Genomic DNA, 72,089 nt, shown 5'->3' with positions numbered 1-72,089 from the left:
TTGGTTTATTTGGACAGATTCCATTTTCTCATGAAATATAATACTTGATCTTGTATAGAAATGTAACCAAATAATTGAAAAGTAATTTTCCATTCATTATATTATTTGGTCTCTTAAATGATTATATAAAATAGATAATAAATTTCTTCAGAGCATAAGAAATACTACATATAAAAATCGCTTTAAGAACTTGAAAAAAAAAGGTTTTCAGGAGGAGTTTTGGTTGTCTTCTTGAGCTTGGTTTGTGTGTTTTTACTAAGCTCATTGGTAATTTTGGTCCATGACCCAGCACGACTGAGTCTAGTTGAGTTGGACACGGTTTGAGCTACTGAGTCTGAAGGTTGAAACAAAAAATACATGTTGAATTCCATCTCAGAGGTTATATTTACCACAAAGTTGTATGTTTTTCATGGCATGTAAATATGTTTTTCCCAAGTGTAGATATTCTTTCTACCAAAAGTACTACATTAAAAAGAATAATTTCTATATCATAGATAATTCATTTCCCACAAGGGAGTTGACTATGGAGGCCAGCTTTGTTTTTAGTTTCATGGGATTTTCTTCCAGGAATTGGATTATAAAGAGTGTGACCATGATACAAACTTAAATGACTGTAAGTCCCAGGCTTCCTTTGAGGAGTTACCACTGATAGGCATATGCACACACCCATGCACAACAATAACTAAAAAGGCTGAATGAGAGCACCACCAGGTTTATGTATGACCGTGATTGGAGGCACTGCACAGGTGTGAGAACTGGGGATATTGTTTGGATGTTTTGTCTTTTCCAGCTCTCATGATGACACATGATTCACCCGGTGTTGGAGGTGGGGTCTAGTGGGAGGTGTTTGTTTTATGGGAGCAGATCTCTCATGAAGGGCTTGATGCCCTCCCTATGGAAATGAGTGATTTATTGCTCTATTAGTTTAGCTGGTTAAGAGTCTGGGACCTCCCTCTTCTCTTGCAATGTGAAACACCGGCTTCCCCTTTGCCTTCCACCACGAGTAAAAGCTCCCAGAGGTCTGACCACTAGTTGAGCAGGTGGTGGTTCCACGCTTGTATTGCCTGCAGAAACGTGAGCCAAAGAAACCTCTTTTCTGAATAAGTTACCCAGTCTCAGGTATTCCTTTACAGCAATACAAAATGGACTAACACAACTGGGAAGTCCCGTCCTCGGGAAGAGCTGTCCCTAATCTTTTTGACAACAGAGACTGGTTTCCATCTTGGGCAGCTTTATCCCAAAACCAGTTGGGATGGTTTTTGGGTGAAACTGTTCTACCTCAGATCATCAGGCAATAGTTAGATTCTCATAAGGAGTGCACAAGCTAGATCCCTCACATGTGCAGTTGACGACAGAGTTTATGCTCCTGTGAGAATCTAAATGCTGGCTGATGTAACAGGAGGCAGGTCTCAGGTGGTAAAGCTCACTTGCCTGCCACTTACCTCCTGCTGCACAGCCCAGTTCCTAGCAGGCCACAGACCAGTCTCAGTCCATGGCCTGGGGGTTAGGGACCCTGCTCTGGAAAGTTAGAACCAAGGGCAACAGCAGTGTGCCAGTGAAGAATCCTACCAGGTGAATTAGGAGGTGGCTTAACATGTTTTGGATCCAGGGTCCCCTGGTAGAAAGACATTCCACTGAACCAGGTGCTGTGGCTCACACCTGTAATCCCAACACTTTGGGAGCCTGAGGCGGGTGGATCACGAGGTCAAGAGATTGAGACCATCCTGGCCAACATTGTGAAACTCTGTCTCTAATAAAAAAATACAAAACTTAGCTGGGTATGGTGGCGTACGCCTGTAGTCCCAGCTACTGTGGAGGCTGCGGCAGGAGAGTTGCTTGAACCTAGGAGGTGGAGATTGCACTGAGATGAGATTGTGCCACTGTACTCCAGCCTGGTGCCTGGTGACAGAACAAGACTCTGTCTCAAAACAAACAAACAAACACAAAGACATTCCACTGAACCTGCAGGTCAAAGTTTCTGTGCATGTAAGGGTTTTATTTTACATAGCCCGGGGTTGTGGTCCTCTGCCTGTGAACCCCAAATATGTCTGGGGTAAGACATGGAAGGAGAGGGAAGATTGTTGGGCATGGAGAATCATCTCTGAGACGTTGCGGAAGAGGCTAGAGAGTCACCCGTGTGTAATACATAAGAATTACAATAAAGAATTTTGATCTTTTTCATGGACTGGTAATCTACACGACATATACTAAGAATTTAAAATATTTAAGTAAATAAATTAGTAAATACTGTATTAACACATAGTGTAAGAGATGAGGAGACTACTAACATTAATGATAATTTCAGGTGTTAAAAAGCAAATATGTACATATTTTATGCTGAGTGTCTAAAAATACATTATAGCTAGCTAAGGATGTAAAAAGTTTTCCAATTATACCTAATTTTAATAAAGCACTGTAATGACTTTTTTCAAAATTGAGGCATTAAATGTCTTCCAGGGGGAAACAGACTTTGTTTTAATATTTTACCAATGAAATAATCATTATAGCTACCTAAAAAAAAGAATATGATGCCTTTTTTAGATTTTAACTGTATAGAAAGTAGTCAAGTTTTAAGACTGATCAAAACTTTGCAAGCATATTTTACAAGACTCTTACAATGAGTGGAAGATTTAAACTCTAAGGTCCTTTTGTAATTCTAAAATTCGATGATAGTGCTTTGGGATTTAAAAATTGAGTGAAAAGCTGTCCATATACAGGGAGAGTTGGATGCTCTCCAGAGGCACATCCAGGCACAGCACATATGATTTGGGTGGATCAAAGTTCTCTTGAATCAACTTGAAGGAAGCAACACTGGTAAGGGTTGAAGTTTTCTTAAAAGAATTCAGTCAATACTGATTTAGTTCAAGCACTGTAAAGTATAAGTTGTAAAAACTGAGACAATTTCTATTAATGTGATGTGATAAGTTTTACTAAGCATTCTGAATGTTCTACCTTTTAAAAAGAAAACTTGGGCTGGTTCCATGACAGAAAGTAGTTTAAGCCAAGAGATTAAGCTCTGAGTGTTTATATGGAAACATTCGTGCACTTGTCGTCTAGCCGGCACTCAGGAAATGTTAGCTGTATTGTACTGAGGCACAAACACGTATTTGACAAGAGTTTGTTTTCCTTCAATCACTGCAGGAGTATTTGTTTTGTTTATTTCTCTACCCTGGGAACCTGGTGCTCAACAAGTATTAAACAGAAAATCAGCAAGTGTGCTGTGGTAAAATAATAATAATACAGTCAAATACTATTCTAATCATATTCTACTTTCCCCACCAAATTTCCCATAAAAATCATACATTTCAGTAATAGCTCACTTTACTTTAGCAAATATGTTCAAATTCATGATAGCATCTGGTCACACCTATATAGGTAGATAAATATTATCATTCTCATCTTATCAGTGGGAGAAACACAGAGGTTCAGAGAGATTAAATAATCACGTTAGTGACTAGGATAAGCATCACTGCTTCAAGATTCTGTGTTCAGAACATTTTCTAATAAACTTGAAGATTTATGCCAGTTTCAGAGGTACAGATCAAGAAAAGAGAAAGCCTGAACAATTTCTTTTCCATTTGGTGACTTTTGTTTCTTTTGCTTTGACTTTGTGTCTTCTATAAACCTGCAGTGTAATCTCTATTTCTTCAGTATCTGCTTGCAATCATTGTTACATTTTTATGTTCTTTGTGGATAAAAATGGTAAGAACTATTTCTTTCACTCCAGTAAGACTATCCAGCTTTCTAAACGTAAGATTTTTCTTGTTTATGGTGGATCTAGGGCACTGGAGGAGCCTCAAGACAGCGATTGTTCCTATAGTAGTAAAATGTTCCAGCTACCAAAACACATGGTTGTCTACACGGTTCTTGAAATTTCCTTTAAGTAGCTTACTTCAGTGGTTAGTTGTGCAGTGAAAAATTCTTCCCCACATATAAACAAATTTTCTCTGGGTCTATGTGAAACCTATTACATCATATTTCTGGTCTATATGGAAATGAAGGACATCTGCTTCTTTGCTTCTTGAGTAGTACTTAGAACATTAAAAAATTACATTCTACTCACTTGTCTTTCCTCGGACCTCTTCCGAAGAATTGCAATTAAACTTGAAGAGAATAGTAATTACCTACGCCACTTAAGTTAAAGACATTAGGAAGATTAACTTCTTCTCTTGCTTTTGTAGTAATTGTGTTAAATACTTTGTTTTTTTAGGAAGAAATATTTTAGGTCTAAAATAGTAGGTATATGACCATTTATTAACCTCTTATTCAACAAGGTGATTTGGAACAAAGAGTACAGTGGACACCATTCTTCCTGCAGAATAGTTTATGATCTAATTTGGCAGGGCACAATAAACAAGTGTGGTACAGTGAGAGAGTAATTTCATGGTAACACATATTTGTGTGAGAATGTGGCAGGCCCAGGACTCTTTCTTGGTCTTATCAAAGTGAGACTTCTCTCAATTCTGCAAGAATGGTATTTTCTAGGGAACACTGTGTAGAAAAGGTGTATCTAGGAGGGATTTTAACGGAGGCATATGATTTAGGGATTAGAGGATTTTTCCATGAACATCAAAAGGTGTCACCAAAGGCAAAGATGTATGAATGAGCAAGCTGTATTCAGAGTATAGGGAAGTGGGCCACATAAGCTGGAGTAGAAGGTCCAATCTGAGAACAAGATGAACTCAGCTAGCTTGTGTTAGGTTATAGGGGGCCTTTGAGATGCCTTTGTCCCTGTGGTGCTGTCCTATTGCTAAATGCACAGTAATTGTCAGATCTGAATACTCAGTTTAACCAACTTTTTTGATACCTTATTGTTCAGATATTTATTGATCAGTAACATGTCTGAATTATGGATTATTCTCACCAATCAGTGTTTGGTTCATATCTCTTCAAAAAAAAAATTTATCTTTGAAAACAAGTCTTTTTTTCCTGTATTGATTCCTTTGTTTTATTCACTAATTTTTTTTATTGTACTTTAAGTTCTTGGGCACACCTGCAGATCTTGCAGGATTGTTGCAAAGGTACACACATGCCATGGCGGTTTGCTGCCTCCATCCCCCCATCACCCACATCAGGCAGCTCTCCCGATGTTATCTCTACCCAACCTCCCCACTCCCTGCTGTTCCGCCCTCTAGCTCCCTACCTCCCAACAGAACTCAGTATGTGATGTTCCCCTCTTGTGCCCATGTGTTCTCATTGTTCAATACCCACCCATGAGTGAGAACATGGGGTGTTTGGTTTTCTGTTCTTCTGTCAATTTGCTGAGAATGATGGTTTCCAGATTCACCCATGTCCCTGCAAAGAACAGAAACTCATCTTTTTGTATGGCTGCATAGTATTCCATGGTGTATATGTGACACATTTTCTTTATCCAGTCATCATTGGTGGGCATTGGGTTGGTTTGAGTCTTTGCTCTTGTAAACAGTGCTGCAATGAACATATGTGTGCATGTGTATTTATAACAGAACAATTTGTAATCCTTTGGGTAAATACTCAGTAAATCTTTGGGATTGCTGGGTCAAATGCTATTGCTATTTCTAGATCCTTGAAGAATTGCCACACCGTCTTCCACAATGGTTGAACTAATTTACACTCCCACTAACAGTATAAAAGTGTTCCTAATTCTTCCCATCCTCTCTAGCATCTGTTGTCTCCAGTGTTTTTAATGATCACCATTCTAAATGGCGTGAGATGGTTTCTCATTGTGGTTTTGATTTGCATTTCTCTAATGATGAAAGATGATGACCATTTTTCACATATTTGCTAGTCTCATAAATGTCTTCTTTTGAAAAGTGTCTGTTCATATCCTTTGCCCACTTCTGAATGTGTTTCTTTCTTTTTTTCTTGTAAATCTGTTTTAGTTCTTTATAGATTCTGGATATTAGTCCTTTGTCAGATGGGTAGATGGCAACAATTTTTTCCCATTTTGTTGGTTTCCAGTTCATTCTAATCATGGTTTCCTTTGCTGTGCAGAAACTCTTAAGTTTAATTAGATCCCATTTGCCTATTTTGGCTTTTGTTGCCAGTGCTTTTGGTGTTTTAGTCACAGCGTCCTGGGTTATGCCTGTGTCCTGACTGGCATTGCCTAGGTTTTCTTCTAGGGTTTTATGGTATTAGGTTTCTGTTTACGTTTTTAATTTGTCTGGAGTTAATTTTTGTTTAAAGTGTAAGGAAAGGGTCTAGTTTCAACTTTCTTCACATGGCTAGCCAGTTTTCCCAACATCATTTATTAAACAGGGAGTCCTTTCCACATTAATTGTAGGGCTAAGGGCCCCACAGGGTCCTGGGATGTCCCTTATGCTGTGCTGAGGTGCAAGATCCAAGAAACAGGGACAGGACACAGAAGTACAAGGAAAACGCAGCTGGGCTCAGGGGGTCATGCCACCTATAAGCAGAGACAGGTGAGGCCCCAAATGTCCAGAAGCGTCTGTATTTATTGTGTATAGGTTAGGGGGCAGTGTAATGAGTGAAGTCATCTTTAAGTATAGTGACAGGGTTGTGAACAATAAAACAAGGGGTCCACCCCCATTAGGTCACCTAGGCCAGGAGGTGGACAGTGCGCAGCAAGGGGTACATTCCCATTAGGTCACGGAGGTATGGAGGTGGGCCGTGTGCAATACCTCTATCTATGGGCATGCTACTTCTAAGAAGATTTATAGGAGGATGCTAAGTCCCACAGCAGTGACAGAGCTGTCAGGGCCTATCGCCACCTGCTGGCAGCTTTCAATGAGTTCTATAGGAGAATGCTTTTTGAGCAGTACAGGGGCAAGAGCTGATAAAGTTCACAGTCACCAAGGTGCGATTATCCGCAGGGGTTTTGAACCCTCAAATGCTGGAGCAATTGCTGATCTGAGGGCAGCCTTCTGCAAGAACTGGAGTAAGGTCCTACAACTCCTTTATCAGGAGGAGTGGCTCTTGCCCCAAGGCTGCCATACAGCGGCTGTCTTTACGATGCTGAACGCTGCTGCCTGGGCCATGGATTCTTGTTCTGGTGTAACTGCTTTTCCCTTAAATCATGCTGTGCTGTCTGTCTGCTCCAGACATTCCTCCAACTATAAGCTGCTTGTTCCTTAACTCATGCTCTGTACCATGTCTGCTTTAAGCATTCCTCCAATTCTGAACTAAGATATACTTACATATATATATATATATGGAAATAACTGAGTGGTAAGATATTCTTGAGGCACTCATTCTATGAAGCAAATATATTATTATACACAGAGGATTATATAAAGGGAAATAACTGAGTAGTAACAGTATAAACTGAGATATTCTTCAAGCCTTAATTCTGTAATCTAATATATAATTATATATATATAAAGGAATATATAAAGGGAAATAACTGAGTACTAACACTATAAACTGAGATATTTTTCAGGCCTTAATTGTGCCAGGATTCTGCTTAGCTCTCCTTCCTCAGTACCTATAATGGGGGTTACCCACAGTTGCTTGTTTTTGTCAGATTTGTCAAAGATGAGATGGTTGCAGATGTGAGGTGTTACTTCAGAGGTCTCTGTTTCGTTCCATTGGTCTCTATCTCTGTTTTGGTACCAGCGCCGTGCTGTTTTGATTACTTTTGCTTTCAATACCCTTTATGTCTTTTTCTTCCTTGATTGCTCTGGCTAGAAATGTAAGTAACTAGAAATGTAACTGTAGTAGTTATTAGTTATTCCTATGTGACCTCAGTTATTCATAGGTGATCTTAATTCTTTTCCTAATGCCTCTCAGGTCGGAAGTGTGAACCTGGGGTGACACTGTGCAGTGAATGACGCTAAGGCGGGATGCTCTAAGCTCTCTACACACCCGCAGAAGGGCTGCTGGAGGGTGCCTTGGCTGGGCGGCAGTGCCAGGGCTGGGAAAGCACCCACTGTTTAGCCGGCTAGGGAAGGAGACACCCACAGCAGCTGAGAAGTCTCCTTCCCAGGAGGTGTTAGGAGAAAACTCCACTTCCCCAAGCTGTTGTGGTAAGGCCTGATGGCTGTCAGGTAGGCCCACAGATATCCTACGGTATAGCCAGAATTCAAACATCAGTCTTTCAGATCACAAAAGTATCTTCCAGTAGAGTTACTTATGTATATGTTTTATTTACTTCTCTGGAAGTAAAGGATGTGATGCACTCATTTTCTTTTTTTTACTTTTTTTGTTTATATTTCTCAACAGGTGGCAAACTGGCAGGTTTTATGTGTTAAACAAATGATGAAATCATGTTTATTTTAGTCAATATTTTTTATATATTTCAGATTGCAAAGTCTCATTCAGGATTGCATAATGACAAAAAACATACACTCAGGAAGTAAAGGAAACACTGAGCGTTTCCTACATTACATCCTCTGTTTATTGTATTTGCTGAAAAATGAAACTACATATATTCTCTATTTCTCTTCTGACAAATGTGATTCATTCTGTTCATTACAGTTCCTTATCTTGCTATGCTGTCCTTGCTCAATTATGTTAGATTAGACCAATTCTTGATTTAAAAGGTCCGAGCAGAATATTACCAAGCCCTGTGGCCTTTTCTGTAGGATAGTTGATTTGTGTATGCCTGCTTCCTGCAGAGTGGCTGCTCCAAAGTGATGGTGAGAGTTTCATTTTACTATTTCAACATTAGCTTCTTATGTTTCTGGGGCTCTTTTTTTTCTTCTCACAGTGAAGTCTCTGGTATTAAATGAGCTCTCAGCCAACTGTTCTGGACCCTGGGAACTAGCGCTGATAACTGTTGTCGTCTCTTAGACGGATTTGCATTGTTGTCCATAACGAAGCTGATTTCTTTTAATTTTTTAAAATGACTTTCTTACTGCTGCTTCCTGAGTTTTTTGCTGGGTGAGCATGCTTGATTGATGACTGGAATGAAGTCAGTTCTGTCTTCTGCTTTCACCCGGGTACCAATTATTGGATCACTGTGGACACTGCTCCATCAACGCACATCACCAATTTTCCTCTCAACACTGTTCAGTTACACACTCACATGCTCACAAATGTGGCCATTTGTTCATAATAGCTACTTGATGGGGTGGATAACATCCTGGTCAAAATGACTGAGCCACATCAGTGATGAATATATTCTCCAGATAGAGAAAGCACAGGGATTTAAATCAGTGAACTGAACTTGTCATCTATATAGCCCTGAGATTTTCTGCCTTTTTTTTTTTTTTTTTTTTTACATGTTTAGACATTTTAATTAACAAGCCCTAGATGTTTCTTGGAAGCAATTCAGATAATGAGAGTGTATGACAGCAAAGCTAATACCCTCATTCAACACCATCTCTGCGGGCATTAAGTTTATTCTTCCAGACCTTCAATCATACATATATAATACTTCCTTCTTCCCCAGAAAATTGTGTAATATACATGCATTAGTCCAGTCTCATGCTGCTAATAAAGACCTATGCGAGACTGGGTAATTTCTAAAGAAAAAAGGTTTAATTGACTCACAGTTCAGCATGGCTGAAGAGGTCTCAGGAAATTTACAAACATGACAGAAGAGGAAGCAGACATGTCCTTCTTCATATGGTGACAGGAAAGAGAAGTGCTGAGCATCAGATCTTGTGATAACTCACTGTCATTAGAACAGCATGGCAGCAACTGCCCCCTGATTCAATTACCTCCTACCAGGTCCCTCCTATGACATGAGAAGATTACGGGAACTACAATTCAAGATGAGATTTGGGAGGGGATACAGCCAAACCGTATCAGTGCATACTGAATTACTTAAAAATAGATCTTCATATTTTACATAGAAAAGAGTTCCTTCACTCTTTAGTGAGGAATCTAAGAGTGTGTGACGTCACACTGAGAGACTGAAATCACATCATATCATATGGTATATGATGATGTACTCACTCTTTTACTATTTATAGGCATATAGGTTGTATTTATTGTATTTATTTATTTTGAGATCGAGTCTCATTCTGTTGCCAAGGCTGGAGTGCAGTGGCTTGATCATAACTCACTGCAGCCTCCACCTGTGGGGTTCAAGAAATTCTTCTGTTTTCACCCCACTGAGTAGCTGGAATTACAGGCATGCACCACCATGCCCAACTAATTTTTTTTGTATTTTTAGTAGAGATGGGGTTTCACGATGTTGGCTAGGCTGGTCTTGCACTCCTGAACTCGGGTGATCCAGCCGCCTCTAAAAATGTTAGTTATATGTGCCTTTGTTCAAGTGTTTCTGTAACACAGGTTTATAGAAAAGAAATTGCTAGGTAAAAGGGTTGAATAGCTTAATATTTGAATAAACGGCCACCAAAATAATAATAGCTAGCAACTGTACTTTCTATATATCAGGTATTTTACATTACTTACAAGTGATAACACATTTAATGTTTACAACAATTGAATTAGGTTAAGTACTGTTACTCCTACTTTACAGATGTGGGAATTGAGATTAAGTAACTTGCTCAAGGTCACCTAGCTGGTATGTAGCAAAGCCTGGATTCAAACCCAGGCAGTATGGCCCAGAGGCCATCATGTACCTCCTACATACACTGCTTCACGATTAGGTTTTGTCTCCAAAACCGGCATTTCACTGTCCAGTTTTTGTATCAGCTATTTCATCAATTTGACCAATAGTAAGTATTATTAAAAATTTTAGACAACTATACTTTTTAATTAGCATTGAAATTATTTTAATCTTGGTGTAACTGTATAATAGGTTTGTTTTGCAGAAAATGACAGGAATATACAATAAGGTGGCATATTAGGTGTCAAAATAGGTGGTATGGAGAGAATAGAGTAGCTACAAGTGTCTGTAAGTCGTTTTGGTTGGAGTGATTGGGGAAGCTATGCAGAGATGTCAGAGCTTGGGAGTGGAATAATATTTGTGTATGTGGAAAGAAGTCTTGTAAAAAGGCATATTGTTGAGTGTGGTAAGAGGTAAATTTAGTTATAATTGATAGGGGAACAATTCCTAAAGCTTAGTATTAAATTTAAAATTTTACTGAAATCATCAAGAGCCCTTGGGTTTAGAAGGAGGAGTTAATATGATGCAGTTTGTATATTGGGAAACTTTGTCCTGCTACACTAAATAAAATGAAATAAATACAGACTAAAACTATGAAAAGAACAATGGACATGATTTAGTTTCTGGTTAGAGTCAGCAAATAAAAGCAAGATAAATCCCATTGAGTTTCCAGTGAGTCGAGCTTGAATAGTAGGAAAATAATGTTACCAAGGTTGAAAATGGGGAAGGTAAGCACTTGGAGGTATTTTGAGAATATGGAAAACTAACTTTGAGGCTCTGCCAAGATGAAAACATGCAAGGATTTTCTTTAGGCTATCAGAAATGGAGTTCAATCAAAAAATCAGGGTAGGTACTAAGAATACAAACACTAAAAAGATGAAAGTTTGAGAATAAAGAAAGAAGAGTAGAAAGCCAAGAGCCCACATGAGTGGATGGCACCTAACAAAAAGCTAAAAGAAGAGAAAGAGGAAGCTACAATAAGTAATGGAAAGAAGGAGATAGTTAGGGAAGCCCAGGAGAAAAAGACTGCCAGAAAGTAATCGACCACATGCAGGCCAAAGACATAGCAAACTCCAAGGAATTGAAATAATTCATATAGCTGGATAAAAAGGAGATCACTAGACTCCCAATTTTCAGCAGAATTATGCTTGAAGAGAGGAGATAAGTGAGATGGAAAGCACATTAAAGAAATGTGATTGGGCACGGTGGCTCAAGCCTATAATCCCAGCACTTTGGGAGGCCGAGGCGGGTGGATCACGAGGTCAAGAGATCGAGACCATCCTGGTCAACCTGGTGAAACTCCGTCTCTACTAAAAATACAAAAAAAAAATTAGCTGGGCATGGTGGCACGTGCCTGTAATCCCAGCTACTCAGGAGGCTGAGGCAGAAGAATTGCCTGAGCCCAGGAGGCGGAGGTTGTGGTGAGCCGAGATCGCGCCATTGCACTCCAGCCTGGGTAACGAGAACGAAACTCCGTCTCAAAAAAAAAAAAAAAAAAAAGAAATGTGATTAAGATATCATCTAAAGGAGTCAGAAGGTCCATGCATAGGTTGGTTGAGTTCTTACTTGTGAAATAATCTTTGGAGGAACTTTTAAAAATCCTGAAAGATTCAACTGCTTTAAACCCTTCCGAAAAATTACATGCATTTATTGTTTGAAACCCCTATGATTGTGTGTTATAAATCCCTTTTTCTTGATAACTGTTATGCTTTAGCCATTATTAAATCAAGCTCTCTTAATCCAAGTTTTGAAATGTTTTAACTACATTTATTTTATTTTATTAAAAAAGTAACATTCAATTGGGAAACAATAGAAAATAGAATATCAAGATAGTACTCAAAGAATTAAGCTTTTCTTATATTTTCTTGTAGTTTAATCTTTAAAAGCTTCAGCAGGCTTATACACAATTATGTATCCATTTACATTACCTTGCAACATGAGCATTTTACGTAATAACCCTGTGAACTGTCATGTTACAATTGTTGCACTGATCACATGGATATCTTACCATTTAATGATTTAACTCAGCAATTACAAAATAAGTTTCTCATTTTCAACAAGACTTTTATAAAACAGCATCTTTCACATGTATTTTGAATAGAGTTTCATAATTGAAATTCTTAAATATGCAGAAAGCATTATACCTAAGCTGCTTTCCATCTTGAATCATTGTTTTATTTTCTCTTGCCATCAGTAGTGCATTTGAAAGTTACATTTTTCACCAAATCTTTAGCATTAGGTGGTTGTATTTGTTTAAACTATATGCTAATGTGATAGGCAATACTACATCCCTTATTTAAATGTTACACATTTATTAACCATTTTAAATTCTTTCTGTGAATTGTCTATTACTTCATTTATGCTGGCAACTTAGAGTTTATCTATTTGTATGACTTTTTTATACATTAAGGATAGTAACCCTCTTTATGTAACATCTGTTGCAAACATTTTCCCATTGGACAAATTGGTCTACAAATGTTTTCTGTTTTAAAGTTTGTGTTTTGATTTCTGGTTGCAAAAGATTTTCTATATACAGATATCAATCACATGATTCTTCTATATTGTATTTTTCACAGTTCCATTTCGCAAGTTTAACTTTTTCCCCCGTATTGAAAAATTCTCCTGGAATATTTAAATGAATAATTGCACTCTTTCTCACTGACTCTGTTGCCACTGCTATCTTAACCACACTGGATTTCTGTGCCACTCATGCTAGTCTGTCTGGCTGTTTAAGTCCAGGATTAGACTAATTTAATCATTGCTGCTTAATAGAATGCTTAAATATTTTATAGAAATAAAGGTTTACTTCTTTAATAAGTTCTTAGTTATTGTCATTGCATTTCTTAATGAGCTTTGGATGTTTTGGAGGAAATTCTGAGGAGAACTCAATAAAACAATAACTGAATATACAAATAAATGACATCCATGAGGTATTTTTTAAATACATAGATTTCTTTCGTAATTATTCTTTTATGTCTAAACCAAATTTCAGTTTCTTATCACATTCTTCATACTCATTTTTTGTAACTGAAATTCTTTTGTTTTTCCATTTTTTTAATATAAGCATATTGTCAAAAAACTGTCTCTATTTGCAAGAATTATATAATTTTTTATTATTGCCTTTATATTTTCTTACCAATTTATTCTAATTTCAGTCTTATTTTGTTTGCTTTAAAGTATAATTTTTAATTATTTACATGTGGAGATAAAATAATTTGTTGTTGCAAAATAAGTGGGTATTTTTGAAAAGTCACATTTAAAAGCTACTCTCCAAATAGAAACAATCTGTTTTGAACATGAATGAGCATTGAATTTTATCCAATTTTTTATTTTACTGTGAGATATTTATTAGGGTGATAGTTTCAACCAAACTTTTCTTGTCACCTAAGTTTCGAGAAGCTTTATTTGGTCAAAGGCTTGCATGTTTTTTATTATACTTTAAGTTCTGCGGTACATGTGCAGAACATGCAGGTTTGTTACATAGGTATACACGTGCCATGGTGGTTTGCTGCATCCATCACCCCGTCATCTACAATAGTTGTTTAATCTAATATTATTCCTCCCCGCCCCCACCATACCCCATGCTATCCCACTTCACTCCCCCATTCCCCAGCAGGCCCTGGAGGGTGATGTTCCCCTCCCTGTGTCCATGTGTTCTCACTGTTCAACACCCACTTATGAGTGAGAACATGTGGTGTTTGGTTTTCTGTTTTTGTGTCAGTTTGCTGAAAATGATGGTTTCCAGATTCATCTATGTCCCTGCAAAGACATGAACTCATCTTTTTTATGGCTGCATAGTATTCCATGGTGTATATGTGCCACATTGTCTTTGTCGGGTTTGTCATTGCTGGGCATTTAGGTTGTTTCCAAGTCTTTGCCATTGTGAAGAATGCCACAATAAACATATGTGTGAATGCATCTTTGTAGTGGAATGATTTATAATCCTTCAAGTATATACCCAGTAATGGGATTGCTGGGTGAAATGGTACTTCTGTTTCTAGCTCCTTGAGGAATCATCACACTGTCTTAGGATTTTTGCACCTCTATGAATTGGCTCAGTGGGGTCCTAATATCATGCTTTCCATGTCACTTCTCTTTAAATGTTATATCCACATAAAACAGGGGATTATCACTTTCTCTCTATGTAAAAACAAGACAATTTAAAAAAATTGTAGCAGCAGACAACATAATTATCCACATAGAAAGCATGAATAGATCAAACCCCCTTGCCATGTAAGTACCTATGCAGCAACTCTGCGTGATCTTCACATGTACCCCAGAACCTAAAGTACAAAACACAAAACAAAACAAAAACAACCATCAGGAGAGTGTTTATTCACTACAGTACAAACAGCTTTTTTTCCTACATAATACTGAATTCGTATATAATGATATTCGATAAGGGTTCTGACTGCTACCTCAGCATAATCTCATTTGTTCAAAGTGTTGCATAAGAGAAAAAGGCTTAGGCCTTCTGGGATATGAGCTCTGTGATGTTGAGTGTCATTTCAGAGATATCAAGGGGAGCTGAATTAGATGATAATAACAGAGCAATAGGAGAAAGGTGGCGCCATTTTTTGTACCTATCTTGCATTGATCAAACTGTATTATTCCAATTGAATTTCTCTGATACAATAATAAATTCCTTCTTGCAGTACTTCTTTTTAAATGCCTCTGCTTATTTCTTTTCTTTGTAGCAATATTTTCATGCAGGAGAAAAAGGCTGAAAAAGATTTTCTTGGAGAAAAGCCCACATCTATAGTCTCTGAAATGTGCCCTCAGTCTTTATACCCAAACTAAACCTGGGATTTTTGTTTTCACTTCTGTTCATGTGATGAGTCATAGTTGCTGATTTGAATATGTTGAACCAACCTTACATTCTACAGATACAGAATATTTGATCTTTACAAATTAGTGGTTTGATATGTTGTTGGATTCAGTTTGCCAACATTTTGTGAAGAATTTTAGTATTAATATTCATTAAAGGTTTCAACCTGTTTTCTTTTTTTTTGCGTGTCTCTGCCAGGTTTTTGTATCAGGATGATGCTGGCCTTATAAAACGACTTAGGGAGAAGGCCCTCCTGCTCAAGTTTTTGAAATAGTTTCAGTAGCAATGGTACTAGCTCTTCTTTGTATATTTGGGAGATTTTGTCTGTGAACCCAACTGGTTCTGGGCTTTTCCTGGTTGGTAGGCCTTTTATTACTGATTCAGTTTTAGAACTCGTTATTGGTCTGTTTATTTGCTTGTCTGAAATGGATCTTGTTTGTTTTTCTTTTTTTTATTGTTAATAACAAATGAAATGGATCTTCTCTTTCACTGATGAAGCTTCGTGTGGCTGGATACAAAATTCTTGGAAGCAAATTCTTTTCTTTTAGAATGCTGAACATAGGGCACCCATGACTTCTGGCTTTTGGGGTTTCTGCTGAAAGGTTTGCTGTTTGCCTGATGGGTTTCCCTGCATAGGTGACATAGCCCTTCTCTCCAGCTATGCTCAATATTTTTTATTTTGACCTTGGAGAATGTGATGTATATGTGTTTTGGAGATGGGCTTCTTATGTGGTATTTTGCATAGATTTTTATGTATTTTTTGCATTTGAATGTTGGCCTTTAACAAGGCTGAGGAAACTTTCATGAAAGATACTCTGAAATATATTTTCCAAATTGCTTTCTTTCTTGCCTTCTCTTTGAGGGATGCCACTGAGTCATAAGGTTGGTCTCTTTATATAATCCCATATTTCTCAGAGGTTTTGTTAATTCTTCCTTTATTGTTTTTTTGTTTGTTTGTTTTTGATTTTTTCTGACTGAATTATCTCAGAGAACTGGTCTTTTTTTTGAGACGGAGTTTTGCTTTTGTTACCCAGGCTGGAGTGCAATGGCGCGATCTCGGCTCACCGCAACCTCCGCCTCCTGGGTTCAGGCAAGTCTCCTGCCTCAGCCTCCTGAGTAGCTGGGATTACAGGCACGAGCCACCATGCCCAGCTAATTTTTTATATTTTTAGTAGAGACGGGGTTTCACTGTGTTGACCAGTATGGTCTCGATCTCTCGACCTCGTGATCCACCCACCTCGGCTTCCCAAAGTGCTGGAATTACAGGCTTGAGCCACCGCGCCCAGCCAAGAAGTGGTCTTTGAGCTCCGAGATTCTTTGCTCAGCTTGATCTATTCTGCTGTTAATACTTGCAGCTGTGTTGAGAAATTCTCAACAGGAATTTCTCAGCTCTGTTACATGAGTTTGGTCCTTCGTAAAATAACCATGTCACCTTTATCTCCTAGATTGTTTTATTGTATTCCTTAGGATTCTTGGCTTATGTTTTGACTTTCTCTTGAATCTTGATGATCTTTGTTCCTACCCATATCTGAATTCTATTTTTGTCATTTCAGCCTGGTTAAGAACCATTGCTGGGGAGGTAGTACAGTTGTTTGGAGGTAAGAAGACACTCCAGCTCTTGGAGTTACCTAAATTCTTGTGCTAGTCCTTTTTCGTTATTGTGGGCTGATGTTCCTTTAATCTTTGAAGTTGCTGTCCTTTGGATTTTTTTTTTCTTTAATCTTTTGCTGTTTTGGGGGATTCAATTGTGTTATATGGTAGGTTCAGTGCTGGAGGCACTCTGACTGGACATCCAAGGATGTACTGAAAGCACGCACAGCCAGGCTGTGGCCCTGGAATAGGCCAGCTGACAAGGGGGAGCTCAGGTTGGACTGCTTCATCTTACAGGCAAGGCTACCTTGCTCTGTTCAGGCCTAACAGTTTCTCTAAGGCTAAAGTCTCCTAAGGGCACATGGCCAGCCTTGAGGGGTAGGCATTCCTGGTCATGCTCCACTGAAGACATTTCTGTAGGAAACCCCCTGGGCAATGCAGAGGCTGGAGCCCTGCCCCCTGCCCCTCTCTAAGCAGGTCACTCTGCTAGCTCAGGTGTCTGTGGACGTCATGGGATCTGTTGCTGCCATGATTTCAGAGGTCCAGAACAAGAGGAGGTCATTCCTTTCCTGTTCAATGCACCCATTCCCCAGAAGTCCCAGGGACCCAGGAAGGAATCCTGGTGTGCTGTAGCCCCAGGGAGAGTTTTCAGCTTTCTCTTCCTTCAGCCCAGCATCTGTGTTCTCCCTCTATTCTCAATGCCTTCCCTCTGAAGATCTGCTCAGACTGCACCAGTGTTTTCTATGTCTTAGTCTCTCCATGGGCTATGTTCTTGCTGGCTGTGTCTAGTCAGCCATCTCTATTTTGTCCAGGAAACATTTTTGTTTGTTTGTTCATTTGCTTGCTTGTCTGTTTGTTTGAAGTCAGGGTCTTGCTCTGTCCCTAGGCTGGAGTCCAGTAGCCAGATCATAGTTCACTGCAGTCTCAGTCTCAAACCCCTGGGCTTGTGTAATTCTCCTGTCCCAGCCTCTGGAGTAGCAGGAACTACAGGCACACAATACCACTATGGGCTCTAAATTTTTTTTTTTTTTTAATTGAGACATTGTCTCCTTATGTTGCCATGTTTGTTCTCAAACTCCTGGCTGGAAGCAATTCTCAGGTGTTGACCTTCCAAAGCACTGAGATTATAGGCATGATCCAGGGTACTTAGCTCCATTCTTTTGAGTTCAGAATTTATTTTTATTTTTAATTTTATTTATAAGAGTACATGAGGATATACATTTTTCTCTTATCTGTGTTTATATTTTATCCAATAGGTACTGATGTGGAGTGTTTCCATTATGAATTTTAGAAATTCTACATGTTGTTATAAGCCTATTGAACAAATCGTTTAATAGGAGGTGTTTACTTTTGAAGTGAGAGTTTTACAATTAAAAAAATTCCTTGTTTTTTAGCAATCTGTTAATATAATGTTTCCATCCTTTCTGTTTTGTAGACCTAGTTGACTTTTCTTTGTGATTCATTTTTCTTTCTTTTTTCTAATTGCAATTTAGGTTTTGGGGTACATGTGAAGAACATGTAAGATAGTTCCATAGGTATACACACAGCATTGTGATTTGCTGCCTTCCTCCCCCTCACCTATATCTGGCATTTCTCCCCATGCCATCCCCCCCAACTCCCCATCTCCCATTATCCCTCCCCTATTTCCCCCCAACAGACCCCAGTGTGTATTGCTCCCCTCCCTGTGTCCATGTGTTCTCAGTGTTCAGCACCCGCCTATGAGTAAGAACATGCGGTATTTGATTTTGTGCTCCTCTGTCAGTTTGCTGAGAATGATGGCTTCTAGATTCATCCACGTCCCTACAAAGGACATGAACTCATCATTTTTGATGGTTGCCTGATACTTCATGGTGTATATGTGCCACATTTTCCCTGTCCAGTCTGTCATTGATGGGCATTTGGGTTGGTTCCAGGTCTTTGCTTTTGTAAACTGTGCTGCAGTGAACATTGGTGTGCATGTGTCCTTACAGAAGAACAATTTATTATCCTTTGGATATTTCCCCAGTAATGGGATTGCTGGGTCAAATGGAATTTCTATTTCTAGGTCCTTGAAGAATCGCCATGTAATTCATTTTTCATGAATGTTTCATGTGTGGTTAAGAACAAATAGTGATGGATTGTTAATTTGATTGTTATCATTACAGAATACGTATCAAATCATAACATTGTACATCTTGAATATATACAATCTGTTTGCCAATTAATTACTTTACATATTTTTCTTTTTAAGGTTTTGTCGCTGTTGGTGTGTAGAAGAGCTGATTTGTGTACATTAATCTTGTATTGGGAAACTTTGCTGAATTCTTTTATCAGTTCTATGAGCTTTCTGGAGGAGTCCTTTGGGTTTTCAAGGTAGATGATCATATTGTTAGCAAACAGAGACAGTTTGACTTCCTCTTTACCTGTTTGGATGCCCTTTATTTCTTTCACTTGTCTGATTGCCCTGGCTAGGATTTCCAGTACTATGTGGAAGAGGAATGGTGAGAGTGGCCATCCGTGTCTTGTTTCCATTCTCAGAGGGAATGCTTTCAACTTTTCCCCATTCAGTATGTTGGCTGTGGGTATGACATAGATGGCTTTTATTAATTTAAGGTATGCCCATTGTGTATCTAATTTGCTGAGGGCTTTAATCATAAAAGGATGCTGGATTTTGTTAAATGTTTGTTCTGCATCTATTTAGATGATCATGTAATTTTTGTCTTCAATTCTGTTAATGTGGTGCAGCACATTTATTTACTTGCTTATGTTACCCTATCCCTCACTCCCTGGTATGAAAGTCACTTGATCATGGTGGATTATCTGTTTGATATGTTGTTTTATTTGCTTACCAAGTATTTTATTAAGAATTTAACATGTTTATTTATCAAGGATATTGTTCTGTAGTTTTCTTTTTTGGTTGTTCGCTTTCGTGGTTTTGGTAATAGGGTGAGGCTAGCTTCATAGAATGAATTAAGGAAGGTTCCTTCTTTCCCTGTCTTGTGGAATTGTATCAAAAGGATTGTTGCCAATTCTTAAAGTATCTGTTAGTATTCTGATGTGAATCCTCCTGGTCCTGGACTTCTTTTTATTGTTGGTAATTTTAAAATTACCATTTCAGTCTTGCTACTTGTTATTAGTTTGTTTGGGTCATCTAATTCTTTCTGATTAAAGCTAAGAGGGCTGTATTTTTCCAGAAATTTATCCATCTCTTCTAGGTTTTCTAGTTTATTTGCGTAAAGTGTTCATACTAGCCTTGAGTGGTCTTTTGTATTTCAGTGGTCTCAGACGTGATATCTCCTGTTTTGTTTCTCAGTGAGGTTATTGGGATTTTCTCTCTCTTTTTGGTTAATCTTGCTAATGGTCTATCAGTTTTATTTATCTATTCAAAGAACCAGCTTTTTGTTTCATTTATCTTTTGTATTTTTGTTTGTTTGTTTCCATTACATTTACTCTGGTGTTGGCTATTTTCTTCGTTCTGGGTTTGGGTTTGGTTGTTTTTTTTTTTTTTTTTTCCTCTCATTCCTTGAGGCAGGACTTTAGATTGTCTGTTTTTGCTCTTTCAGACTTTTTGATGTAGGTGTTTAGGGCTATGAAGTTTTCTCTTAGCACCTCCTTCGTTGTATCTCGGAGGTTTTGATAGGTTGTGTAATTATTGTCATTGAGTTTGATAAATTTTTATCCATTTCTATCTCAATTTCCTTTTGGACCCAATGCTCATTGAGGCGCAGATTATTTAATCTCCATGTATTTGTGTGGTGTTGAAGGTCCCTCTTAGATTTTATTTCCAGTTTATTTCACTGTTGGTATGATAGAGTGTTTGATATAATTTCAGTTGTCTGAAACTTCCTGAGGGTCGTTTTATGGCCTATCATATGGTCTGTATTAGAGAAAGTTGCCTGTGTTGTTGAATAGAATGCGTATTCTGCGGTTGCTGCATGAAATGTTCTGTATATATCTGTTAAGTCTATTTATTCCAAGGTGTAGTTTAAATCCATTGTATCTTTCTTGACTTTCTGTCCTGATGACCTGTCTAGTGCTGTCAGTGGAGTATTGAAGTTCCCCACTATTATGGTGTTGCTGTCTACCTCATTTCCTAGGTCCGTTAGTAATTGTTCTATACATTTGGGAACTTCAGTGTTAGCTGCATATATGTTTAGGATTGTGATATTTTCCTGTTGGACAAGGCCTTTTACCATTATATAATAGCTCTCTTAGAGTCTTTTAACTGCTGTTGCTTTAAAGTTTGTTTTGTCTGATCTGAGAATAACTACCCCTGCTCAGTTTGGTGTCCTTTTGTATGAAATGCCTTTTTCCAGCCTTTTCCTTTAAGTTTCTCTGAGTCCTTATGTGTTAGGTGAGACTCCTGAAGGCAGCAGATGGTTGGTTGGTGAGTTTTTACCCACTTTGCGGTTCTGTATCTTTTAAGTGGAGCTTTTAGGGCATTTACATCCGATGTTAGTATTGAAATGTGAGGTATCATTGCAGTCATCATGCTCTTTGTTGCCTGCATCCTTTGTGTTGTTTTGTTTTCTGTTGTTTTTGCTTTTTAACTTGGATTTTTGTTTTATGGGATTTGTGTCATTTATGCTTTTAAGAGATTCTGTTTGGATGTGATTCCAGGATTTTGTTTCAAGATTCAGAGCTCCTTTTAGCAGTTCTTGTAGTGGTGGTTTGGTAATGGTGAATTCTGTCAGTGTGTTTGTCTGATAACGACTGTATCTTTCCTTCTTAAATAATGCTTAGTTTCACTGAATACAAAATTCTTGGCTGCTAACTCTTTTGTTTGAGGAAGCTGAAGATAGGGCACCAATCTCTTCCATCCTGTTAGGTTTATGCAGGTAAATCTGCTCTTAATCGGGCAAGTTTTGTTTTATAGGTTACGTTGTGCTTCTGTCTCACAGCTCTTAAGAGTCTTTCTTTCCCTATAACTTTGGATAATTTGATGGCAATATTCGTAGGCAAAGACCTTTTTGTGATGAATTTCCCAGGTGTTCTTTGTGCTTCTTGTATTTGCATGTCTAGGTCTCTACCAAGGCCAGGGAAGCTTTCCTCAATTATTTCCCTAAATATGTTTTCCAGACTTAGAATTGTCTTCTTACTCAGGAATACCAGTTATTCTTAGGTTTAGTCATTTAACATAATCCCAAAATTTGTGGAGGCTTTGTTGATATTTTCTTCCACTTTTTTCTTTGTCTTTGTTGGTTTGGGTTAATTCAAAGTCCTTATCTTCGAGCTCTGAATTTCTTTCTTCTACTAGTTCAATTCTATTGCTGAGACTTTTCAGAGCATTTTACGTTTCTAAAACTATGAACGAAGTTTCCTGAATTTTGGATCCTTTTTTTAAGCTCTCTATTTCCTTTAATATTTCTCCCTTCACTTCAAGTATCATTTTTTGGATTTTTTTTCCCACCCCCACAGGGCTTTGCCTTTCTCTGGTCCCTCCCTGAGTAGCTTAACTAACCTCCTGAATTCTTTTTCAGGTGAATCAGTGATGTCTTCTTGGTTTGAATCCATTGCTGGTGAACTAGTGTGATTTTTGTGGGGTGTTGACATGCCTTGTTTTGTCATATTACCAGGACTGGTGTTCTGGTTTTTTCTTCTTGGACTCGGCTGTGTTAGAGGCAAGGTCTAGGGCTGAAGGTTGTTCTGATTTTTTGTCCCATGGGGTGTTCCCGTGGTGTAGTATTCTCCCCGTTCTCCTGTGGATGTGGCTTCCTGTGAGCTGACTGCAGTGATTGTTGTCTCTTCTGGGTCCAGCCACCCGGTAAGTCTACCTGGATCTGGGCTGGTACTGGGGATTGTTCGCACAGAGTCCTGTGATGTGAACCATCTATGGGTCTCTCAGCTGTGGATACCAGTGCCTGTTCTGGAGAGGTGGCATAGGGTGCAGGGAACCTGTGAGGCTTCTTAACTTTGTTGATTTAGAGATCTATTTTTGTGCTGATTGGCCTCCTGCCGGGAGGTAGCACATCCCAGGAAGCATCAGCTGCAGTAGTGTGGAGAGAAACCATTGGTGGGTGGGGCCTTAGAACTCCCAAGATTATATGCCCTTTGTCTTTCCCTACCAGGGCGGGTAGGGAAGGACCATCAGGTGGGGCAGGGCTAGGTGTGTGTGAGCTGAGACTCTCCTTGGGCAGGTCTTGCTGTGGCTGCTGTGGTGGGTGGGGATGAGACTCCCAGGTCACTGGCGTTGTGTATCTAGGAGGATTATGGCTGCCTCTGCTGGGTTGTTCAGGTTGTCAGGGAAGTGGGGGAAAGCTGGCAGTCACAGGCCTCACCCAGCTCCCAGGAAACCTGAAGGGCCGGTCTCACTCCCGCCATGCCCCCTGCAGCATCCCCGAGTGTGTTTCCAGGTGAGTGACGAGTCGGGCTTGAAAACTTGCTGGAGGGTTTCCTTCTTTCAGCTTCAGCTTCTCCAGTGGGGACGTGTTCCACTTCCACAGCTGGGTCTCTCGGAGTATTCGGGGTGTCTCCGGGGTCATGCTGAAGGAGTGTGTTTTCTTCAGAGGGTCTGTCAGTCATCTCAGGATTGCTGGTTTGTTCTTGGAGTCAATTTGGAGCTAAAATTCACAGTGGAAGCCTCCACATGCTGCTCTGACTGGAGCTGCCACCTAGTCCTGCCTCTCGTCTGCCTTGATCCATAAGTAGATTCCTAATTATGGAATTTGTGATTATTTTAAGTTATTTAAGACAATTGTGTTCAGATCTTATTTCGCCACTAAAACTGCCTTGGAAATACATTCCCCGCCGCTCACATTAAGAGTGTTATAGTGATGCCATTGCATAACAGTTTATCCAGAAATAATTCAGAATTCTTGGACAGATTCTATTTGTGTCATAGTTTGGTTTATTTGGACAGATTCCATTTTCCCATGAAATATACTTGATCTTGTATAGAAATGTAACCAAATAATTAAAATTAATTTTCCATTTATTATATTGTTTAATCTCTTAAATGATTATATAAAATAGGTAACAAATTTCTGCAGAGCTTAAGAAAAAATACATAAAAATGCCTTTCAGAACTTGAAAAAAAGGTTTCCAATAGGAGTTTTGGTTGCCTTCTTGAGTTTGGTTTGTGTGTTTTTACTAAGCTCATTGGTAATTTTGGTCCAAGACCCAGTACACCTGAGTCTAGTTGAATTGGACATGGTTTGAGCTACTGAGTCTGAAGCTTAAAACAAAAAATACATGTTGAATTCCATCTCAAAGGTTATATTTACTAAAAAGTTCTATTTTTTCATGGCATATAAGTATGCTTTTCCCAGGTGTATGTATTCTTTCTACCAAAAGTACTACATTAAAAAGCCTAATTTCTATATCCCGTGCCAAACATGCCTCCCTGTTAATTTTAGATAATTCATTTCCCCACCAAGTTTCCCATAATAATCATACATTTCAGTAATAGCTCACTTTACTTTAGCAAATATGTTCAAATTCATGATAGCATCTGGTCACACCTATATAGGTAGATAAATATCATTCTCATCTTATCAGTGGGAGAAACACAGAGGTTCAGAGAGATTAAATAATCACATTAGTGACTAGGATACACATCCCTGCTTCAAGATTCCCTGTTCAGAACATTTCTAATAAACATGAGGGTTTATGCCAGCTTCAGAGGTACAGATCAAGAAAAGAGAAAGGTTGAACAATTTCTTCTCCATTTGATGATTTTTTGCTTGCTTTTGCTTTGACTTTGTGTCTTCTATAAACCTGTAGTGTAATCTCTATTTCTTCCGTATCTACTTGCAATCATTGTTACATTTTTATGTTCTTTGTAGATAAAAATGGTAAGAACTATTTCTTTCACTCCAGTAAGACTATCCAACTTTCTAAATGTAAGATTTTTCCAAAGATACTTGTTCATGATGTATCTAGGGCAGGGGGAGGAGCCTCAAGAAAGCGATTGTTCCTATAGTAGTAAAATGCTCCAGAGAATTGAAACACATGGTTGTCTACACGGTTTTTGAAATTTCCTTTAAGTAGCTTACTTCAGTGGTTAGTTGTACAGTGAAAAATTCTTCCCCACATATAAACAAATTTTCTCTGGGTCTGTGTGAAGCCTGTTACATCATATTTTTCTGGTCTGTATGGAAATGAAGGACATCTGCTTCTTTGCTTCTTAAGTAATACTTAGAACATTAAAATATTACATTCTCCTCACCCTTATTTATCTCCAACCTCTAAAAAGAATTGCAATTAAACTTGAAGAGAATAGTAATTACCTAGGCCACTGAAATTAAAGACATTAGGCAGATGAACCTCTTCTCTTGCTTTTGTAGTAATTCTTTTAAGTACTTTGTTTTTTTAGGAAGAAACTTTTTAGGTCTAAAATAGCAGGTATGTGACCATTGATTAACCTCTTATTCAACCAGGTGATTTGGAACAAAGAGAACAATGGACACCATTCTTCCTCCAGAATAGTTTATGATCTAATTTGGCAGGACACAATAAACAAGTGTGGTACAGTGAGAGAGTCATTTCATGGTAACACGTATTTGTGTGAGAACGTGGTGGGGCCTGGACTGTTTCTTGGTCTTATCAAAGTGAGACCTCTCTCAATTCTTCAAGAATGGTTTTGTTATCTAGGGAACACTGTGTAGAAAAGGTGTGTGTAGGGAGGGATTTTAATGGGGGCATATGATTTAGAGATGAGAGCATTTTTCTATGAACATCAAAAGATGTCACCAAAGGCAAAGATGTATGAATGAGCAAGTTGTATTCAGAGTATGGGGGTGTGGGTCAGATAAGCTGGAGTCGAAGGTCCAATTCAAGAACAAGATGAACTCAGCTGGCTTATGTTAGATTATAGGGGGCCTTTGAGATTCCTTTGTCCCTGTGTTGCTGTCCTATATCTAAAGGCACAAAAATTGTCAGATCTGAATACTCAGTTTAACTCACTTTTTTGGTACCTTATCGTTCAGATATTTATCGATCAATAACACGTCTGCATTATGGATTATTCTCACCAATCAGTGTTTGGTTTATATCTCTTCCATAAAAAAGTATTTTATCTTTGAAAACAAATCATTGTTTTTTCCGTATAGATTCCTTTATTTATTTTATTTTATTTTGTTACTGTACTTTAAGCTCTGGGGTATGTGTGCAGATCTTGCAGGATTGTTGCAAAGGTACGCACACGCCATGGTGGTTTGCTGCCTCCATCCCCTCGTCACCCACATCAGGCATTTCTCCCAATGTTGTCTCTACCGAACCTCCCCACTCCCCACTGACCATTCCCAGGCTGCCCACCACCCAGCAGAACCCAGTGTGTGATGTTGTCCTCCTGTGCCCATGTGTTCTCATTGTTGACAACCCGCCTATGAGTGAGAATATGTAGTGTTTGGTTTTCTGTTCTTGTGTCAGTTTGCTGAGAATTATAGTTTTCAGATTCATCCATGTCCTGGCAAAGAACAGGAACTCATCCTTTTTTATGGCTGCATAGTATTCCCTGGTGTATATGTGCCACATTTTCTTTATCCACTCATCATTGATGGGCACTTGGGTTGATTTGAGTCATTGCTATTGTAAACAGTGCCACAGTGAACATTTGCGTGCATGTTTATTTATAATAGAATGATTACAATCCTTTGAGTATATTATCAAAAATGGGATTGCTGGGGAAAATGCTGTTTCTGTTTCTAGATCCTTGAGAAACTTCCACACTGTCTTCCACAATGGTTGAACTGATTTACACTCCCACCAACAGTGTAAAAGTGTTTCTATTTCTCCACATCCTCTCCAGCATCTGTTATCTCCAGCATTTTTAATGATCACCATTCTAAATGTCATGAGATGGTATCTCATTGTGGTTTTGATTTCCATTTCTCTAATGACCAAAGATAATGAGCATTTTTTCACATATTTGCTAGTCTTATAAATGTCTTCTTTTGAAAAGGGTCTGTTCATATCCTTTGCCCACTTTTGAATGGGTTTCTTCTTTTCTTGTAAATCTGTTTTAGTTCATTGTAGATTCTGGATATTAGCGTTTTGTCAGATGCGTAGATTGCAAACACTTTCCCATTCTGTTGGTTGCCAGTTCACTCTAATGATTGTTTCCTTTCCTGTGCAGAAACTCTTAAGTTTAATTAGATCCCATTTGCCTATTTTGGCTTTTGTTGCCAGTGCTTTTGGTGTTTTAGTCATAAAGTCCTTGGCTATGCCTATGTCCTGAATGGTATTGCATAAGTTTTCTTCTAGGGTTTTATGGTGTTAGGTCTTATGTTTACATTTTCATTCCATCTGGAGTTAATTTTTGTATATGGTGTAAGGAAAGGGTCTAGTTTCAGCTTTCTGCACATGGCTAGCCAGTTTTCCCAACACCATATATAAAACAGGGAATCCTTTCCCCATTGCTTGTAGGGCTAAGGGCCCCAGAGGGTCGTGGGGTGTCCCTTATGCTGTGCTGAGGTGCAAGATCTGAGCAACAAAGAGACAGGACACAGAAGTACAAGGAAAACACAGCTGGGCTCAGGGGGGCAACACCGCCTGGAAGCAGAGACAGGCGAGGCCCCAAAAGTCCAGAAGCATCTGTATTTATTGTGTATAGGTTAGGGAGCAGGGTAGTTAGTGAAATCCTCTTTAAGGATAGTGATAGGGTCGGGAGGAATAAAACAAGGGGTCCACCCCATTAGGTCACCTAGGCCAGGAGGTGGACAGTGTGCAGCAAGGGGTCCATTCCCATTAGGTCATCGAGGCCAGGAAGTGGCCCATGTGCAATAAGGGGTCCACCCCCATTAGGTCACGGAGGTATGGAGGTGGGCCGTGTGCAATACCTCTGTCTATCTATGGGCATGCTACTTTTAAGATTTATAGGAGGATGCTAAGTCCCACAGCAGTGACAGAGCTGTCAGGGTCTACCACCACCTGCTGGCAGCTTCCAATGAGTTCTATAGGAAGATCCTTTTCAAGCAGCACGGTAACAAGAGCTGATAAAGTTCACAGTCACCAAGGTGCGATTATTCAGAGGGGTTTAAGCCTTTGGATGCTCGAGGGATGGCCGGTCTGAGGGCAGCCCTCCACAAGAACTGGAGCAAGGTCCTGGAACTCCTTTATCAGGAGGAGTGGCTCTTGCCCAAAGCCTGCCATACAGTGAGTATCTTTACGATACTGAATGCTGCCACCTGGGCCACAGGTTCCTGTCCTGGTATAACTGTTTTTCCCTAAATCATGGTCTGCACTGTGTCTGCTCCAGACCTTCCTCTGACTATAAGCTGCTTATTCCTTAATTCATGCTCTGTACCGTGTCTACTCTAGGCATTCCTCTGATTATGAACTAAGATGTACATATGGAAATAACTGAGTGGTAAGATACTCTGCAGTCACTCATTCTATGAACTAATACATGGTTATATGTAGCGGATTATATAAAGAAAAATAAGTGAGTAGTAACACTACAAACTGAGATATTCTTCAAGCCTTAGTTCTATAAACTAATATATAATTACATATAAAGGATTATGTAAAGGGAAATAACTGAGTACTAACACTATAAACTGAGATATTTTTCAGGCCTTAATTGTGCCAGGATTCTGCTTAGCTCTCCTTCCTCAGTACCTATATTGGGGGTTACACACAGTTGCTTGTTTTTGTCAGATTTGTCAAAGATCAGATTTTTGTAGATGTGAGGTGTTACTTCAGAAGTCTCTGTTTTCATCCACTGGTACCAGTACCATGCTGTTTTGATTACTGCAGCTATCAATACCCTTTATATCTTTTTCTTGCCTGATTGCTCTGGTTAGAAGTTCCAATACTACATTGAATAGGGATGATGCGACAGAAAGGGCACCCTTGTCTAGTGCCAGTTTTGAAAGGGAATGCTTCCAGTTTTTCCCATTTGGTATGATACTGGCTGTGGGTTTGTCACAAACAGCTTTTATTATTTTGACATATGTTCCATAGATACCTAGTTTATTAAGCCTTTGGCTTCTTAAGGAAGGCAGAGACAGCCAGTGCTCCACCCAGGGTATGACAATTGGCTCTAGTTTATTTTTCCTGTTTGCAAAGACTTGTCACCCATAGTTGCAGGTAGCACTGGCCGAATGTCCATGAATGATGTTTATACTGAGAGGAAATGTTCATAAATTTTGCTGTAATGAAGAAGAAGGAGGGACAGCATATTGCAAGCAAAATATTTAGCAAATCAGATGTAGGGGCAGATCCCACAAGAGCTGAGGCAGAAGCATAAATCCTCAGACTATCTCCATATAAATAATGAAGAGGAAAGTAACTAGAAATGTAACTGTAGTAGTTATTAGTTATTCATATGTGACCTCAGTTATTCATAGGTGATCTTAATTCTTTTCCTAATGCCTCTCAGATCGGAAGTGTGAACCTGGGGTGACACTGTGAAGTGAATGACGCTAAGGCGCGATGCTCTAAGCTCTCTACACACCCACAGAAGGGCTGCTGGAGGGCGCCTTGGCTGGGCGGCACTGCCAGGGCTGGGAAAGCACCCACTGTTCAGCCGGCTAGGGAAGGAGACATCCACAGCAACGGAGAAGTCTCCTTCCCAGCAAGAATTAGGAGAAAACTCCACTTCCCCAAGCTGTTGTGGTAAGGCCTGATGGCTGTCAGGTAGGCCCACAGATATCCTATGGTATAGCCAGAATTCAAACGCCGGTCTTTCAGATCACAAAAGTATCTTCCAGTAGAGTTATTTATGTATGTATTTTATTTACTTCTCTGGAAGTAAAGGACGTCATGCACTCATTTTCTTTTCTTTTCTTACCGTATTGTTTGTATTTCTCAACAGGTGGCAAACTGGCAGGTTTTATGTCTTAAATGATGAAATTATGTTTATTTTAGTCAGTATTTTTTATATATTTCAGATGCAAAGTCTTATTCAGGATTGCATAATGACAAAAACCATACACTCAGGAAGTAAAGGAAACACTGAGCGTTTCCTACATTACATCCTCTGTTTATTGTATTTGCTGAAAAATGAAACTACATATATTCTCTATTTCTCTTCTGACAAATGTGATTCATTCTGTTCATTACAGTTCCTTATTGTGCTGTGCTGTCTTTGCTAAATTATGTTAGATTAGACCAATTCTTGATTTAAAAGGTCCCAGCAGAACATTACCAAGCCCTGTGGCCTTTTCTGTAGGATAGTTGATTTGTGTATGCCTGCTTCCTGCAGAGTGGCTGCCTCAAAGTGATGGTGAGAGTTTCATTTTACTATTTCAACAATAGCTTCTTACGTTTCTGGGGCAGATAATTGTTGTCATCTCTTAGATGGATTTGCATTGTTCACAACGAAGCTGATTTCTTTTAATTTTTTTCAATGACTTTCTTACTGCTGTTTCCTGAGTATTTCACCGGGTGAGCATTCTTGATTGATGACTGGAATGAAGTCAGTTCTGTCTTCTGCTGTCACCCGGGTACCAGTTATTGGATCACTGCGGACACTGCTCCATCGACGCACATCAGCAATTTTCCTCTCAGCACGTTCAGTTACTCACTCACATGCTCACAAATGTGGCCATTTGTTCATAATAGCTACTTGATGGGGTGGATAACATCCTGGTCAAAATGACTGAGCCACATCAGTGATGCATATATTCTCCAGATAGAGAAAGCACAGGGTTTTAAATCAGTGAACTGAATTTGTCATCTATATTTTCCTGAGATTTTCTGGTTCTTTTTTTACATGTTTAAACATTTTACTTAACAAGCACTAGATGTTTCTTGGAAGCAATTCAGAGAATTTGAGAGTGTATGATAGCAAAGCTAATACAGTCATTCAACACAATCTCTGCAGGCGTTAAGATTATTCTTCCAGACCTTCAATCATACATATATAATACTTCCTTCTTCCCCAGAAAATTGTGTAATATACATGTATCAGTCCAGTCTCATGCTGCTAATAAAGACCTATTAAAGAAAAAAGTTTTAATTGACAACTAGTTTAGCATGGCTGAAGAGGCCTCAGGAAATTTACAGTCATGACAGAGAGGAAGCAGACATGTCCTTCTTCATATGGTGACAGGAAAGAGAAGTGCCGAGCATCAGATCTTGTGATAACTCACTGTCATTAGAACAACCTGGCGGCAACTGCCCCCTGATTCAATTACCTCCTACCAGGCCCCTCCCATGACATGAGGAGATTACGGGAACTACAATTCAAGATGAGATTTGGGAGGGGATACAGCCAAACCGTATCAGTGCATACTGAATTATTTAAAAATAGATCTTCATATTTTACATAGAAAAGAGTTCCTTCACTCTTTAGTAAGGAATCTAAGAGTGTGTAACGTCACACTGAGAGACTGTGAATTCATATCATATCATATGGTATATGATGATGTACTCACTATGTTACTACTTATAGACATATAGGTTGTGTTTATTTTATTTATTTATTTATTTATTTATTTGAGATGGAGTCTCATTCTGTTGCCAAGGCTGGAGTGCAGTGGCGTGATCTCAACTCACTGCAGCCTCCACATCTGGGTTTGAAGAAATTCTTCTGTTTCCACCTTCCGAGTAGCTGAAATTACAGACCTGCACCACCAGGCCCAACTAATATTTCTTTTTTTTCTTTTTTTTTTTTTTGAGATGGAGTTTCGCTCTTGTTACCCAGGCTGGAGTGCAATGGCACGATCTCGGCTCACCGCAACCTCCGCCTCCTGGGTTCAGGCAATTCTCCTGCCTCAGCCTCCTGAGTAGCTGGGATTACAGGCACGAGCCACCATGCCCAGCTAATTTTTTTGTATTTTTAGTAGAGACGGGGTTTCACCGTGTTGACCAGGATGGTCTCGATCTCTTGACCTCGTGATCCACCCGCCTCGGCCTCCCAAAGTGCTGGGAATGCAGGCTTGAGCCACCGCGCCCGGCCCACTATTTCATATTTTTTATAGAGATTGGTTTTCACGACGTTGGCTAGGCTGGTCTTGAACTCCTGAACTGAGGTGATCCAGCCCCCTCTAAAAATGTTAGTCATATGTGCCTTTGTTCAAATGTTTCTGTAACACAGGTTTATAGAAAAGAAATTGGTAGGTAAAAGGGTTGAATAGCTTAATATTTGAATAAACAACCACAAAAATGGTAATAGCTAGCAACTGGACCTTATATATGTCAGGTATTTTACATTATTTGCAAGTGATAACCCATTTAATGTTTACAACAATTGAATTAGGTTAAGTATTGTTACTCCTACTTTACAGATGTGGGAATTGAGATTAAGTAACTTGCTCAAGGTCACCTAGCTGGTATGTAGCAAAGCCTGGATTCAAACCCAGGCAGTATGGCCCAGAGGCCATGATGTACCTCCTACATACACTGCATCATGATTAGGTTTTGTCTCCAAAACCGGCATTTCACTGTCCAGTTTTTGTATCAGCTATTTCATCAATTTGACCAATAGTAAGTATTATTATTATTATTTTTTTTTTTTGAGACGGAGTTTCGCTCTTGTTACCCAGGCTGGAGTGCAATGGCACGATCTCGGCTCACCACAACCTCCGCCTCCTGGGTTCAGGCAATTCTCCTGCCTCAGCCTCCTGAGTAGCTGGGATTATAGGCACGCGCCACCATGCCCAGCTAATTTTTTGTATTTTTAGTAGAGACGGGGTTTCACCATGTTGACCAGGTTGGTCTCGATCTCTCGACCTTGTGATCCACCCGCCTCGGCCTCCCAAAGTGCTGGGATTACAGGCTTGAGCCACCGCGCCCGGCCGTAAGTATTATTAAAAATTTTAGACGAAAATACTTTTTAAAATTTAGCATTGAAATTATTTTAATCTTGGTGTAACTGTATAATAGGTTTGTTTTGCAGATAATCACAGGAATATACAATAAGGTGGCATATTAGGTGTCAAAATAGGTGGTATGGAGAGAATAGAGTAGCTACAAGTGTCTGTGAGTCGTTTTGGTTGGAGTGATTGGGGAAGCCTTGCAGAGATGTCAGAGCTGGGGAGTGGAATAATATTTGTGTAGTTGAAAGAAGTCTTGTAAAAAGGGATCTTGCTGAGTGCAAGAGGTAAGAGGTAAATTGAGTATAATTGATAGGGGAACAATTTCTAAAGCTTAATATTAAATTTAAAATTTTACTGAAATCAGCAAGAGCCCTTGGGTTTAGAAGGAGGAGTTAACAGGATGCAGTTTGTATATTGGGAACCTTTGTCCTGCTACACTAAATAAAATGAAATCAATACAGACTGAAACTATGAAAAGAACAATGGACATGATGCAGTTTCTGGTTAGAGTCTGCAAGTAAAAACAAGACAAATCCCATGGAGTTTTCAGTGAGTTGAGCTTGAATAGTAGGTAAATAATGTTACCAAGGTTGAAAATGGGGAAGGTAAGCACGTGGAGGTATTTTGAGAATATGAAAAACGAACTTTGAGGTTCTGCCAAGATGAAACCATGCAAGGATTTTCCTTAGCTGTCAGAAATGGAGTTCAATCAAAAGATCAGGGTAGGGATAAGAATACAAACATTAAAACGATGAAGGTTTGAGAACAGAGAAAGAAGAGTAGAAAGCCAAGAGCCCACATGAGTGGATGGCACCTAACAAAAAGCTGAAAGAAGAGAAAGAGGAAGCTACAATAAGTAATGGAAAGAAGGAGATAGGGAAGCCCAGGAGAAAAAGACTGCCAGAAAGTAATCGACCACATGCAGGCCAAAGACATTGCAAATTCCAAGGAACTGAAATAACACACATAGCTGGCTAAAAAGGAGATCACTAGACTCCCAATTTTCAGCAGAATTGTGCTTGAAGAGAAGAGATAAGTGAGACGGGCAGCACATTAAAGAAATCTGATTAAGATAACATTTAAAGGAGTCAGAAGGTCCATGCATAGGTTGGTTGAGTTCTTATTTGTGAAATAATCTCTGGAGGAACTTTTAAGAATCCTGAAATACTCAATTACTTTAAACCCTTCTGAAAAATTATATGCATATATTGTTTGGAACTCCTATGATTGTGAGTTATAAATCCCTATTTCTTGATAACTGTTATGCTTTAGCCATTATTAAATCAAGCTCTATTAATACAGGTTTTGAAATGTTTTAACTACATTTATTTTATTTTATTAAAAAGGTAACATGTAATTGGGAAACAATAGAAAATCGAATATTAAGATAGTACTCAAAAAATTAAGTTTTGTTATATTTTCTTGTAGTAATCTTTAAATTCAGCAGGCTTATAAACAATTACATATCCATTTACATTACCTTGCAACCTAAGTATTTTACATAATAACTCTAAACTGTCATGTTACAATTGTTGCACTGATCACATGGATATCTCATCTTTTAATGATTTACTCAGCAATTACAAAATAAGTTTCTCATTTTCAACCAGACTTTTGTAAAACAGCATCTTTCACATGTATTTTGAATAGAATTTTATAATTGAAATTATTTAAGTTAAATATGCAGGAAGCTTTATACCTAAGTTGCTTTCTAACTTGAATCATTGTTTTATTTTCTCTTCCCAGCAGTAGTGTACCTGAAAGTTACATTTTTCACCAGAACTTTAGCATTAGGTGCTTGTGTTTGTTTAAAATATATGCTAATGTGATAGGCAACACTAGATACCATATGTAAATGTTACACATTTATTAATCATTTAAAATTCTTTCTGTTAATTGTCTGTTTGCTTCATTTATGCTGGCAACTTAGAGTTTATCTATTTGTATGACTTCTTTATACATTAAAAATAGTAACCATCTCTCTGTAACATCTGTTGCAAACATTTTCCCAATGGACAAATTGATCTACAAATGTTTTCTGTTTCAAAGTTTGTGTTTTGGTTTCAAGTTGCAAAAGATTTTCCATATACAAATATCAAATGATTCTTCCATACTGTCTTTTTCACAGTTCCATTTTGCAAGTTTAACTTTTCCCCCATATTGAAAAATTCTCCTGGAACATTTAATTGAATAATTGCACTCTTTCTCACTGACTCTGTTGCCACTGCTATCTTAACCATACTGGATTTCTGTGCCACTCATGCTAGTCTGTCTGGCTATTTAAGTCCAGGATTAGACTAATTTAATCATTGCTGCTTAACAAAATGTTTAAATATTTTATAGAAATAAGGTTTTTCTTTTTTAATAAGTTCTTAGTTAATGTCATTGCATTTCTTAAAGAGGTTTGGATGTTTTGTAGGTAATGCAGATGAGAACTCAATAAAACAACAACTAAATATACAAATAAATGACATCCATGAGGTATTTTTAAAATGATACATGGATTTCTTTCTTATTCTTTAATGTCTAGACCAAATTTCAGTGTCTTATCACATTCTTGATCCTCATTTTTTGTAACTTAAACTGTTTTTGCATTTTTTAATATAAGCATATTGTCACAAAACTGTCGCTATTTGCAAGAATTAAATCGATTTTTAGTATTGCCTTTATATTTTCAGGTCAATTTCTTCTATTTTCACATAGTCTTATTTTGTTTGCTTTAAAGTGCAATTTTTAATGATTTACATGTGGATATGAAATTGGTTGTTGTTGCAGAAGAAGTGGATATTTTTGAAAAATCACATTGAAAAGCTACCCTCCAAATAGAAATAATCTAAGTTTTGAACACGAATGAGCATTGAATTTTATCGAATGCTTTATTACAATGTGCAACATTTATTAGGGTAATAGTTTAAAGCAACCTTTTCTTGTTACTGTAAGTTTTGATAAGCTTTATTTGTTCAATGGCTTCCTTTTTTTTTTATCATACTTTACGTTCTGAGGTACATGTGCAGAACATGCAGATTTGTTACATAGGTATATACATGCTATGGTGGTTTGCTGCATCAGTCGCCACGTCATCTGCATTAGGTAATTCTTCTATATTATTCCTCCCTGAGCGCCCCCAACCCACGAAATCTCCGCTATCCCTCCCCAATCTCCCCATCCCCCAACAGGCCCTGGTGTGTGATGTTCCCCTCCCTGTGTCCATGTGTTCTCACTATTCAGCACCCACTTATGAGTGAGAACATGAGGTGTTTGGTTTTCTGTTCTTGTGTCAGTTTGCTGAGAATGATGGTTTCCAGCTTCATCCATGTCCCTGCAAAGGACATGAACTCATCCTTTTTTATGGCTGCATAGTATTCCATGATGTACATGCACCACATTGTCTTTATCCGGTCTACCATTGATGGGCATTTAGGTTGGTTCCAAGTCTTTGCTATTGTGAGGCGTGCCATAGTAAACATATGTGTGCATGTGTCCTTAAAATAGAATGATTTATAATCCTTTGAGTATATATCCAGTAATGGGATTGCTGGGTGAAATGGTACTTCTGTTTCTAGGTCCTTGAGGAATGATCACACTGTCTTCCACAAAAGCTTGCATTTTATCAGTATTTCACTTAGGATTTTTGCACTTCTATGAATGAGCTCGGTGGGGTTCTAATTTCATGCTCTCCATGTCACTTTTATTTAAATGTTATATTCACATAAAACGGGATTTTTTTTTTTTTTTTTTTTTTTTTTTTGAGACGGAGTTTCGCTCTTGTTACCCAGGCTGGAGTGCAATGGTGTGATCTCGGCTCACCACAACCTCCGCCTCCTGGGCTCAGGCAATTCTCCTGCCTCAGCCTCCTGAGTAGCTGGGATTACAGGCACGCGCCACCATGCCCAGCTAGTTTTTTTGTATTTTTAGTAGAGACGGGGTTTCACCATGTTGACCAGGATGGTCTCGATCTCTTGACCTCGTGATCCACCCGTCTCGGCCTCCCAAAGTGCTGGGATTACAGGCTTGAGCCACCGCGCCTGGCAAAACGGGATTATTACTTTCTCTCTACATGAAAAAAAAGAATTTTTCAAAAATTATAGAAGCAGACAACATAATTATCCACATAGAAAGCATAAATAGATCAAACCACCTTGCCATGTACGTACCTATGCAACAACTCCGCATGATCTGCACACGTACCCCAGAACCTAAAGTACAACAACAACAACAATTAGTAGTGTTTATTCACGACAAAACGAACAGCTTTTCTTTTCCATAAGAGTGTATTTTTATATAATGTTATTCTATAAGTGTTCCAACTTCTACATCAGCATAATCTCATTTGTTTAAAGTGTTGCATAAGAGAAAATGGCTTAGGCCTTCTGGGATATGAGCTCTGTGATGTCGAGTGTCATTTCAGAGATATCAAGGGGACCTGAATTAGATGATAATAACGTAGCAATAGGAGAATGGTGGCGCCATTTTTTGTACCTATCTTGCATTGATCAAATTGTATTATTCCAATTGAACTTCTCTATTACAGTAATAAATTCCTTCTTCCAATTGTTTTTAAATGCCTCTGCTTTTTTTTTTCTTTGTAGCAATAATTTCATGCAGGAGAAAATGGCCCGAAAAAGAATTTCTTGGAGAAAAGCCCAGATCTTAAGTCTCTGAAAGGTGCCCTCAGTCTTTATACCCAAACTAAACCTGGTATTTTTGTTTTCACTTCTGTTCATGTGATGAGTCATAGTTATTGATTTGAATATGTTGAACCAACCTTACATTCTACATATAAAGAATATTTGATATTTATAAATTAGTAGTTTAATGTGTTGTTGGATTCAGTTTGCAAATATTTTGCTGAGAATTTTAGTATTAATATTCATCAAAGGTTTCAACCTGAAGTTTTCTTTTTTTGTGTGTCTCTGCCAGGTTTTTGTATCAGGATGATGCTGGCCTTATAAAACGACTCAGGGAGAAGGCCCTCCTGCTCAAGTTTTTGAAATAGTTTCAGTAGCAGTGGTACTAGGTCTTCTTTGTATATTTGGGAGATTTTGTCTCTGAACTCAACTGGTTCTGGGCTTTTTCTGGCTGGTAGGCTTTTTATTACTGATTCAAATGTAGAACTCGTTATTGGTCTGTTCATTTGCTTGTCTGAAATGGATCTTGTTTTCTATTTTGGTTGTTAATGACAAATGAAATGGATCTTCTCTTTCACTGATGAACCTTAGTATGGCTGGATACACAATTCTTGTATGCAAATTCTTTTAAGAATGCTGAACATAGGGCACCCATGACTTCTGGCTTTTGGGGTTTCTGCTGAAAGGTTTCCTGTTTGCCTGATGAGTTTCCCTGCCTAGGTGACATATCCCTTCTTCCAGCTTCCCTCAACATTTTTTCTTTGGTTTTGACCTTGGAGAATGTGATGAATATGTGTTTTGGGGATGGGTTTCTTATGTAGCATTTTGCATGGATTTTATGCATGTTTTTACATTTGAATGTTGGCCTCCAACAAGGCTGAGGAAACTTTCATGAAAGATATCCTGAAATATATTTTCCAAATTGCATTCTTTCTTGGCTTCTCTTTCAGGGATGCCTCTGAGTAATCAGTTTAGTCTTGTTACATAATCCCACATTTCTTAGAGGTTTTATTAATTCTTCTTTATTTTTTTTTCTTTATTTTTTCTGACTGAATTATCTCAGAGAACTGGTCTTTGAGCTCCGAGATTCTTTGCTCAGCTTGGTCTATTCTGCTGTTAATACTTGAAGTTGTGTTGTGAAATTCTCGACAGGAGTTTCTCAGCCCTATCAGATCAGTTTGGTCCTTCTTAAAATAACCATGTCACCTTTATCTCCTGGATTGTTTTATTGTATTCCTTAAATTCTTGGCTTGGGTTTTGACTTTCTCTTGAATCTTGATGATCTTCATTCCTATCTATATCTGCATTCTATTTTTGTCATTTCAGCCTGGTAAGAACCATTGCTGGGGAGGTAATACAGTTGTTTGGTGGTAAGAAGACACTCCAGCTCTTGGAGTTGCCTAAATTCTTGTGCTAGTTCTTTTTCATCACTGTGTGCTGATATTCCTTTAATTTTTGAGGTTGCTGTCCTTTGGATTTTGTTTTTCTTTTACCTTTTTGATGTTCTTGGGGGTTTAATTGTGTTATATGGTAGGTTCAGTGCTGGAGGCACTCTGGCTGGGCATCCAAGGATGTACTGTGAGCATGCATAGCCAGGCTGGGGCCCTGGAAGAGGCCAGCTGACAAGGGGGAGCTGAAATCGGACTGCTTCGTCTTACAGGCAAGGCCACCTTGCTCTGTTGAGGCCTAACAGTTCCTCTAAGGCTAAAGTCTCCTAAGGGCACATGGCCAGCCTTGAGGGGTAGGCATTCCTGGTCATGCTCCACTGAAGACATTTCTGTAGGAAACCCCCTGGGCAATGCAGAGGCTGGAGCCCTACCCACTGCCCCTCTCTAAGCAGCTCACCCTGCTAGCTCAGGTGTCTGTAGGTGTCATGGGATCTGTTGCTGCCATGATTTCAGAGGTCCACAGCAAGAGGAAGTCATTCCTTGCCTGTTCAATGCACCCATTCCCCAGTAGTCCCTGGGACCCAGGAAGGAATCCTGGTGTGCTGTAGCCCCAGGCAGAGTTTTCAGCTTTCTCTTCCTTCAGCCCAGCATCTGTGTTCTCCCTCTATTCTCAATGCCTTCCCTCTGAAGATCTGCTCAGACTGCACCAGTGTTTTCTATGTCTTAGTCTCTCCCTGGGGTATGTTCTCACTGGCTGTGACTAGTCATCCATCTCCATTTGCCCAGGAAACATTTTTGTTTGTTTGTTTGCTTGTTTGTTTGAAGTCAGGGTCTTGCTCTGTCCCTAGGCTGGAGTCCAGTAGCCAGGTCGTAATTCACTGCAGTCTCAGCTTCAGATCCCTGGGCTTGTGTAATGTTCCTGTCCCAGCCTCTGGAGTAGCAGGAACTACAGGTACACAATACCACTCTGGACAATTAAAAAAAATTTTTTTTGTGGGGACACTGTCTCCTTAAGTTGCCCTGTTTGGTCTCAAACTCCTGGCGGGAAGCAGTTCTCATGTATTGACCTTTCAAAGCACTGAGATTATAGGCGTGATCCAGGGTACTTAGCTCCATTCTTTAGAGTTCAGAATTTATTTTTATTTTTTGTTTTTATATAAGTACCTGAGGATATACCTTTTTCTCTTATTATTGTTTATATTTTATCCAATAGGTACTTATGTGGAGTGTTTCCATTATTAATTCTAGAAATTGTACATGCTGTCATTAGTCTATTCCACAAATTGTTTAATAGAGAGGCTTTTACTTTTCAAGTGAGAGCTTTAGAAATAAAAAAATTAATTCCTAATTTTATTGTAATGTGTTAAGATAGTGTTTCCATCGTTTGTATTTTGTAGAACTAATTGACTTTTCTTTTTTTATGGTACTTTAGGTTCTGGGGTACGGGTGCAGATCATGCAGGATTGTTGCATGGGTACACACATGGCAATGTGGCTTGCTGCCTCCATCCCCCATCACCTACATCTGGCACCTCTCCCCATGTTATCCTTCCCCTGACCTCCCCACCCACTCTGCTGTCATTCCTTTGGTCCCTCCAACAGGCCCCAGTATGTGATACTCCCCTCTCTGTGTGCATGTGTTCTCATTATTCAACACCTGCCTGTAAGTGAGAACATGCGGTGTTTGGTTTTTCTGTTCTTATGTCAGTTTGCTGAGAATTATGGTTTCCAGATTCATCCATGTCCCTACAGAGGACACAAATTCATCATTTCTTACGGCTGCATAGTACTCCATGGTGTATATGTGCCACATTTTCCTTGTCCAATCTATCATTGATGGGCATTTGGGCTGGTTCCAGGTCTTTGCTATTGTAAACAGTGCCACTATGAACATATGTGTGCATGTGTCCTTATAACAGAATGATACTTCCTTTGGGTATATATGCAGTAATGGGATTGCTGGGTCAAATGGAATTTCTATTTCTAGGTCCTTGAAGAAGCACCAGACTGTCTTCCACAATGGTTGAACTAGTTTACACTCCCACCAACAGTGTAAAACTGTAAAAGCATTCCTATTTCTCCACATGCTCTCTAGCATCTGTTGTCTCCAGATTTTTTAATGATCAGCATTCTAACTGGCATGAGGTGGCATCTCAATGTGGTTTTGATTTGCATTTCTCTAATAATCAGTGATGATGAGCATTTTTTCATATGTTTGTTGACCTTATATATGTCTTCTTTTGAAAAGTGTCTGTTCATATCCTTCTCCCACTTTTGGATGGATTTTTTGGTTTTTTCTTGTAAATCTGTTTTAGTTCCTTGTAGATTCTGGATATTAACCCTTTGTCAGATGGGTAGATTGCAAAAGTTTTTTCCCATTCTGTTGGTTGCCAATTCACTCTAATGATTGTTTCTTTTGCTGTACAGAAGCTCTGGAGTTTAATTAGATCCCATTTGTCTATTTTGGCTTTTGTTGCCATTGCTTTTGGTGTTTTAGTTATGAAGTCCTTGCGTATGCCTATGTCCTGAATAGTTTTGTCTCAGTTTTCTTCTAGGGTTTTAATGGTGTTAGGTACTAATTGACTTTTCTTTGTGATTCATTTTTCATGAATGTTTCATATGTAGTTAAGAATGAATGATGATGGATTATTAACTTGCTTGTGATAATCATTATAGAATATGTATATCAAATCATAACATTGCACATCTTGAATATATACAATCTGTTTGCCACTTAATTACCTTAAAATACATATTTTTCTTTTTAAGGTTATTCTATATATATATTTGATCTACCTATTTCTTTTATATATTTATTTGTATTTTATTTTACCTGTGTTAGACTAAGAGTGGTGTTCTGAGTGTGTTTCTATCAGTTTCTCTTTGCATGCTTGTCATTTCTGCTTGACGTATGTCATTGCTGTGGTATTTTGGTATATGGATTAATAACTGATACTTTTATTATAAATCTTCCTTCTTAGTATTACAAAGGATTTTTTTATTATTTTTTGTCATGAATTGCACTATATGTCTGATATCAGTATTGCAAATCCTTTTTTCTCCGTGTTTGCATCTGTTTCACATGTTACTCTGTGTATTGTCTTTATATTTCTGGATTATTTTTAGTTGTATCTATATGTCTTGTGTAGAGTGTAGACTCATATGTTGCCTTGAGAATGAATCTAAATTTTTTTTGTTATATTTCAATTTCTGGGATACTTGTACAGATCGAGCAGGATTGTTACGTAGGTATATACAGGCCAGGGTGCTTTGCTGCATCCATCCCCCCATCATCTACATTAGGTATTTCCCCTAATGTTATCCCTCCCCAGAAGGTCATGTTTTCTTCCCCTCCTCCATTATTTTAAGTTTCCTGTGGCCTCCCCAGTCATACTGAACTGTGAGTCAATTAAACCTCTTTTCTTTATTAATGACCCAATCTCAGGCGTGTCTTTATTAGCATCCTGAGAGTAGACTAATACACCTTACTTGTAGGTGGATGCAGTATTATAGTCTCCATGTATTTCTCAGCGGTTGTCCATCTAGGAATGATTTGGAGTGTTTCAGTGGCCCAAGCTAAGAATCTGTGGTAGTGGTAGTTCAGCTTTGCCAGAGCTGGGCTCGCCATGTTGTTTCTCAGGTCAGAGGTGTATGTGTTTATAAGGTGGGTTAACCAACTCGCAGTCTACTTCACTGTGGTGAATACCACAGGATTGTCAGTCTGGCCAAGGGCATGGATATACATTTACTTGGCCAGCCTTGGGGTGTGACTGCCCAGAGACCTTCAGAGCTGTTTCATAAGCTCCCCAAGTAGCTGTAAGGGACTCAGTGTGACAGGGGTCAGGCTTGGTATCAGAGGCCCTTGGGTTTGTTTTTCAGGCCCAAGATACAGCTGAATGTTGTCTCTGCTAGCCTGGAGGTGTATAGAGTATGAACATCCTGTGGCGCTATTTCTCAGCCCCAGCATATGAGTACCTAGCTGTTCAGTCAGCTTGGGGTCATTTCATCCAGGGGCAGCCCACTGGGCTGTGTATCAGGCCCAGCACACAGGCGCACAGCTGCTTAATTATCCTGGGGGTTCAGATGGGGATGTTTCTCACGCTCAGAACATGATTGTACAACTTCTTGGCTGGCTTGGCAGTATATCTGATGGAGGTGGATCATGGGGCTTTTCCTGAGGCCTTTGACATGGGCACAGAGATACCCAGCCATACGTTTCAGGGTGGCCTGCAGGGCTGTTTCTGAATCATGAAATGTGGAGTTACAGCTGCCATTCTGGCCTGGAGGTACATCTCCCAGGGACAGCCTGTGGGGCTGTTTCTTGTGTCTGAGATTTAGGTGCCCAGCTCTTGGTTAGCCTGGACGTGTGTTTTCCAGAGGTGGTGAAGCAGATTCCTCCTGAAGCCCTGAGCATGTGTGTATAGTTGCTGTGCTCTCCCAGAGGTATGTCAGCTGCTAGGTGACTCACAGACTTTTCCTCCTTTGGGGAAAGCATGCAATAGTTTGACTGCTTCAAGGAAAGGTTTTCCCTGGGCGAGACTGCCACACTCTTTTTCCAGCAGACACAATGGCAGTCAGAGTTGGTTCCTCTGCTATCAAGGACAGAGTCCCAGGCCATCCTGGACTCAGGCTCTGCACAGCTAGGGTTGTGTTATTTAGCCACCTGTGTGGCCTTGGAATAATGAAAATGAAGCCCCAGTGCTGAAGAGGTGTGGTGCCTACTGTACCCCAGACCAGAATACACTCCAGATGCAGCGCTTGTCTTAAGATGCTGCTCTGCTACAGCAGCGTGGCTTACAAGGGGTGATTGGGCAGGGGAAAGTATACATTTTATGCTGCTAATCCAGAACAGTGCAGCTGTGTGAATTCCTGTTAGCACTCCAAACTGGACTCGGCTTGCAAGGACTGTGGGATTCTCCTGTGGTAAGAACTGTAGGTATTCGTGGTGGCAATGAAGGCTGATAGGATTCTTCTGCTTACTTTCTTCCCAGAGGGAATTCCCTCCTGTCTCTGGGACAGTCTAATCCAGGTGGCGGAGATGGGGCTGCAGAGGGTGAGTGTCAACTTTGACACCCTCCTGGGCTTCCAGTCACCAAGGTTTTTTCTTGTGGGAGAGATGAGTTTCAATGATCACTAGTCAGCCATCTTGCTAATTATCATTCTGTGTATTAATTTTGTATTCTGCATCTTCACTTAATTAGAATAGATGAATTAGAATAGAATTATTAGAATAACCATTCTGACATCTAAACTTTTAATGAGATATTAGAGCCAAATATTATGAAGAGTATTACATATGGTCAAAGGAGCCTAGAGATTTTATTTTGAAATAATGAGATGATGTTGCATAAATGAAATAAAAAGGCAGAAGATATAATACAATGCTGCATGTGCTCAATATACATCCATTCATTAAAGCATATACCAGAGGATCACACGGCACCATGCATTTAGAGAAGTTGTTAACAAAGCAATGGCCTCACAATTTAACATGAATTAGCCAGCCTCACTGGTCTGTGATTTTACACTCAGTAGCAGAATGGTTCTGACAGTCATGATACTAATGACTTCTGTTGTTAACGTATTAGATCAGCTTGTTCATAAAGCACAATCATTATAACAGTTTGTTTCTGCTTTTGTAAGTAGTCTCAGAGTTACGACCATAAGTTATAATTACAAAGTACTTGTTTTACAGCCATATATTTTGGCATAGACTCTAAAAAGTCAAATCAGAATGTAACTGGGTGTTCCTGGTTCGTGGTTCCCCTGCCCCAGGAATGGGAGAAGAGGCCCTGGAGGAAAGAGAATGAGGGAGAGGGAGGGAGAGAGAGGGAGAGAGAGAGAGAGAGAGGGAGAGGGAGGGAGAGAGAGGGAGCGAGAGGGAGCGAGAGGGAGAGAGAGGGAGCGAGAGGGAGCGAGAGGGAGAGAGAGGGAGAGAGAGGGAGCGAGAGGGAGCGAGAGGGAGAGAGAGGGAGCGAGAGGGAGAGAGAGGGAGCGAGAGGGAGAGAGAGAGAGAGAGAGGGAGCGAGAGGGAGCGAGAGGGAGCGAGAGGGAGAGAGAGGGAGAGAGAGGGAGCGAGAGGGAGCGAGAGGGAGAGAGAGGGAGCGAGAGGGAGCGAGAGGGAGAGAGAGAGAGAGGGAGCGAGAGGGAGCGAGAGGGAGCGAGAGGGAGAGAGAGGGAGAGAGAGGGAGCGAGAGGGAGCGAGAGGGAGAGAGAGAGAGAGAGGGAGCGAGAGGGAGCGAGAGGGAGAGAGAGAGAGAGAGAGGGAGCGAGAGGGAGCGAGAGGGAGCGAGAGGGAGCGAGAGGGGGAGAGAGAGAGAGAGAGAGGGAGCGAGAGGGAGCGAGAGGGAGCGAGAGGGAGCGAGAGGGAGCGAGAGGGAGCGAGAGGGAGCGAGAGGGAGAGAGAGGGAGAGGGAGGGAGCTCCCATGCTGTCATGGGAGGGGATCCAGAGATGGAGTCCATACAGGTAAGGGGCAGGGGGACTTTTAATCTGGGAGTTACTCCCGCCCCATTCAAGTCCTCGTCCAGTGAGAGAAGTTCTTCCAAACTTCTCTGAAGTGACTGATTTTTGACTCTGATGCTGGATTGGTTGCCCAGCCCCCAGTCCTCGCATAGCTTTTCGTGGGCTTTCTAAACAAAGGGAGCTTACTTGGGCAGTCTGCCTTTCCTGTGCCCGTGAACGTTAGACAGAGAACTCTGCGCTCCAGGATGGAGATGTAAAAGAAGGCAGGTCAGGCATGTCACTGGGAAGTTCTTGTCTTTGAAACCATGCCCCTTTTGGACCCGGGAAGAGAAGTTAATACATTCTCTCAATAAAAATACAGAAAATGCAAATATTAATAAACTGTTTTATATTCAAAATGCTTTAATAGCATTTCTTCACAGCGATGTTTCAGAAAGGTTGAAAACTGGTCAGCAGAAAATATTTCCCACCTTTTCTATTTTAATTTGTATGCAAAAATTACAATATATCTGCAACTATAAAATTACAAATGGTTTCTAGATGTGACTGCCTCTCCAGAGGAGAGGTATTTGTAAGATATCTATGATGTAAATAATTGGAAATTGAGTAGCAAATGTTTTCTAATCTGTGGACAACAAACTAATTTAACAAAGACAACGAATGGGAAAACTCGAAAGACTAGTTTTTAAAATCAATGTGAAATTGGTAAAGATATGAAAGAAACATTTTAAAAGGTGTTCTTCATATTTTACTTTATATCATAATTTTAGCACTTCATGGAACATTTATTTCCCAAAGACCAGAATTGGTATAAAAGTTTAGAAGGTTTTTCACAGAACTTGTGGACGTTGTACGTAAGTACTGGCAAACACTGAAATGTGGTGAAATAAACATTGCCCTCTATTTGCACATGCATGCTGTAGTCAAACAATTCTAGTTATGCATTTAGCTTGCAGTGTTTGTTTCAATCACTCTCTTCAGTAGATCTTGTTTCATATTCATGTCTCACAAATTTTTTAGACACATCATCACTGGTCCTTAGAGTATTCTAAGGATAGTCAAACCAGTTTCATCCATAGAGAGATTTTTCCAGAAGAGTATACTCTGCCCCATAGCTTCCGTTTTCTGCTATGTTCTGTAGCTGAATGACCATCATTCTGATAATTTGATCTTCTCTGCCAAAGCAGTAATACTTAACTGATAGATGAAGTTCAGGAGCCCCTGGTCGCTTTTCGTTTCCCAGAATGCTGTGTGGATTAAAAATGCAAATTGTGACCAAAAACTTTACTTCCTCTAGGCATCAATATGGTTCTAAAATACTGAGGATTGTAAACATTGGATCTGATTATTATGTTGGCAAGTAGAATATCAGTGTATTTTAACCCCTTAAATTTGACTTAGAAGGCTAATTTTAAAATGAATTTTCCCTATGCAAAAAAAAAAAAAAAAAAAAAGGAAATTAAGATGCTATGTTGCACTTAATCACTAGAGGCAGGGTCTCCTAATTGCAGGTTCAATGGAGTTGGGCAGGGGTCATGGGTTCTAGGCGAGGGTAATGGGTTCCTCTTGATAGAATTTCTATGCCATTTCAATATCAGTTACTACTATGACTTTGCCTCCAAATCCTGGAGAAGCTATTAGTATCTAGGTGCCTTTTCTCAGAAAAATACACTACATAGCCCACCAAGCACTATTCACAAGATGCTACCTTGGATACAAATCTCCAGAGTAAATCAGTGCCAGCAGAGCCTGGTAATTCAATGTCAGTTGTTTCCTTTGCCAACAGTCAGAGCTGTCAAGTGTGCGGCCTAACTACCACCCAAGACAGCTTGTCAGTGTAGAGCTGAAGATAATAAAGAAGGCCCAGTGCCAGCAAGGTAGACAGAGTCTTCCACCACCCCTTATTTTTGTTCATTCTCATATTCTTGACTTTCTAATGAATGTACATCTATTTCTCAGCTGTACCAGCTTTCAGATTCCTTCCTTTTACAGGTGATTTCTTTTCTGATGACACATTTTGCAGAGTCAAACTTTCATTTCCAGGCAACACTGGTAACTAAATTCTGTACTTTAGAGAAAATCTGAAATAGTGTGAAAGAAAACGGAAGCCTAGGGGATAAGAGTAGAAGAGCAAAATATGGTAGGAACCAGATCTCCTGAATTAAAAATGCTGCCTTTAAGTAGATCACCATGTTATATTTAAGAAGAAACTTTAGTTGGGTCAAGGTTTTTGTGTAGGTTGGAGAAGTAGATAATGAAATGTTGTAAGCTGATTGATTAGCAGGCAATGTGATCTATTAGGACCCTTTGGATTGATAGTGTAGGATGCTGCGGTTTTCATAATACGAGAGTGAATTTCTCAGAGCAGAGTGCTGAAAGGACTGTGGGAAAGCACGAACACACATCCTAACCTGTAAGGGACTGTTCTGGTGTGTAAATCCTTGGGACTTTTTCCTAGGCCAGATTATTTATAGAATTAAATGACATCTCTAGAGAGTGACAGGCATCTCCAAATTAATAGATTTGAAACACTGTTATTTTTCCTTCCATCTTGGTAAATTATGATCTTCCCAACTACACATGCCAAACGGAGGGTTGTTCCTTGACCTTATTCAGTGCCTGGTGTCTCCCATTTGCCCCTGTGGATCAACCCCGCTTTTTGCAGTTTGCAATAGAAAACTCATCTGTTGGGACTGTCTCAGTAGGGTTTCATCTTCCAGTAGATTTTGGGCAAAAGGGAACCCCATCAACGTCAGCAGTGAGATCAGGGTCTTTATTTCCCTGCTCTTTGCCTGTGAGGCTGCTTTCCTCCATGGAATATCACTGCTGCTTTCAAGGTGGCTGAGGGCTGAGTATACATCAAGTTTTCACTTTCCAGTTTGACTAATGACCCTTCCTCTCTTCTTTTCAGGCCTAAGAGTGCTAATGGCCTGGTTACTGTTAGCCCCAGGTCCCATTATTACTTAAATTTCCCTGCAGTTACCACTTTGTAAATTCCTTTGTAAGTAAGCTCATTTTGAATTACTCTAAATTGAGCATTCTTGGGAATTACTCTTTCATGTTCTACCTCCATCCTGTGGCAAGAATCTACTTTCAACACATTATACAGAATCTTCCACATCTTTCTCCCCACTACTATCTGGACCATTGCCTGGACCAGGCGTCCCCAAACTTTTTACACAGGGGGCCAGTTCACTGTCCCTCAGACCGCTGGAGGGCCGCCACATACTGTGCTCCTCTCACTGACCACCACTGAAAGAGGTGCCCCTTCCTGAAGTGCGGAGGGGGCCGGATAAATGGCCTCAGGGGGCCGCATGCGGCCCGCGAGCCATAGTTTCAGGACGCCTGGCCTGGACTATTGCAGTAGCCTTCTAACTGATCTTTACATACTGCAGTATAATTATTTTTGCACATACTGCAAAAATAATTATTTTGTCGTACTGCAGTATAATTATTTTTGTACACAACAAAAACATAAAGATGTAAATCATGTTGTTCATCTCTTTGTTAGAAAACCTTTCAGTGGACCACCTATTAAATTTAGAACTGCAAAGCCCTGTGTGACAGGGTATCAGTACCTTGACCTCCTGCCCAAAGTAACTGGATGTCACTCCTTTATCTATGATGTGATGCTTCTCTCATATGGCAGGCTTGCTGTTGCCTTAGAGTTTTTGTGCTAGCTATTTCACTTCATCTGAAATGTTCTGCTCTTCCATGCTTGGCTGACTTTTTATTTTTACAAGTTTCCGTTTAATGGCACATGCTCAGCGAGGATTCCCTGACCATCCGGGCAAAGCAGATGTACTTACCACATAGTTCTGCATGTGGTATTTAATAACATATGACAGACTTTTGTGACTTTATTGTACATTCCTCATCGGTAGAAAGTAACGTGTGTGAGTGCACTGCAAAAGATCCGTTCAGATATCTCCTGTGATACATACACCTAATGACTATAACATTGGCTATATGTGGTAGGCACTGAACAGATATTGAATAAATGGAAGGGAACTGAAACCACAGCCTTCTCCATTTTCCTTAGCCTTTCCCATTCTGAATATCTCAATAAGTCCAGCGGTACAGTAACTGTTGCCTGGTGGAATAAGGTGGGTTTATGACTTAAAACTGAAATGTTTTATTGTATTTTGGTGATCATCTGTTGCTTTTTCTTTTTATGCCTTGTTTTCTCGTCTTGTCTCCAAGATTGGGTCCCAATATGCAAAAATCCACAAAGGGGCAGAGCATTGCTGTGGTCTGCCAGTTTAGGTCATTAATAGCAATCACTATAAAAGGAAAGGAAAGATCACATTTTGCAAACAAATGTGTGGAAACAGAGTGAATTTTTTAAACTTATACTTTTAAGTTCTGGGGTACATGTGAAGATCTTGCAGGATTGTTACGTAGGTATACACATGCCATGGTGGTTTCCTGCATCCATCCCCCTGTCACTTACATGAGGTATTTTTCCTAATGTTATTCCTCCCCAAACTCCCCATTCACTGCTATTCCTCCCCTTGCCTCCCAGCCCTCATCAGCCCAGTATGTGATGGTCCCTCCCTGTGTCCATGTGTTCTCTTTGTTCAACACCCACTTATAAGTAAGAACATGCATTGTTTGGTTTTCTGTTCTTGTGTCAGTTTGCCGAGAATGATGGTTTTCAGTTTCATCCATGTTGCTGTAAAGGTCATTAAGTCTTCATTTTTTATGGCTGCATAGTATTCCATGGTGTATATGTGCCACATTTTCTTTATCCAGTATATCATTGACAGGCATTTGGGTTGCTTCTGAGTCTCTGCTATTATAAACAGTGATGCAGTGAACATATGCGTGCATGTGTCTTTATAGTAAAACGATTTATAATCCTTTGGGTATATACCCATTAATGAGATTTCTGGGTTAAATGCTATTTCTGTTTCCAGATCCTTAAGGAATCGCCACACTGTCTTCACAATGGTTGCACTAATTTACATTCCCATCAACAATGTAAAAATGTTCCTATTTCTCCACATTCGCTCCAGCATCTGTTGTCTCCAGATTTTTTAATGATCGCCATCCTAACTGGTGTGAGATGGTATCTCAATGTGGTTTTGATTTGCATTTCTCTAATGACCGGTTATCATGAGCATTGTTTAATGTTTTTTGGCCACATAAACGTCTTCTTTTGAAAAATGTGCATATCCTTCACCCATTTTTTGATGGGATTTTTTTCTTGTAAATTTGTAGTTTTTTGCACATTCTGGATATTAGCCCATTGTCAGATGAGTAGCTTGCAAAAAATTTTTCCCATTCTGTTGGTTGCCAGTTTATTCTCATGAGTGTTTCTTTTGCTGTGCAGAAGCTCTTAAGATTAATTAGATCCTCTATGTCTATTTGGCTTTTGTTACCACTGCTTTTGGTGTTTTATTCATGAAGTCCTTGCCTATGCCTATGTCCTGAATGGTATTGCCTAGGTTTTCTTCTAGGGTTTTTATGGTGTTAGGTCTTATGTTTAAATCTTTAATATGTCTGGAGTTAATTTTTGTGTAAGGTGTAAGGAAGGGGTCTAATTTCAGAAAACAGCCAGTTTCCCCAACACGTTATTAAACAGGGAATCCTTTCCCCATTGCTTGTTTTTGTCAGGTTTGTCAAAAATCAGATGGTTGTAGATGTGTGGCATTACTTCCACGGACTCTGTTCTGTTCCATGTGTCTATATATCTGTGTGGGTACCAGTACCATGCTGTTCTGATTACTGTAGCCTTGTAGTATAGTTTGAAGTCAGTTATCGTGATGCCTCCAGCATTTCCCGCCCCCCCCCCCCACCCACCCACCCTTATGATTGTCTTGGCTATGCAAGTTCCTTTTTGGTTCCAGATGAAGTTTAAGGTTGTTTCCCCCCACCCCCCCCACCTCCTCCAGTTCTGTGAAGAAGTTCACTGGTAGCTTGATGGGGATAGAATAGAAATTACAAATTACTTTGGGTAATATGACCAGTTTTACTGTATTGATTCTTCCCAACCATGAGCATTGAATGTTTTTCCATCTGTGTCCTCTCATTTTCTTGAGCAGTGGTTTGTAGTTCTCCTTGAAGATGTCTTTCTTGTGTTTTGCTAGTTGTATTCCTAGATATTTTTTTCTCTTTGTAATAATTGTGAATGGTCATAATAATTGTGAATGCTCGTAATTTGGCCTTCTATTTGTTTGTTATTGGTATATAGGAATGCTTATGATTTTTGCACATTGTGTATCCTGAGACTTTGCTAAAGTTGTTTAAGGAGATTTTGGGCTGAGATGATGGGGTCTTCTAAATGTAAAATCATGTCATCTGCAAATAGAGACAATTTGAGTTCCTCTTTTCCTCATTGAACACCCTTTATTACTTTTTCTTGCATGATTGCTCTGGCCAGAACTTACAATCCTATCTCACATAAAAATAGTGAAAGAGGGCACTGTTGTCTAGTGCCAGTTTCTGAACGGAATGCTTTCAGTTTCTGTCCATTCAGTATGATACTGACTGGGTTTGTTGTAAACAGCTTTTGTTATTTTGAGATATGTTCCATTGATTCCTAGTTTATTGGGAGTTTTACCATAGAGTGCTGCTGAACTTCGTCAAAGGCCTGTTGTGCATCTATTGAGATAATGATGTGGTTTTTGTCTTTGGTTCTGTTTATCTGATGGATTACATTTATAGATTTGCATATGTTGAACCAAGCTTGAATCCCTGGGATGAAGCCTACTTGATCGTGATGGATAAGCTTTTTGACGTGCTGTTGCATTTGGTTTGCAGGTCCTATTTTATTGAAGATTTTTGCATGGATGTTCATTATGGATATTGGCTTGAAATTTTCTTTTCTAGTTGTATGTCTGCCAGTTTTTGGTATTAGGATGATATTGGTCTCATAAAATGAGTTAGAAAGAATTCCCTCTTTTTGTATTGCTTGGAATAGTTTCGGAAGAAAAGATACCAGCTCCTCTTTGTAAGTCTGGTAGAATTTGGCTGTGAACCCATCTGGACCTGGACTTTTTTTGGGTAGTAGGCTATTAATTGCTGCCTCAACTTCAGACTTTGTTATTGGTCTATTCAGGGATTTAACTTCTTCTTGGTACAGTTTTGGGAGGGTATAAGTGTCTAGGAATTTATCCATTTCTTCTAGACTTACTGGTTTGCATGCATAGAGTTGTTTGTAGTAATCTCTGATGGTAGTTTGTATTTCTGTGGCATATGTAGTGATATCCCCTTTATCATTTTATATTGCATTGATTCAATTTTTCTCTTTTCTTTTTTATTAGCCTAGCTTATGGTCTATCTATTTTGTTGATGTTTTCAAAAACTCACTCATGGATTTATTGATTTTTTGAAGTGTCTTTGTGTCTCTATCTCCTTCAGTTCTGCTCTGATCTTGGTTATTTCTTGTCTTCTGGTAGCTTTTGATTTTCTTTGCTCTTGCTCCTCCTAGCTCTTTTAATTTCGATGATAGGGTGTCGACTTTAGATCTTTCCTTGCTTCTCATGTGGGCATTTATTGCTATAAATTTCTCTCTAGACTCTGCTTCAAATGTGTGTCAGATATTCTCATATGTTGTGTCTTCATTCTCATGGGTTTTGAAGAACATCTTTATTTCTGCCTTCATTTCATTATTTTTCCAGTAGTCATTCTGGAGCAGTTTGTTCAGTTTCCATGTAGTTGTATCATTTTGAGTGAGTTTCTTAATCCTGAGTTCTAATTTGATTGCACTGTGGTCTGAGAGACTGGTTGTTAGGATTTCTGTTCTTTTGCACCTGCTGAGGAGTGATTTACTTCCAATTATGTGGTCAATTTTAGAGTAAGTGCAATGTGGTGCTGAGAAGAATGTATATTCTATGGATTTGGGGTGGAGAGTTCTTTAGATGCCTTTTAGGTCTGTTTGGTTGAGATCTGAGGCTGTTTTTATATATAAAACCAACAAAGTGAGCCACTCATTATTTAAAAAACAAAACAAAACTCTAGGCCAGTTGTTAGCAATCACATGGAAAAAAATATGTATTGTGTGAACTGTAAGAACATTCTGACTTAATATGTAAAGTATGATTGTTCAATGAGTATCACAGTAACAACTACAAAATGTCAGACAGAGTAAGTATGGAAATTTAATCAGTGTATTTATATATTTTGAATAATGCAGGCTAAACATCAGTGCCATTGATATTTTTCTATTTCAAACCAAAAGTTTGGGTTTCATTAGGCAATTTTAAGCATGCCCTAAAATAATTATGCATATTTTTAAAAAGGCAAGAAAAGTTACATAGCTGATATCAGTATTCCTGCAGAAATTTAGTAGGCTGTTTAATTTATCTAGACCTGAAGTATACCTTTTACAATGATTTTATGATCGCCTGTTCCTGGGGTGGCAGTGATGTCACATGAAGAGATATCTGACCCACTGTATCCTTGTAGGAATGACCTGAAAATAAGCAGAAGTTTACTTGCCTGAACTTTCAGATGAATTAGTAATGGACAATTTCATGCTATGTATAAGACTTAAAATTTATTATTGGCAATGAATAGTTTTTTCCATTAACAGAATAGGTGATGATAAATACTCAAGTTTCTTATGCAAGTTTGAGGCTTGAATGTAATACTTAGCCCATTAAACTAAAATTTCATTTGGCCTGCAGAAATCATAAGACACTCTGTTACTCTTGTGATGGTTCAAAGAACTAGTGGTTGATTTATTCACCAATTAAGTTATATGATTGCTTGTGCACAAAAATGCAGCATTGCTTTTTATTACTTTAAAAACTTTTCTACAGTGTGCCGTACCAGATCACTGGGAACAGAAAGGTAGCTTTGTATGGTACCTGCCTTCATGAAACTCACAAATAAATTGTAATATGTTTGCAAGGTCTACCAATAGCATTTTAAAACTTCAACTCTATCCTGGATAAGATTAGTCAGGGGTTAAATGTATTGTATTGGAAAGGGCTTGCGATTTGGGTTCTGATAAATTCAAATCACAGTGTGCCACCACTGATTCTATGGTCCTATTTTCTTAAGCTTCTTAACCATCTATTTTCTTATTTGTAAAATGAGGTAACACCCACCTCTTACTATATACACATTAACATATCATTTATGAATATACAGAAATTTTCCCAAACTGAACCATGCTCTGCTATTTGCCTACAAATATATCATGGAAGTCATTGCAGTTCAATGTAGATAGAGCTGCCACTTTGTTTTATGTGGCCTGGAATATCACAGGACTAACTACGAAGTAAATGTTCAGTGACAGCATGCTTGGAAAATAAAATGTTATTTGACCTTTAATCCATTGTATGAATATATAATGTAACCATATTTCCATCGTTTTCAATTCCTTGCTATTATAAACTATAAGGAATTATTATCATGTTACAAGTTTGTCTATGGTATAGTTTTTAAAAGCATAATATTTGTGTCAGAGTTATGTGAAATTTTAATTTCTACCCATAGAGATTGTAACTTTTGCAATCTCATTTGCAATGCATGAGATTAATAGGATGTTATTTTCATTAAAATGAAGGGTAATGCTGATAAGCCCAGAATGAAAGATGCTCAAAGACTTTCAGTTTCTATCTTGAGAGAATCAAGATTTGGGCCAGAACCTTTCAAGAGAACCTGCTGAGAGGAGCCATTTCCCCAGAGGGGTCTCTCTCCTTGCCACAGCCACATGATGATAAAAGGACTGGAAGATAGAAAGAAAGTGGTCACTTTGGACATAAGAATTAAAACAGCAACAGCTCTTCCCACTAACAAACTATATAATGAGCCCTCACCACTGCAGTACAAATGGAGTCATCTTTTTTCTTTCCTTCTTCCCCCACACCAGGGAGACTACCACCAGGAGAAAGAGGAAAACTGTACATGAAAGGACGTCGCACCTTTCTCATTTACACTTTGTACTACTGAAGGCACAATTATAGCCTGCTGTTGGGAGAGAGGTGGGTTTTTTTGTGTGTGTGTTTTTTGTTTTTTTTTTTTTGTTTGTTTGTTTTTTTTTTTGAGACAGCGTCTTGCTCTGTTGCCCAGGCTGGAGTGCAGTGATGCGGTCATCGCTCACGCCAGCCTCGACCTTAGGGCTCAGGTGGTTCTCTCACCTCAACCTCCCAAGTACCTGGGATTAGAAATGTGCACCACCATGCCTGGGCCTCCCAAACTGCTGGAATTACAGGCATGAGCTGCCATGCCAGGCTGAGAATAGAGCTTTGAACCAAAGCTTTAATGTGAGCACAATGAAACTTTAAGAAATGAGTAATTTTCTAGCAGCACAGGTAACTAATACAGTATGAACCTGGATTGTGATATCCAAAGTGCCGCACCTGGCCGTGACATTCTAAGACACACAATAGGTGAGTTTCAGTTTGCTGCCCTTCGTTGTGGAGAAAGACTCTTCTATTTTAAAACAAGTAACATCTAAAGAAATGTGCCTAAAACCTTTAAAAAGGGACTCTTTAAATGTATAGAATGTAAGGTTTTCCTTTCTCAAATTGCTTGTCTGTGGTCTTCCATTTATACACCCTACCTGTGTGGTGTTTTTACAGTAAGATATTGGGGGTTGTATTGACATCAGGGGAGGAGGATTTAGAAATCTTGCTGACATACGCAGCAGTGCCTGAACACTGTTCTGAAACCTCCCGGGGTAAAACATTTACTAGACTCTCAAATTATTTCCTTTTCTAAGACAAAATGTGAAATTTACTCTTCAATTAGGTCAAACATAGTCTTGAACTGGCTTTGTAAGGCAGTACAATCCTAAAAAGGTACAATTAGGAACATAACTTTTCTGACAGTTATGGGTAGAAACAACAGGGCTCTTAGTGATTAACAGTTGCTTCCACAGTTTAAGCAACATTAGTATCCCTCTAACCAGTTCACATTTCAGTTATTTTGCTATATTAAAGGACAAACTTCACAGGCTAATTCTGTAGACTGCTCATGGCTCTGTGGATTGCATATACATATCATCAGTGACCAATCTCTTCTTTCAAATAGGTGATTGGTCACTGTGTATCTGTTCACACAGACAATGAAGTGTGGTCACCTTGTTTCCCAGTTATAAACTCATGTGATTGTTTTACAGACCTGGATAATCAAAAGATGAAACTGGCCAGGAACGAGGAAAAGCGATAATGCTAGAGTGAATCATGCATAAAGTGCAAATGGGTCGACTGAAGAAATTACTGACTGTTGGAATCCTGCCACTGCCGCCACTGGAGAGACTCTAGGTAAGCATCCAAGGAGATGACTGAAGCTGGGGTTGTTAACATGAGTGAGGACAAGGATACAGATATCCTAGCAAAGTTTACATGGAGAAAAACTCACATTTAAGCAACTCACAGATAGGTGATGGCATAAGAAGCTGAAAGGATTACAATGTTGGTGGATTGTCAGAGTCCTAAGTTTGGATCCGTTTCCAAGGCATAGAAAACATGCTCAGCCCTTACTTTGCCAGGAGAATTAAAAGGCAAACGCTGTTCAAACTACTCTTAAAAAGACTTTAGTACATTAGAGTGTTTTATTAGAGTGTTTACACTCTAATGTACTAAACAAATATTTTCCTGTATTTTAAATTTCCGTATACATTTATAAATGGAAGTAAGAGGTGTTTTTTCGTTGTTTTTTGAAAAACTGTTTTTAAAGGTCACAGAATTTTAAGTTTTTTCATAAGTTATCAGGATTGCTTTGCACAGTTTGTCTCCAGCTATTTCCATAGTCCTGTATTACTGTGAAAAGAACTATACATATACTTCAATGGATTCATTTACTGCTTTTGTTGATACTGAAAGTGTAAAAGCTACTTCATTTAGTCACATACATGTTATACTGGGCAGTATCTTTTACCTCACATCTGGAAGGTTGGCTTCACTACATCCTTGAATATAGGTGTGGTGAAATTTGCCAGGATAAAATTTCCCAGGATAAAAATAACTGAAGCAAAGCATTTTGAAGCTGAACACCGGGTATCTCAATCAACTAGTTATTTGCCCAAAACAGCAAAAAAGCAGCCAGTATTTCCATATTCATATTTTGAATATGGAAATAATTTAACATATTCTTTATTCAACAAAGTTTTAGTGAGCAATTCAGAAAAGTTTAATGAGAGGCTATGCCTGTTGCATAGTCTTGCTTATTCTAAATCGATAGCAATTGGGCTACATCTCAAGTCACCGTCTGTGTGTCTACAGCTGCCCTCTGTCACTAACATTGGGTCATGAATCCTTCAAGAATGGGTAGTGCCCAAGTGAGTATACGCTGACAAAGGGCAGGTAGCTGAAAGAACTGATTATCTGCTGTATTTGAACTGCTCTTTGGAAGAGCAGCTTTTGAGGATTAAAAATTCCTGCTTACTGTCATTATAACATGGGATTAATAAGCACTTTGAGTCTCTCATCTACCATACTCTTAGTATGCTACGTGAGGGAATGAACAGCCTCTCACATTTAATGAAGACTGCTCATATAATGCTTTGAACTGGTAATGACCTACAAAACGTGAGATGGATAAAACATCACAGCTTCTCCAATGAGCCCTGTGGGTTAGCCAATTGCTTAAGTTTCTGACAAATCATAATCTGTCCCCATGCGCCTTTGCTGGGCCCCACAAAACAAGGAGGTGGACTATTTTCTTAGCTGCCTCCAAGAACACAGAGTTCTCTCTTCCCTCAGCCGCCTCTGCTTTCTTCCTGGGAGGAGCAGGCTATCAGCATTTCTCATCTGGCCCCCAACTACCTGTCACTGAGGCCGAGTTCCAGGCAAGTGCAGTGAGGGGTGAGGGGTGAGGGCTCCCTTCTTCTGCTCAGCCTGTGCTATGCAACAGAGGAAGCTGAAAATACTAGGACCCTCATCACTCTTCTCCCACCACAGCTTGTGGGGTGATGGTTCCGTGTCAGAAGAGGTAAGCCAAGAAGACCCCAGTCTGATGTCACACCCCTGTTCCCCCAACTCCACTGAGGACTCAGCTAGAGCAGAGCAGCTTGGCATCATTCTCCCCTCCAGCTCCAGAGCTGTCTCAGAGATTCTGCCTAGGGGAGATGCAGGCCACGTGACAGGGAGCTCCTAATCTCTTCCCGAAAGAACTGACTTCATTTGCAACAGAGAGCAGAGGAGTTCCAACCTAAGGGTCCTCTCTGCTGAAAGGCAAATGATTCATGGTCTAGGTCTAAGGACAATACTTTCTACACAGTACAACTGGCCAGCTTGTCTGCAGGAGAGAACTGCAGAATTAAATAGGTGGGAGAAGTCCTGCTGGGGTCAGAACAGATCTCAAACATGAACCTCAGAAACTGTATCTCCAAATGAGTTACAATTTTTTGGATTAGTTTATAAAGAAAACTTTATGCCTTAGGGAATTGTTGAAAACAACGGAATGATCAGCAGGCAATTAGCAGAGTTAAACATCTAGGAGTCAACAGGGAAAGAAAGAGAACTGTACCAATACGGTTCATCCCAGAGTCATCCGGGGTGACTGGTCATACCCAAACCTGTATCTCCCTAAGGAGCAATTTCAAAGGCTTAAGACTATGGGGTAGGGGTAGGGAGTAAAGGGTGGGAAAAATAAACCTCACTAATCACCGAAAAATAAGCAAGTAACTAAAACAAGTCTTAAAGGGAATGCCAGTACCCAGTGCCGATAACATATTATCTAAAATGTCCAGTTTCAAAAAATTATCGTAAGCCAATGAAGAAACCGCAGAGTATGACCAATACACTGAAAAGAAGGCAGGAGAAACTGCTTGTGAGAGTAACCAGATATCATATTCAATAACAAAATACTTTATGATGGACATTATCCAAATATGTTCACAGAACTCAAGGAAACAGTGATTAAAGAAGTAAACGAAGGCGGGGTGACAATGTGACATCAAACAGAGACTGTCAAGAAACAGAAATTACGAAACAGAACCAAATGGAAATGCTGGGATTGAAAACTACGTAACTGAAATAAAGCATTTACCAGAGTGGCTCAAAATGGATTTGAACTGGTGAAAAAAAAAACCAACAACAACTTAAAGATAGATTGATAGAGGGTATCAAGATGAAGAACAGAGAGGAAAAAATAATACAAATCAATAGAAAGATGAATAGAATCTTAGAAATTGTGGGAGATTATCAAATACATTAACATAGACATAATGGGAGTATCAGAAGGGGAGGAGAGAGACAGAGGAGGAGAATAAATATTTAAAGAAACTGGTTGAAAAGTTACGTAAAATCGTAATGAAAAGAAACCAGTTTGTCAGACCACAGTGCAATCAAATTAGAACTCCGGATTAAGAAACTCACTCAAAACCCCTTAACTACATGGAAATGGAAAAAAATGCTCCTGAATAACTGCTGGAAAAAATAATGAAATGAAGGCGGAAATAAAGATGTTCTCAAAACCAATAAGAATGAAGACACAACATACCAGAGTATCTGACACACATTTAAAGCAGTGTCTAGAGTGAAATTTATAGCAATAAATGCCCACATGAGCTGCAAGGAAACATCTAAACTCAACACCCTATCATCAAAAGTAAAAGAGCTAGAAGAGCAAGATCAAAAAACTTCAAAAGCTAGCAAAAGACAAGTACTATCTAAGATCAGTGCAGGACTGAAGGAGATAGAGACACAAAAACACTTTAAAATACCAATAAATCCAGGAGCTAGTTTTTGAAAATATCAACAAAATAGACTACAAGCTAGTCTAATGAGAGAGAAAAATAGAATAGATGAAATAAAAAATAAAAAATTACACGCCCCACAACCCTAGGGCATTTTCCTACAATGGAAAGTGGATTGGGGAGGCGGCCAGGGTCCTGAGGGCATTCATTCCGGCCTTGGCCATGTGGCCCCGCCTTCTTTGAATTGTGGCCTCAGAGGTACCTCCCTGCAAGTTTATACTCCTAGGTTAGCTTTATAATCAGGCCTATGTTAATGGAACTCTTGCGAAGGAATATTGATGCCCATCACCCAAATCTCACTGACCTGGCTCAGGGACACACTGGTATGAACCACCCATCCTGGAAGTCCACATCTTTATGGTGGTCACTAAAGGCATGCAGACAGTGAGCCTGAGTAACCATGATGCTAGTAAGAGTGATTAAGCTCAGCACATGGGAGGCCCCAAACAGACGATCGTGCATCTTAGCACAAGGAAATTATGAGGTGCCATAACGGGGAGGCCCCAGGGCTTGCACCATAAAATGGGGGATGCCCGAGACTTAGCAACTGCAGTTAATAACCAGGGATGTGGGTGTTCCTCTATTTGATTTCAGATGGGTGCTACTCTTCCCAAGATAAAGTCTCCTTTAAAATGCATCCTGGGGAACTGGAACCAGTTTGACACCCAATCTTTCAAGAAGAACTGGTTCATTTTTCTCTGCTGAACAGCAAGGCCATGATATCCCCTGCCAAGGAGAGAAACCTTGCCTCCTAAGGGAAGTATCCAGTATGACACCATTCTACAATTCGAGCTGTTTTGTAAGAGCAAAGGTAAATGGTTTGAGGTCCCCTATGGGCAAGTTTTCTTTTTTCTAAGGAATAATCTCGTTATGGAAGGGCCTGTTCCCCACACCCTACTAACCCCTCCTCAGGGCTACCCTCACGTTTGGGATTCCCTGTGGCTCCGCCCTCCACCAAGGCTGACCAGACCTCCTTAGCTCCAAAAATCCAAAAGGAACTCGGGAGGCCAAAATGGCCAAGGCTTCTCAGGCTACTAGGATGCCCAGACTCTGCCCCCTACAGGCAGTAGGAGGAGAATTTGGTCCAATTAATGTGCACACTCCCTTTTCAGTTTCTGACTTAAAGCAAATCAAGTGGATTTAGGAAAATTTTCAGATGACCCAGACAAGTACATAGATGTTTTGCAGAGCCTGCATCAGCCCTTTGAATTAGATTGAACAAATGCCATGTTATTGCTTAATCAAACCCTAAGCAGCAGTGAGAGGGAGGCTGCTCTAGCAATGGCTCAAGAGTTTAGGAACACCTGGTACCTTAGTCAAGTATATGATCACATGACACCAGAGAAAAATGATAGATTTCATATAGGTAGACATGTAAGCTCTAGCATGGACTCTCGCTGGGATCCTGACTCAGAATGGGGGGGCCTGGAGTCATGGGCACCTCTTGACCTGCATATGTGAGAGATTAAGGTGAACTAGGAAGAAGTCCATGATCTATGTTATCCACCATAACTCAGGGAAAGAAAACCCAACAGCTTTCCTTGAGTGAATGCAGGAGGCCTTGAGAAAGTATACTCCCCTGTCACCAGGCTCCATCGAGGGTCAGTTAATACTAAAGGACAAGTTTATTCTGTAGTCAGCAGCAGACATTTGGAGGAAGCTCCAGAAGCTGGCCCTGGGGCCACAACAGAGTCTGGAATCCTTACTAAACCTAGAAACCTCGGTGTTTTACAATAGAGACCAGGAGGAACAGGCTAAAAGGAACAGGAGAGATCAGAGAAAAGCCACGGCGCTAGTCATGGCCCTGAGGCACGCAGACCCCAGGGGCTGAAATGAGGCCAAGGCTTGGGTTAGCCACCAGTCTGGCAGAGCTTGTTACCACTGTGGCCTAATGGGGCGCTTTATACGGAATTGTCCCCAAAGAAACAGATACCTCGTCCTTGCCCCCTGTGCCAAGGGGATCACTGGAAAGCCCACTTTCCCAGGGCCTGAGGTGGCTAACCAGATGGCCCAACAGCAGGAATGAGGATGCCCGGGGCAAGTGCCAGCCCAAGTCCTCACCCTCACACAGCCACAGGTAAAGCTGACCATAGAGGGCCGGGAAGTTGATCTCCTCCTGGACACCGGTGCGGCCTGCCCTGCTTTACTCTCCTGCCCTGGACAGCTGTCCTCCAAGTGTGTAACTTTCCGAGAAGTCCTAGGACAAGCAGTCTCCCGATACTTCCCCCAGCCCCTAAGCTCTAATGGGGGAAATATGCTCTTCTTGCATGCCTTCCTCCTCATGCTAGAAAGTCCCACTCCCTTACCAGGGTGGGACCCCACAGTCAGAGCAGGAGCCATTTTCTGTATGAACGTCATCAGGGAGGAAAATCTCTCTCTGCTGCCCATTGTTTCGAGATGGGATTAATCCCGAGGTCTGGGCAATGAACAGACAATTTGGACAGCCAAATAATGCGTGCCCAATTTGGGAAGGCTAAAGGATCCCACTTCTTCTTCTTTTTTTTTTTTTTTAACCAAACAGTACCCCTAAAGAAGAGAAGCCAACAAGTGGCTACAGGATATTATAAAGGACTTAAAAGCTTGCAGTCTAGTAAAGTCCTGCAACAGCCCTTGTCATACTCCAGTTGTAGGAGTACAAAAACCTAACAGACAATGGAGGCTTTCGGGAGAGCTCAGGCTTATTAATGAAGCTGTAATTCCTTTATACCCGGCTGTACCTAACCTTTACACCTTGCTCTCTTAAATACCAGGAGAGGCACAATGGTTTACAGTCCCAGACCTTAAGGATGCCTTTTTCTGTGTACCATTACATTCTGACTCCCAGTTTCTGTTGCCTTTGAAGACCCTTTAGAACAGAGTTCTCAGCTCACCTGGACAGTGTTATCCCAGGGCTTTCGAGATATCTCCATGTGTTTAGCCAGGCTCTAGCCTAGGACCATAGCAACTTTTTATATCCAGGTACTGTGGTTCTTCAATATCTGGGTGACTTACTTTTAACTGCAAACTCAGAAACCCAGGGTCAGCAGGCCACCCAGGACCTCCTAAACTTCCTCGCCACCTGTGACTATACGGTTTCCAAACCACAAGCCCAGCTTTCTAGGGCTTATCTTGTCTAAGGGCACTTGTGCCCTTGATAAAGAGCGTCTCCAACCCATACTGGCCTTCCCCCATCCAAAGACCTTAAAACAGTTGTGGGAATTCTTGGGAGTAACTGGTTTTTGCCGATTTCCCAGATGTGGTAAAATAGCAAAACCCCTGCATACTCTGATTAATGAAACTCGAAAAGCTAACGCCCATCTAATACGATGAGACGCTATAGCTGAGGCAGCCTTTCAGACTCTAACACAGGCACTACTGCATGTTCCAGCTCTAAGCCTCCCTCCAGGAAACAGCTTCTCCCTATATGTTTTGGAAAAGTCAGAAGTGGCACTGGGGGTTCTCAGGCTCAGGGGACCATGCCACAACTGGTGGCATGCCAAAGTAAAGAAGTGGATGCAGTAGCAAAAGGCTGGCCACACTGCTTGTGAGTTGGAGCCACGGTGGCTATACTGGTCTCAGAAGCAGTTAAAACAGTGCAAGGGAAAGATCTAACTGTATGGACTTCACAGAATGTGGCTAAAATGGTGGCCCCTAAAGGAGGTTTATGGCTGTCTGACAATGGCTTACTCAAATATCAGGCCTTAATGCTCGAAGGGCCTGTACTTCAGCTGTGCACATTTGCAACCCTGAACCCAGCTACTTTTCTTCCTAAGAAGCACACACACAACATGACTGTCAGCGGCTTACAGCTCAGAACTGTGTGTCTCAAGAGGATCTCTTAGACACTCCTCTAGCCAATCCTGACCTTAACCTATACACTGACAGAAGTACATTTACAGAAAATGGAGTTTGAAAGCAGGATATACAGTAGCCAATGATCAAACAGTGCTTACAAGTAATTCCCTTCCTCCTGGAACTGGTGCCCAGGTGGCAGAACTGGTAGCCCTCACTCAAGCTTTAAAATTAGAAAAAGGAAAGAGAATAAATGTATACACAGATGCCAAATGTGCTTACCTGGTTCTGCATGCTCATTCTGCCATATGGAAGGAAAGAGAATTCCTAACCTCGGCAGGAACTGCCATTAAATATCATAAGGAAATTTTAGACTTACGAAAAGCTGTCCAAGATCCCAAGGAGGTAGCAGTCTTACACTGCCGGGCTTACCAGAAAGGAGATAAGGAAGCAGAGGGCAGTCACCAAGCTGACCTAGAAGCAAAAAGGGAAGCTAGACAAGAATTTACAGAAGAAACTTTAATGCGGGAAAATCCTCGCCGGAAAACCAAACCTCAGTACTCATCAGAAGAGGTCAAGTGGGCAATCCCCCAGGGACATAATCTTCTTCAGGATGGTGAGCTACTGAGGAAGCAAAAGTGCTCCTTCCTGTGGCCAACTGGTGGCAAGTACTTAAAACCCTGCATCAAACCTTCCATATGAGTACAGAGAATACACATCGGATGGCCAAATCTATATTTGCAGAAAAAGATCTCTTCGTGGCTGTCCAACAAATAGTCAAAGGATGTGAAGTAGGCCAGAAAAATAATCCTTTAGCACATTGCAAAGCTCCTCCTGGGAAACAGTGAGCCAGTCGTCACCCATATGCCTAATTCTGGGGGATACCAGTATCTGCCAGTATGTGTAGATACTTAACTAAACTGGGTTGAGGCTTTCCCCTGCAGAATGGAAAAGGCCCAAGAGGTAATAAAAGTCCTGATTAATGAAATAATCTCTACATTTGGACTCCCTGTCTTCAAATCAACGACCCTGCCTTCAAAGCTGCAGTGACTCAAGGAATTTCCAGGGCGTTAGGAATACAATATCATCTCCACTGTGCTTGGAGGCCTCAGTCCTCAGGAAAAGTAGAAAAGATGAATGAAATTCTTAAGAGACACCTAAAGAAACTGGCACAGGAAACCCACCTCTTGTGGCCTTCTCTATTACTAATAGCACTGTTAAGGGCTTGAAACTCTCCTCAGAAAATGGGACTCAGCCCCTATGAGATGCTTTATGGACGGCCTTTCTTACTAATGGTCTTGTATTAGACAAGGAAACAGCAGATCTAATAAAAGATATAACTTCCTTGGCTAAGTACCAACACGCTCTTAAACCCTTACCTGAAGGACACCCTAGGAAAAGAGTTGTTCTGCCCCGGAGACTTAACGCTTGTTAAGTCTTTCCCTTCAGACTCTCCCTCTTTAGGTCCATTTTGGGAAGGGTCATTTTTGGTTATTCTGTCTACTCCAGTGGCAGTTAAGGTGGTGGAATTGACTCATTGATTCATCACACTCGACTGAAGCCTTGGACATTTCCTAAGGAAAATCATAGGCCCTCCACCCTGCAGCTTTAAGTTCCAGGAGACAACCCTTTGTACACCTGCAACCCATTAGAAAATATACGTTTGCTCTTCCAACAAAATCTCCAGGAAAGTAACTACTCATGAGTCTAATTTACATCCTGGAATTACCAGAACTCTCTCTCTTAACTTTGCTCTCTCAAACTCCAATAGTACTTTCCATAGTGGGAGGAAAGCCAGAATAATAGGAAAACTTAGTACTGGCATTAGAAAAGTTACTACCCTGTAATCCCAGCACTTTGGGAGGCCGAGGCGGGTGGATCACAAGGTCAAGAGATCGAGACCATCCTGGTCAACATGGTGAAACCCCGTCTCTACTAAAAATACAAAAAATTAGCTGGGCATGGTGGCGCGTGCCTGTAATCCCAGCTACTCAGGAGGCTGAGGCAGGAGAATTGCCTGAACCCAGGAGGCGGAAGTTGCGGTGAGCCGAGATTGCGCCATTGCACTCCAGCCTGGGTAACAAGAGCGAAACTGTCTCAAAAAAAAAAAAAAAAAAAAAAAAAAAAAAAAAAAAAAAAAAAAAAAAAAAAAGAAAAGTTACTACCTTTACTCAGTTTTAATATAAGCTATCTCGAGTCCAATAATAACATGGAGAAAGTTGCTAATTCTCTCTGCAAAGGCAGCTCAGTCTGCAAAAACAGCTTAACTCTTTAGCTGCCATAGCTCTTCAAAGTAAAAGGGCTCTAAATCTACTAACAGCTGAGAGAGAGTGAAACTGTCTCTTTGTAGGAAATATGCTGCTACTTTGCAAACCCATTAAGTGCTGTGTTAAACAAAGTTAAAGAACTCAGGGATCAATCGAAAACAGGGCTAAAGACCTTCAAAAAACTGTATCATAAAGCTTGTGTAACAACTGGCTGTCCTGACTCCATCCTCTCCTAGGCCTGTTTATAACTGTTCTATATTTGTTGGCCTCTGGGCATCTCATCTTTAACTTTCTTGTCACATTCATTTCTCCTAGAATTCAAACCACATGGCCACAAATAATTCTGCAACTAAAAACTCCAGATGTCCTTGGCTCATGAGCTCTATCATGGACCTCTGGAACCACCTGCACCCCTGAAAGACTCCCCTCTGGAGGAAACCCCCTCTACCCCCAATTCAGCAGGAAATAGCTAAAGAGTGACCCACACCCATGTCCCAACAGAAGTTGGAATTTCTTGTTCAGAGTGTGGACTGAGGAAATGTATTAACTTCTCTTCCTGGGTCAAATAGAATTTCAATTTTTAGGTCCTTAAGAAATCGCCACACTGTCTTCCACAATGGTTGAACTAATTTACACTCCCACAAACAGTGTAAAATTGTTCCTATTTCTCCACATCCTCTCCAGCATCTGTCTCTAGATTTTTTAATGATCGCCATTTGAACTGGTGTGAGATGGTATCTCAATGTAGTTTTGATTTGCATTTCTCTAATGACCAGTGATAATGAGCATTTTTTCATATGTTTGTTGGCCTCATGTATGTGTTCTTTTGTAAAGTGTCTGTTCATATCCTTTGCCCACTTTTGAATGGGCTTGTTTTTTTCTTGTAAATCTGTTTTAGTTCTTTGTAAATTCTGGATATCAGCCCTTTGTCAGATGGGTAGACTGCAAAAATTTTATCCCATTCTGTTGGTTACTGATTCACTCTAATGACTGTTTCTTTTGCCATGTAGAAGCTGTGAAGTTTGATTAGCAATCCCATTACTGGGTATATATCCAAAGGATTATTAATCATTCTACTATAAGGACACATGCACACGAATGTTCACTGCAGCACTACTTACAATAGCAAAGACCTGGAACCAACCCAAATGCCCACTGATGATAGACTGGACAGGGAAAATGTGGCACATATACACCGTGGAATACTATGCAGTCATCAAAAACGATGAGTTCATGTCCTTTGTAGGGACATGGATGAACCTGGAAACCATCATTCTCAGCAAACTGACACAAGAGCAGAAAATCAAACACCGCATGTTCTCACTCATAGGCGGGTGTTGAACAGTAAGAACACATGGACACAGGGAGGGGAGCACTACACACTGGGGTCTGTTGGGGGGAAATAGGGGAGGGACAGTGCTGGGTGGGGAGTTGGGGACAGAGCATGGAGAGAAATGCCAGATATAGGTGAAGGGGAGGAAGGCAGCACATCACACTGCCACGTGTTTACCGATGTAACAATCTTGCATGTTCTTCACATGTACCCCAAAACCTAAAAATAAAACTTCTCTTCCCAGGTCCACAAGACGCACGGTTTCAAAGGCAAGAACTTTGCAGCGACATGCCTGACCTGCCTTCTTTTATGTCTCCATCCTGGAGCCTAGAGTTCTTTGTCTAGCTTTCACTGGCACAGGAAAGGCAGACTTCCCACGTGAGCTCCTTTTGTTTAGAAAGCCCACGAAAAGCTATGGAAGGACTGTGGGCTGGGCAACCAATCCAGCATCACAGTTAAAAATCAATCACTCCAGAGGAAGTTTGCAAGAACTTCTATCACTGAACGAGGACTTAAATGGACAGGGAGTAATTCTCAGATTAAAAGTTTCCCTCCTTCTTACCTGTGTGGATTCCATCTCTGGATCCCCTCCCATGACAGCATGGGAGTTCGCTCTCTCTCTCTCCCTCTCCCTTCTCTTTGTCTCTCTATCTCTGCCTAATAAATCACTTTCTGCAAAATTCTTTAGGTTCAATATTTACTTGAACGAGCCCACCACACATACAGGAGCTCTTCCATCATTCCTAGGGTCGGGGGTCGGGGGAACCTGGAATACCCGGTTATGTTATGATATGACTTTCTAGAGTCTATGCCAAAATAGATCGCTGTAAAACAAGTACTATGTAATTATAACTTATGGTCATAACTCTTAGAGATTACTTACAAAAGCAGAAAAAAGAAACTGTTATAAAGATTGCGCTTTGTGAACAAGCTGATCTAATATGTTAAGAACAGAAGTGATTAGTACCATGACTGTCAGAGCCATTCTGCTACTGAGTGTAAAATCACAGACCAGTGAGTGTAAAATCACATATCCAGACTCTTTTGAACATACGTAATATTCTTAATATTTGGCTCTAACGTTTCATTAAAAGTTTAGATATCAGAATGGTTATTCTACTTTAATAATTCTATTCCAATTCATCTATTCTAATTAAGTGAAGTTGCAGAATACAAAATTAATACACAGAATGATAATTAGCAAGATGGCTGACTAGTGAAATTTGAAACTCATCTCTCCCACAAGAAAAAACCTTGGTGACTGGAAGCCCAGGAGGGTGTCAAAGTTGACACTCACCCTCTGCAGCCCCATCTCCGCCACCTGGATTAGACTGTCCCAGAGACAGGAGGGAATTCCCTATGGGAAAAAAGTAAGCAGAAGAATCCTGTCAGCCTTCATTGCCACCACGAATACCTACAGTTCTTACCACAGGAGAAGCCCACAGTCCTTGCAAGCCGAGTCCAGTTTGGAGTGCTAACAGGAATTCACACAGCTGCACTGTTGTGGATTAGCAGCATAAAATGTATACTTTCCACTGCCCAATCACCCCTTGTAAGCCACGCTGCTGTAGCAGAGCAGCATCTTAAGACAAGCGCTGCATCTGGAGTGTATTCTGCTCTGGGGTGCAGTAGGCACCACACCTCTTCAGCACTGGGGCTTCATTTTCATTATTCCAAGGCCACACAGGTGGCTAAATAACACAACCCTAGCTGTGCAGAGCCTGAGCCCGGGATTACCTAGGACTCTGTCCTTCACAGCAGAGAAACCAACTCCGACTGCCATGATGTCTGCTGGAAAAAGAGTCTGGCAGTCTCGCCCAGGGCAAACCTTTCCTTGAAGCAGTCAAACTATTGCATGCCTTCCCCAAAGGAGGAAAAGTCTGTGAGTCACCTAGCAGCTGACATACCTCTGGGAGAGCACAGCAACTATACACGCATGCTCAGGGCTTCAGGAGGAATCTGCTTCACCACCTCTGGAAAACACATGCCCAGGCTAACTAAGAGCTGGGCACCTAAATCTCAGACACAAGAAACAGCCCCACAGGCTGTCCCTGGGAGATGTACCTCCAGGCCAGAATGGCAGCTGTAACTCCACATTTCATGATTCAGAAACAGCCCTGCAGGCCACCCTGAAACGTATGGCTGGGTATCTCTGTGCCCATGTCACAGGCCTCAGGAAAAGCCCCGTGGTCCACCTCCATCAGATATACTGCCAAGCCAGCCAAGAAGTTGTACAACCATGTACTGAGCCTGAGAAACATCCCCATCTGAACCCCCAGGACAATTAAGCAGCTGCGTGCCTGTGTGCTGGGCCTGATACACAGCCCAGTGGGCTGCCCCTGGATGAAATGACCCCAAGCTGACTGAACAGCTATGTACTCATGTGCCAGGCCTGAGAAACAGCCCCACAGGATGTTCATACTTTATACACCTCTAGGCTAGCAGAGACAATATTCAGCTGCATCCTGGGCCTGAAAAACAAACCCAAGGCCCTCTGATACCGAGCCTGACCCCTGTCACACTGAGTCCCTTACAGCTACTTCTGGAGCTAGTAAAACAGCTCTGAAGGTCTCCTGGCAGTCACACGCCAAGGATGGCCAAGTAAATGTATATCCATGCCCCTGGCCAGACTGACAGTCCTGTGGTACTAACCACAGTTAAGTAGACTGTGAGTTGGTTAACCCACCTTATAAACACACACACCTCTGACCTGGGAAACAACATGGCGAGCCCACCTCTGGCAAAGCTGAACTACCACTACCACAGATTTTCTTAGCTTGGGCCACTGAAACACTCCAAATCATTCCTAGATGGACTACTGCTGAGAAATACATGGAGACTATAACACTGCATCCACCTACAAGTAAGGTGTATTAGTCTACTCTCAGGCTGCTAATAAAGACATACTGGAGACTGGGTCATTTATAAAGAAAAGAGGTTTAACTGACTCACAGTTCAGTATGACTGGGGAGGCCACAGGAAAGTTACAAAATGGGGGAGGGGAAGAAAATTCGACCTTCTCGTGAAGGATAACATTAGGGGAAACACCTAATGTAGATGATGGGTGGATGGATGCAGCAAACCACCATGGCCTGTATATACCTACGTAACAATCCTGCTGGATCTGTACAAGTACCCCAGAACTTGAAATATAACAAAAATTTAGATTCATTCTCAAAGCAAAGTAAGCATCTACACTCTATGCAAGACATATAGATACAACTAAAAATAATCCATAAATATTATGAATAAAAGACAATACACAGAGTAACATGTGAAACAAATGCAAACATGGAGAAAACAGGATTTGCAATACTGCTATCAGACATACGGTGCAATTCATGACAAAAAAATTGAACAAAAAATCCTTTGTAATACTAAGGAAAATTTGTAATAATCAGTTATTAATTTATACACCAAAATCCCACAGCAATGGATACATCAAGCAGAAATGACAAACATGCAAAGAGAAACTGATAGAAACACACTCGCAACAAAACACCACTCTTAGTCTAACACAGGTAAAATAAAATACAAATAAATACATAAAAGAAATAGGTAGATTAAATATATATATATATATATATATATATAGAATAAATAAGCTTCAAAAGAAAAATATGTATTTTAAAGTAATTATTGGCAAAAAGATTGTATATATTCAAGATGTGCAATGTTATGATTTGATATACATATTGTATAATGATTATCACAATCAAGTTAACAATCCATCATCATTCGTTCTTAACCACATATGAAACATTCGTGGAAAATAAATCACAAAGAAAAGTCACTTAGTATCTAACACCATTAAAACCCTAGAAGTAAACCGAGGCAAAACCATTCAGGACATAGGCACAGGCAAGGACGTCATAACTAAAACACCAAAGGCATTGGCAACAAAAGTCAAAATAGACAAATAGGATCTAATTAACCTCCAGAGCTTCTGTACAGCAAAAGAAACAATCATTAGAGTGAATTGGCAACCAACAGAATGGGAAAAAAACTTTTGAAATCTACCTATCTGACAAAGGGCTAATATCCAGAATCTACAGAGAACTAAAACAGATTTACAAGAAAAAAAAAAAAACCCATCCAAAAGTGGGAGAAGGATATGAACAGACACTTTTCAAAAGAAGACATATATAAGGCCAACAAACATATGAAAAAATGCTCATCATCACTGATTATTAGAGAAATGCAAATGAAAACCACATTGAGATGCCACCTCATGCCAGTTAGAATGGTGATCACTAAAAAATCTGGAGACAACAGATGCTGGAGAGCATGGGAAGAAATAGGAATGCTTTTACACTTTTACACTGTTGGTGGGAGTGTAAACTAGTTCAACCATTGTGGAAGACAGTCTGGTGCTTCTTCAAGGATCTAAAAATAGAAATTCCATTTGACCCAGCAACCCAATTACTGCATATATACCCAAAGTAAGAATCATTCTATTATAAGGACACATGCACACGTATGTTCATAGCGGCACTGTTTACAATAGCAAAGACCTGGAACCAACCCACATGCCCATCGATGATAGACTGGACAAGGAAAATGTGGCATATATACATCATGAAATACAATGCAGCCATAAGAAATGATGAATTTGTATCCTTTGTAGGGACATGGATCAATCTGGAAACTGTAATTCTCAGGAACCTGACACAAGAACAGAAAACCAAACACCACATGTTCTCACTCATAGGCAGGTGTTGAATAATGAGAACACATGGACATAGGGAGGGGAGTATCACATACTGGGGCCTGTTGGACGGGCCAAGGGAATGACAGTGGGGTGGGTGGGGAGGTTGGGGGAGGGATAACATGGGGAGAGGTGCCAGATGTGGTTGATGGGGGATGGAGGCAGCAAACCACATTGCCATGTGTGTACCCATGCAACAATCCTGCATGATCGGCACATGTAACCCAGAACCTAAAGTACAATAAAAAAAAGAAAACTCAATTAGTTCTACAAAACAAAAAGGATTGAAACACTATCTTAACACATTGCAAT

At 40.0% G+C, this 72,089-nt stretch overlaps 1 pseudogene; it reads right to left on the bottom strand.

Moving 5' to 3' along the window:
* Window positions 1-45,471: 45,471 nt before the first annotated feature.
* LOC141584212 (protein unc-13 homolog C-like) lies at window positions 45,472-54,708 on the bottom strand (annotated as a pseudogene).
* Between the last annotated feature and the right edge of the window lie 17,381 nt (window positions 54,709-72,089).

Source organism: Saimiri boliviensis, chromosome 4, assembly GCF_048565385.1.
Source record: "Saimiri boliviensis isolate mSaiBol1 chromosome 4, mSaiBol1.pri, whole genome shotgun sequence".
Taxonomy (NCBI): domain Eukaryota; kingdom Metazoa; phylum Chordata; class Mammalia; order Primates; family Cebidae; genus Saimiri; species Saimiri boliviensis.
This window is presented reverse-complemented; position numbering and strand designations above follow the sequence as displayed.